We start from the raw sequence: 72,089 nt of genomic DNA on the forward strand, positions 1-72,089 counted from the left end.
GCATTGTCAGAATGTGTTGAAATGGAATTAATACAGGAAATGAATAAGCCTCAGGAGAAATGACCTTGTAGCTTTAGAAGTGAGGTATACCTATCTCTTGAGTAATGATTTTGAACCATTCCAGTACTATTGGCAGTGCATTCTGCCTCTTGAAAATGATTTTACAAACTTTTGAAATTGTCTGTTGAGGGCAATTACAGTACTACTATTAAACATGGCCATAGATCAGCAGTAGAGGATATTGTGAGTACCTCCAAAAGATCTTTTCAGATTGGGTTAATGCACATCAAAAAACAAACAAACAAAAAAACCCACCAAGTCTCAATGTAAGCAAATGTAATAAATGCATGGTGGGGCAAACAATGACAATAACAACTTCAAATATGCAGTCATGCAATCTAATGTGTCAGGAACCATGGAAGGAATATTGGGGCATTACGAGATAGCTTGATGGAAAATTCTGATATACTTTATGGCTGACATAATGTGAACATAATCTAAACATAATTTAGAGGAGGAACTGAAAATGAAGCGGTAGGTGATCAAGGAGCAAAGGAAGGAATGATGTGGGTGATCACAAAACAAAGGGAAGGCAATTAGATTTCAGAGAGAAAAACAAATAAGTGTCGACAACATATGTCCGAGCCAGCGGAGTTACAAGGCAATGCCCTGAGAACTCTTTTTTATTAAAATAGCACGATTACACAGAATGTTGAAAGAATTCAGATAGGACACTAGTTACCCAATCACCACTAGGGTTGGCTGGAGAAAGCCTTTGAATTTATGATCTAACTCTAAGGGAAAAGGCAGAATGAGACATCACCCCACCCATCAGGAGCCGCTGCTCTCTGCCAGGAGAGTTTGCTCTTCACTGTAACAGGTATGCAGCTAACGACCTTGAACAGGGTTTTCCCACAGAAGCCACCCACATCAAACTGTCCTTAGACACATTTTTGGTGTGATATCACAATCTTGCACAGAGATGGAGAGTTTTTGTTTTGAAGGGGAAGCAGGAAACCTTATGTCATAATTTTCTAGATGGACCCCTATTCCTGCCCAGACCTTGGGCTGCTTGTGGTGTACAGCATGGATCACTGCATCACACTGTTGAGCTGGAAAAGGTGCAATAAAGGACAACCAACATGATCAAAGGCTGGAAGAACTCCCTTATAAGGAAAGATTATAACAATATATAGAGCTATTTGGCTTATAAGGAAAAGGTAAGGAAAGTAAAACAGCAAAATAGAGAAATCATCTTTGCTTCTTTCCTGTTAATTTTTAATATTTTATTTGAGAATAAACAACAACAGCTGAAATGGGCCTACAAACACAATGTGTGCTGCTGCTTATACAATACCTGATATCACTTAAAGCACTCTCTGGGAAGTTTACAATTTAATAATGCAAGCTACATATGCCCCCCCAGCCAGTGAGCAGGGTACCAACCTCAGAAGGATGGAAGGCTGAGTCAATCTTGAGCCAGCTAGGGATCGAACACAGGCTGTGACCAGAGTCTTAGACTGCAGCACTGTAGTTTAATCACTGTGCAATGCAGCTCCTTTATAATTTATAAGGATAAAGTTTTCAAAAGAAAAAGGAAGGAAGGAGGGGTCTATATAGGTTTCTGTAAAAGACTTTCAAATATCTAACTATGTATCCATGCATAGTTGTCATCTATAAGCCATATGTTCACATTTCATTAATACAGCAAGGACTGCTATCCCCTGGGTTACAGGTTCTGACAATAAAACTGGGATCATTCACTGAAGCTGTTTTCAACTGAAATACAGGGCAGATAAATGTGCAGTATTAAACTGTGGAATTGACTATCATAAGATACACTGATGGCAGTCAATGTGGGCAACTTTAAAAAATGACTGGACAAATTCATAGAGGATTGGGATGTCTGTGATAGCAAGTCGTGACTGATATCTAGTGCCCTCCAATGTGAAAGACAGTGTGCCTTTCTACAACATTTGCTAGCAAACATCTAAGGGAAGGTGCGGTTGCACTTTCTAGTTAGTTTCCCACTAACAATTGGCTGGCTACAGTGTGAGAAGAAGGTTGAAGTGGACAGTATTTGGTCTGTACAGAAGGCTGCACATCCCTGTTATGTTTTAAATCAAGTACAGGCAGATAGCAAAGACTTATGCCTGTTACTCTGGACAACTGCTGCCAATGAGAGCATGCAGTACTGAACTGGAAAGACAAATGTTTCCACCTGGGTTAAGGCAGCTTACAATGTCTGTGTTACATCAATATGGACAGTTTCAATAAAGCAATTTCAGTGTTACAAATATCTCTGTTAGCAGCCTGAGCAAAGGAGGGGAAGGAACAAAGCAGTGTGACGTTCAAGGCAGTATTTATGAATAATATCAATGTTCACTCATCCATTTTTTGATCAACAGTTTTTCCATTTTGTTTCTTTTTAAAAGGAACATAATAATATTCCAGAACTCATACAAACAGGTAGCTATGCCTTAAAGTGAACAAAATTAAACACAAAACACTTGGCAATATAATCTTGTATGCTTGTACCCTGAAACAAAATGAAGTACATTCAATAGGAATTACTCTCATAGCTCAGATTGCTTTCCTAGGAGACAAAGCTAGGAGATTGAGTTACATTAATACATTTTGATTTTATCTTTCATGTATTTCACATGGTTTTTTTTCTTTCTATACTCCACTCTTATTGGATGAAATCCTGTTGCTTAGGAAAGTCAGATTAGAGTAGGGCCATTAATTCAGTGGGGATTTTTTGAATCAGCTACTTCGTAGACCTGGCAAAGTCCATCTTGCCATGAACATTTGGACTTTTAAGTTGTTCACCTTAATATGCCTAAGGAAGTAAGTGATCCTGATCCATGAAAGCTAGCAGACTGTATAACTTTTTAAAGTATTCCATTAATTCAAATGGGCCTGTTTTAACTCTAACTTCCTATACTAAAATAAGTTGCAGTCAGTTGGCGCTGACTCACCAAATCTCTATTGATTTAGTGGGCAAACTCCAGTGCAATTTACTACACTAAATAACAGAATTTTGGCCATTGTGGAACTGAGGAAGGAACAAGAGCAGAGAAAAAGATTTATCCATCTATTTCCTGGCCATATCCCTTTCTCAAATGTCCACATATATATCTATCCCACTATACACCCATATTATTCTACCAGAGGGTTTTTTAAAGGATGAACATTCACATATAAATATTTAATTACATATTTAGGCTCATGTTTTATTCTAAAGTACAGCTATCTCAATGTGTTTTTTCAGCATACATATTCTTATATACATAGTGGGCCAAAACTCAATTTGAGGCAAAAAGTGTATAATATACAAAGAACTGCAAAGTTTGGTAGATAATTGCATTGTAATATACATTGTGATGATCATTCAGGTCCAGGGTGACTCTCTATAGCTAACTTAGCCACAAGGTGTGTTTGCCCAGAACAGTAAGATGTGGTTAGTACTATGGTATCATCCTGGCACCTGTGCTTCCCAACACCAGTCTACCCAGACTGAGGAATGTTCCCAGGGAGTTAAAAAGTCCACAAGGCTAGGCACCTAGGACCAGTACACCCACTGTGCAAGGTACAACTGCCACTACACCCATGAAAATAACAAAACTCCCAATAACTAGTCATGGCAAGACCTGGATTTAGTACCACAAACCTTCTGAGCCAAAACTCAGAACAGCTGGTTAGAGATTTTTTAATATTTTATTAAAGAAAGCAGTACAGCAAAAAGCAAAAAGTTCAAAAGGTTTCAAAAAAAGCATTTGACATAAAAAAATACAGTTGAGACAAAACTAAGACATTCAAAAGGAAGAAAAAGGTGAAAGCTAAACTATTGTCCTTCACACACACAAGCATAAAAGTCTGCATAGTTCTGAAGTATACATGGAGTGCATCCTTCATGGCAAGGCATAGCAGGATAGTAACTGAGGACAGCATGTTCTGAGAAGGAATTTGAGCCAATTAAAGTAACGTCTGAATCTTGTTTTATACATTAAATATCTTGTTCCAGACCCTTCCAAATGATTCACCAGTCAGACATTGAGTTCCCTTAAATGTTCAAGAAGACCAGACCACTTTGTGGCCCCTCCCTTCAGCTGAAATCATCTCTCAATAAATGTGGTATAAGGGAACCAGCCAACTTAACCTTGAAGGCCTCTTTCTGAGAAATCAGATTAAAGGCTTTCTCCCATTCCGCCATCCATTGGATTTTCTCTGCTTGTCTTTCATGAGTTAGATCAGACAAAGGGGTGGCCATCCCGCTGAAGCTCAGCACAAAGCGACAACAGCAGCCAGCCAAAACCTAGAAAAGCTCTTATTTTTTCTTAGAGGTTGGTCTGGGCCAATTGTTACTAGCTTCTATTTTGGATTCCAGGGGTTTGCTTATACCTCCCCCTACTACATGTCCTAAGTATTTTTCTTCTGCGCTACCCAGTTGGCGTTTACTTAACACAACTGTTAACCCAGTCACATATAATTTCTGTATCACTATTTTCATGTTGATTATGTGCTCTTGTGCCAGAGTAAGGCTAATTATGGCTTCCTCAGGGTTATACTGGGGTACACCCCTTCCTTCCCAATACTGTAATTCAGGTGTTTTCCTGGGCGTTTTCCTGATGGCATATATGACAGACTTTTCTTTCCTATAATCTGGCTTAATCATGTTTATGTGTACAGCCCTTCTGCCTTCTTCTCTAGGATTAATTACTCTTTCCCTGGCCCTCTTGTCATACCATTGTTTTTGCTTTACTTGATTGCTCTTTAAATTCTTTGCAGTTAGCTCTAGAGAATGTTGTAAGGAGTTCATCAGTGCATCTATGTATTGGACAACTGATTCAGGATCCTCCCCTCTATGTTCCTCCCAGTTCTGATGGAGCAGATCTAGGGGTCCTCTAGCTTTCTGTCCAAATAACAGTTTGAAAAGGCTAAATCCTGTACTTTCCTGGGGTATAGATCTATAGGCATATAATAATGGTTGTAATTTATGGTCCTAATCATTTAGATTCTCTGCTGTATATGCATGAATCATTCTCATTAGGGTCCCGTTAAACCTCTCAGGGGCCTTTCCTTAGCTTACCTAAAGCATTCCCTTAAGGTAGGGTCTTCTTTTTGTTCTTTTCTGAAAGACTGATTATGAGGATTCCTCATAGTGACTAGTTCAGCTGTTTCATTCTCTTCTATTATTTCAGCAGGGTTTTCATATTTTTCCTCAGGGGCTCCACTTTACCCTCTCTGGGAGTGAGTTGTTACTACAACACTCTTCACATGCTCAGATAGATCCAGTCCTATTAAGCATGGGGCAGGAATTTGGTCAGATATGGCCACTTTCCAACTTCCCTTCCACCCCTTATGTTTTATTAGAATGTTAGCCATTTGCAAAGTCACTAATTTGGTTCCAGTCGCTTTGATAGAAATCTTTACATTCTCTAACATATTTTCTTTAGGAATTATGTCTGGGTGACACACTGTGATTTGAGAGCAAGAGTCTTTTAATGCTAGATGCTTCTTATCATTCACATAAATAACATTGCCGAAGCTGCGAAGAAGCTCTTGGTTACTTTCTATCAAATAACACTTAACTACCCCCACTCCATCCATTTTTCCAAGCATTGAACTAATTTTGCTCCTGATTGGGAATACGATTCATCAGTTTTTTTGGGCAGGGCACAAAATTTTCGCCACAGGTGCTCTGCATTAATGCCATATCACGAATAAATCATTTTTCTGTAAGCCTCAATGTCTCTGGCTTAATCTAGGGTTATTTGTGAATATATGTCAGCTAAATCCCCACTTATTTGCGATCTTAGCACAGTCATTCATTCCTCCTCTTTTACATTAAAATCCCAGCAAGCGTGCTCAAAGGAAATAGGAAAAGCTTCTGGGCAGTCACCTTTCTATACTGAGGAAATTTCTTGAGATCTATTTTTACATTCCCCTCATTAGCATTAGCATTATTGTTGTTATTATTTTGAGCTGTCAATTCTAATTTTTTCATTTCTATTTGAAATTCCATCTCCCTTTGTCTTTCCACAGCTCTAGCTTTTTCTCTCTCCATTTCAAATTCTAATTCCTTTTGTCTTTCCTCAGCTCTAGCTTTTTCTATCTCCATTTCAAATTCTAATTCTTTTTGTCTGGCCTCTTGCTCAGCTCTGGCTTTTTCTCTAATTTCTAATTCCTTGAACTCTAGCTCCTTAGCTTTTTTCTCAGCCCTAGCTTTCATCTCTAGTTCTTTAGTTCTTTCTTTGATCTTTAATTCTTTTTATTTAAATTACTGTAACCTTCATCTTTCAAATTCTTGGGAGCTTAGATCCCTTTCTTTCCCTGAGGCACCCTTATGAGTCTCCTCCTGTTCTACAGATATTTCCACAGGGACTCCATTTCCCACCACTTCATGAGGTAAATCTTGAGGATCAGTTACCTCCTCCATCACTATATTTTCACTTCTTTTAGGAGGCATATGTATGTGTATTTATTTGGATAAGCTGGTTTATTTTGCAGAGAGATAGTCAAGCCTCTGTTTAAAATACTTTTTTCTTTTCTGAGTTACTCTGTAGCTCCCCCTCTGCAGCTAAGGATTGCTACACTGTTTGTTCTGGCACCCAGCCATGCTGTTCTTTAGTATGAGACAATCTATTTTCTTACCTCCAGACACAAAACTGTTTCAGATTTTATATTTTCCAAGCCTCTTTCTGTCACCTCAGACCTGTTTCTGACCTTGGCTTCCACTTTTGTCCATCAGCGCTCCCTTAACTCTTGGAGCCTTGGATCCAAAGCTAGCCCACTGGTCTATTCAAATCTTGAGGTAAACCTCAAACAGAATTTTTCCCCCAGAGTCTTTCCCTATCTTTAGTCCCCCTAAATCTGTGTCCTGGAGCCCCGCTACTAAGCTTTTCCACAAAAGCTCTAGCAAGTCACCCACTCCTTCACAACAGACCTCTCTCTGACTTATAGGTATCTTTGAGTCAGAAAAAAATCCCTTTTTGCTTTGACTTTACTGGATTCTATTCAGATCCCGCCACTGGTCACCACTTGTTACGTTCACCTGTGCCCCTGTTTCTTTTTTTCCTAAACCAGGGCTCACGCTGGTGACGTTACCTCTTACTTTCACTGCCACCAGTGGATTTCTTTATCTACTCTGTTAAGGAATTTAATCTGACACTTGCTGCCAACAACAGAACTTGTTTATTAAAGGGTATTTTAGGGTAATTCAAAATCACATATGTTCTTTATTCATTTCATAGAATTGAAATCATTGAAATATCCTATATTCTGCCACACATTCGATCACCTCCTGCTTTATTTATTCACTTTAACCAGTTTATCTTTATTAGTTACAGTTCTCAGGCTTTCTCTGACTCTCTCTCTCTCTCTGCAAACCTCTCTCCTTCCCTTCTCCCTCACTCTCTCTAACTGCCTTAACTGACTCTCTGCCTCCACCACTCCTGTCCTCTCATAGGCTATGCAAATGAGCTTCCGCTATGAGTGACAGGCATGATGTGGGGCTTCCATCACAACATGCAAGACACCAATACTGAAGTTGAGACAACCATAGAAAACTGCCATAATTATATGGATAGAACAAAATGTGTTCGAGTTATCAATGATGTAACTTTGACTATGCTCACATAGTATAGTCCATTGACTAAAACATGACTGTTAATGCAATGACCTGTTGAGGTTCATTAATTCCATATTCTACAGTTGTAGAATCACCATAAATCATGTACAACAAAAGGCACAATGGGACAATATATCCTACCTCCCCTCACTGGGAGAAAGTTGGCCTAGAAATGATACTAAATAGATAAAAATAAATAAAACCTCCTCCCCCAAAAAGCAAGGTCCTTGTGAAGTGATGAACTTGACTTTTCTATCCCACACATTCTAGCTTCATGCTCGGCTACACAAACTGGGAAGGAAGCCTCTAGAGAACATCTCCAAGTTTGTCCAACTAATTGTCCTTGACTACTTTTTAGAACTTCTGCTACATTTTTAATTTACCTTAACTTTATCAATTTTAATTAACCAAATTATCTTGATTAAGAAGGCTTTATAATTGAATTTTGTATAAGGAGAGAAGTAATTGCTATACACAATCAGCCAAGGTACTGTGTAATTCTTTTCCTCTGTAAAACTTTGTTTTTAGCATCCTAAAGATGTATGCCAGTTGAATTTAATGAAGATGTAATGATATTAAAGTTGCTTACGGCTGAATTGGGTTTCTGATACACTTGTTAGAAGTGAGCAATGTCTGCTTGTTTGACTAAAATCAATGAAACCGTTACAAAGTAAGGTACTAATCTACATTTGTTAGCCTGCATCTCTTTGGGTGATGGAAGTGGTAATCACAGTAACTTGTTGATTTAGACACGGCAACTGTTGAAAGAAAAAAAGGAAGCTTCTTAATTTAAAAGCAAATGATGATCAACATTGCACCCCCAGAACAAAGTAAAACAGGCCATTGATCAACCCTTACTCAAAATATGGGCACATTGATGCACCCTTTTGGTACTGTAACTTCCCCCCTAAATAAACAGAATAGAATAAACACTACTATGGTACACTATCTGCCACTACTTCTCTCTTCCTTACATAGGACAGTGTATGGAAATGAAACATACATTTTGATAGTGTCCCCATTAATGATTTATAGAACAGTCTCTTATTCACACTTACACAGACTTTACTGATTGAACCCAAGATGCTTTGGTGGTAGCAGTGAGTCTTATGATGATGATGATGATGATGATGTTTAATGTGCTTGGCCCTTGGTAAAAAAATAAAAATAAAATCCAAGAATGGAACTCTTCTCTTGTGTCTGCTTCAAGTGAAAGATAAAGTACAAACAGGAGTAACAATGTCAATTTTCTTGAGTTGGGGGTAGATGTGTGTCCTGAATTTATTTGTTTTAGGATACATAAGCCATTCCATCCACTTTCCCTAACAATCCAAATGCTTTTCATGAAGATGTGAATAATGTTTTTGTGGTCAGCAGCCTTTCCTTAAGAGGACTGCTGATCAAAGAAATGTATATTCTCACAGTGAATATGTGGATGTCTGCATAATATCTGGTTAGGGTGGGGTGGGGTTTGAAATCACATCCCTCTTCCCCCACCACTTTTCGATTGAGTCCCTAAGCAGAAAGTAGCTCTGTTTTGAAGTAAGAGAAAGAAATGATAAAAACCCACTATAATAGCAAAGTTTAGTCAACAGCAGCATTCAGCCTCAGACTCTGTGGAAAACAGAGCATCTTTTCCAAGCCGGTTTTGTGTTTATCACAACCACTCAGAAAGAAGAGGAAGCTGTTATTTAAGGCAGCACACTATTTTTTTTTTTTTGGATTGCTGCTCAGAGTTTTTTCTTTGGGAAACACATTCTTGGATCAGATGTGTTCCACTAAAAGCTAGCCTTATCTAGAGTGGGTAGGAGTTGGAAAACTTTATTTCCACCCTGTAAATGCAACTGTAAAAGGCACAAGTAGAGACATGAAGCTATCAAAAGGTGGCAGGATTAAGGCATAGAAGTGTAGCATCAGTAAATAATCTTAGCAATAAAAAGGTAGACTGATTTCCATATTATGTTTTCCACTAAAAACTGTGCCTTTTTTCTTCACACACAAAGTTCATAAACACTATTTTCACATTTTCCCTAATGTTTACAGTTAAGTACACATTTTGCATAGTACATGTATAATTCCTTTATGCATTATATATAATTTGCACATCTTCCTGTGAACTAAGTATGCTTTGCCTATTCTTTCAACTGCACATTTTAGTCATTGTTGTTTTAAAATACTGTATGTCTATAATTTTGTATACACTTTGTTTTTCAGAAAAAATCCATACTTTGAAAAGACGAAAAAAATCTAAGTAAGGTTTTCCCCCCCTCATAGTCACAGGAAGTTTAAAAACAGTACTTCCACTGAATCATTTGTTGAATTCAGCAAAATACTTCTCTGACTCTATTCACAAAAATCAAATTACTATGTGCTTCTAAAGTTTTTTTCCTAGAGTAAACCTGCTAACTTGTGCAGAAAAGAAAATCAGTGCTGCAATAAACATCTCATGGAGGGCCTCTCTCCCTCCCATATGTTGTCTATTTTTCAATTCCTTAGATGTCTAGCATGAGTGTCAAGTACCATCAAGCCTACTTCCTCCTTTGCATCCATCTTTATCTCAACATTACCAGACAATGACTTGGTCTGATTCCTAACAGATTTATTTAACATAACTGATGTAGTCTCTTTTTTCTTCTTTGACAAAACTCATTTTCACTGTTTCTCCTCTCAGGCTCCAAGACTCTTTGATCCCACTTCCGGTATGTCTATGATCAGTTCTTATCAAACAATCAGCAGGTTACAATAGATTATCAATAAACAATGTAGAGGTTGCTCCTCCACTTACATAATGTTTCACTTGTGGAATATCCATCCCATCTTGGGTTCCCAGACTTTTTCTTTCATATCCTTGGGCAGGATTTGGGTCATCCCAGGATTGTTCCCAGGGGAAGTTTGACATTTCTTATTATCCCAATAGTCAGCTTCCCAGGCAGATCTATCTATCTGTCTATCTGTCTATCTGTCTATCTGTCTATCTATCTATCTATCTATCTATCTATCTATCTATCTATCTATCTATCTATCTATCTATCTATCTATCTATCTATCTATCTATCTATCTATCTATCTATCTATCTATCTATCTATCATCTATCTATCTAGCTTGCTTGCTTGCTTGCTTGCTTGCTTGCTTGCTTGCTTGCTTGCTTGCTTCCTTCCTTCCTTCCTTCCTTCCTTCCTTCCTTCCTTCCTTCCATTTCTCCCCAGAAAGGGGGTTTCCATACCCGTCTCTCTCCACTCTTGCTGAACAATTTCTTTGGGTACCTTTAAGGTTATCTACTCCCCTGTCCACAGATCTTTCTTTACTATTTCTATCCATAATCCTTCCTCCTTTTCTTCCTCAGGTATCCAACACCCCACTGCCACTGCCCCTCCTGCCTCACATCTCTCCTTTTTGTCACCTTCTTTTCCTTATTCTTCCTCTTAGACATTCACTTCCCAGACTTTCTGACTCATTCACATTTAAGTCAACACTTTCTGCCATTCTGTCCAATAAATTCTTCATTTCAGTTATTGTTGCATCAGTCAATCTCTCTGAAGGGCAGGGCACACTCTGACCACCTCTTTCTTCCTCACAATGAGTCATAAATGTCTGCCTACAACCAAACAGGTAGTGGCTTCTGCTTCCTTAGAGAACTGAATTTCTAGTTAAATTCTATGGGGAAATAATCTGTCATGACCTTGGAAAATATCTTGATAAAGTTATTTTTTCACATCCCTTTGCTTTTGATACCAAAGCATAGGGTTAGACACTATCAAGAAGTTTCCAGAACACAATCCTCTTATTTTCTCCACAAATGAACACAGATCCTTAAAAACCAGCAAGAATATTTACCCACAAGGTAGCGTATTCTAAACAAATATACATGACGGCAGAGTTCCTGCATTCATTTTAGTTACTGGTATCTAATGATATTCAGTGCATACCAAAGTATGTGTGAGAGAGTAACACATCTCATCATTTGGCAGGACAAGGCAGATGACTTGCTTAATAACTAAATAATAAAAAGTTGTCTCAAAGAAATAGGGTCTCCTAAGGATAGTTTCAGTGTTTATATAACTGAAGAGAGAACAAAATATGTTACTTAGGTTATGTCAGTCAATAGCACCTGTGGTTTTTGAAGTGTTCTTTGGCACTCAAGCCTTCAATAAGTTAGCCTGTACAGCATCAACAAGGTATCAATAAATCTCACATATCCTCAGCATGAGGTACATTCCTCTCTATAGATTTCACTGAGACCGTAGCTCAGGGCAAGCCTTAACATTAAGCAGAGTGAGGTAACTACATCATGTAGTAGATACTGGAGGGAGCAAGAACATTATCTCAGCTATTCCTCCAAAATTCCTTGGTCATATCCCTCCCCTGGAAAACAAAGTTGTGGATACCACATGATGTGTCCTTTCTCTCTTAACAGGTCAACTCTCCTAAGATACAATGCTTGGGCATTAGTCAGATGGGAGCAGCTGCACCAGAAGCATAATTTGGCTGCCAGCAAAGAGCAGGGAACAATTCAAATATATTAAAATTCAGTTTATGTCTTCCAGGAAGGAGGAGAGATGCTTGTTGTATCTTCTGCCTTGTGTGTTAAAATAACAGTCATTTGGAACCTTACCTTCCATGAATGTGAAACGCTATTTGGTATTTCACCTCAGGGAAGAAAAGATATTGGGTGACCTCTACTTTAGCTACCTAAAGGCCCTACCTTATCAACAGTCAGGCAGAAATTTGTTGAATGGTGTAGCAATATTTTGTTAACATGTTAAATATGTGCTACTGCTGTCTAATTTCCTGACAGTCTCCTACCGCCTGCAAAAGAAGCTTCTGTTATTTTGTCTTGCTCTCTGGCTGCTTAAATATGCATTATTATTCCAAACCACCAGGCACAGTCAAAATTATAAAAACATTGACTGGTATTATATAACAGATACAAGTTTTAACCAAAAACCTAAGTAACTGTTCAATATCAGTGCAGTATGTATGTTGTGAGGGACATGATGGCGCTGTGGGTTAAACTGCAGAAGCCTCTGTGCTGCAGGGTCAGAAGACCAGCAGTCATAAGATCAAATCCACATGATGAAGTGAGCTCCCGTCACTTTTCCCAGCTCCTGCCAACCTAGCCATTTGAAAGCATATACATGTAAGTAGATAAATAGGTACCACCTCGGTGGGTAGGCAACGGTGTTCCGTGTCTAGTCGTGCTGGCCACATGACCATGGAAACTGTCTTCGGACAAACGCTGGCTCTACAGCTTGGAGACGGGAATGAGCACCATGCCCTAGAGTCGGACATGACTAGACTAAAAAGGGGAACCTTTACCTTTACCTAAAGCATCACAAAGCACGTGTCTGTACTTGCAAAGTACTGGTTAAGTGTAAAGTGTTCTTTTAAGCTCAGACTTGTTCAAAGGGCTTATGCTACACACTGCTGAGGTCTTGGGACTCGCCCCAGAGCAAAGGTGGTTGGTAAACAGCATGTCAGACTCTCTGACTGAGTGCAACCTGCCCCTTAGGGGGGTCCAGTGCACCACAGGGTGGTAAGCATGAAAGATCATTATGGTGTAGAAGTAATTGTGGTTGTAGATGTATGCATTGGGTTATCAAGTAGACGATGGGGTAAGGGTGGGAAGACATGACAGGAGGAAAGGGTGAGCTAGGGTCAAAGACAGACTCTTGAAATCAGGAATTACTGCACCAGAGACCACTCTGTATTTTGCTCCAGGTGGTGTTTCCCTATGTTCTTCTAAGGCGGCCTTACAGAGAGCACATTGAAGCAACCCAATTTCAAAAACCCTTTGGTAGTAATTCTTCTAGCCCAGCCCATCTGAAGGGATTATTGCTAAAGCCCAATAGCCTCAGGTACAGTCCCTGAGCTTCGAGATGAGTTCTGGGAGAAGATAAAAGTGGGATCAATTATTGTTAAAAAACAACAACAACAATACCTTAAATATGCATCTTTACACCAATACAGTCACTCCCCTCCAGTATTCTTTCTTTCTTTCTTTGTTTCTTTCTTTCTTATGCAGTTTCACCCACAATTAAGTCCACACAAATTCAAGCAACTTGAATGGTTTGTAACATATACTTACTAGATTCTGCTCATCACAGTGCTTAATTGCACTTTAGCTCAATTGTATCATCTTAGAACTCAGCTCATCAAGCTTAGCTACTTGTGATGTACTGATTTTCGATCTCCTTTCACACAGAATAATTAAGCTCTGGATACTGTGAAATATAACAGATACTGATGAGAACCAACTGTGCTGTAATGTATTCTGGCATCCATCTGTGGTCTGTTTCAATTTATGTCCTGCTGACATCCAAGTGGTGTCCAGACACCTGATTTACTAATTCTACAGCATTGCCCAAGATACAAATTGAGATTAGGATCCATCCTTTCTTGACCTTTTGGCACCTGGACTTGTTACTTTGGGAAGGTAGCCACTTTTCATTTGTTACGTTGCATTGAAGTGTCTCCGTTAATTTTGCCTCCATTACAAGTGACAGCGGGAGTCTGGTAAAGGTCAGATTTTTTTTTTCAAAGTAAGATCACACTTGGTCCAAGATGAAATATAGGGCAGCGGTGTTTCAAAAAAGATGAAGCTTCTGCCCCTTGATGAGGTCTAAAGGAATTCACAAGGCATAGCAGGCAGTATTAATGAAATATTTTTGTAGAAGCTACAGATGAAGAAAGGTAATTGATCTGAACTGCTCATATTAAAAACATCTTCCAAACATTAATTTCATTCTCAGTGCTATAATTTTATACATGTTTACCTGAGAACAAGTGCCATTAAATCAAATAGGACTTGCTTGCAGATAGATGTGTATATAGATTCTTGATCATATTCTCCTGCTCTTCAGCACAGCTTGGAAAAAAGTTGTTTTTTACACTACAACTCCAGGAATCCCAAAGTTACTGGAGTAACTCTTTCTGTTCATAAGGAAGAAAATGCTGGGAATTGCTGCCATTTAGTTACAGCCAACCCTTGACTTATGAACCACTCTCATAGGAAAATATTGACTTGATTTACGAACTTAGATTAGAATTATGAACTAAAAAAAGGCGCGGGAGGCGGGGAAAGTGCAAAATTTGAACTTTCAGTTAACTTTTGGCCAGTGAAGAGGGTGCCTGTCTGCTTCCTCACTCTTCCCAGCATTTAGAGAGTGGATTGGGAAACAGTCTTCAGACTGCCTGGTACTGCCTGGACTGTATTTTTATTTTTGGCTATTTTTGGGTTATTGAACTTTTTGATTTTTGATTGTTGCTTTTTGACATTCTTTTTTTAAGCAGAGCGACTACCTGTTCTGGGTGAGTACACTGTATGTTTTTAATTTACTGTATGTACTGTACAGGGTTTTTTGCACCTTGGTGTGGGTAGGGCTAGGTACGGGGGTCTTGCAGTGTTTTAAGATGTCTGTGCCTGTGGTTAAAATATTCTTTGAGTGCATGTGCTGTTTGTTCAGGAAGGCAGGCATTTTTGTGCTGAAGGAATGGTTGCTGGATTGCTATGCCTTGCTGTGGGGGGGGTTATGTTTCTGTGCTCTTATGGGTCTTGCAATGTGGATGTAGATCCAGATTCCTTTAAAATCATAAAATATTCTTTGAATGCATTTTTGTGCTGGAGGAGTGGTTGCTGGATTGCTATGCCTTGCTGTGGGGGGTTATGCTTCCGTGCTCTTATGGGTCTTGCATTATTTTAAAATGTCTGTGCCTATGCTTAAAATGTGGATTCAGAATCTTTTTGTGCTGGAGGAATGGTTTCTGGGTTCTGTGCCATGCTGTGGGGGGGGGTTACTGCCCCTCGATCTAAGAACCAAAAACAACCACAATTGATTAATTGGTTTTCAATGCATTCCTATGGGAAATGCTGATTTGACTTCCAAACTTTTTGACTTACAAACTTCCTTCCGGAAGGGATTAAGTTTGTAAGTCAAGGGTTGACTGTACTTATTGAACAGTAACCACAGCATCTCATTTCTTTCTGACTCAGAAGCTAGAGGGTCTTCAAATCTATGAAACCACACTGTACAAGAGAAACAGAGAAGGGAAGAAATCTGGTTCAATCTACTTCTCAAAAACATTTATCAATATTTGCAAGTGTACTAATATTTGTTATGAAAATTATTTGGGATATTCAAATATTCCATTTTTGTCTGTGTGTGTGTGTGTGTGTGTGTGTGTGTGTGTGTGTGTGTGTGTTTTACAGGTTCTTAATCTTTCAGACCCCTATAGCGGGGATGTTCGATATGGCCCTTTTCATGCTAGGAATAACTGCACTTATTCAAGTGAGAGTCATGCTTGAAAAATTTGTTCTATCATTTTTTAAAAATCACTTAACAAAATTTATGAATTTTGTGAAATAAATCTGCTTTTTTTAAAGAAAATATGAATGCAGAAGAAAGTAGAACTGATAAGACTTTCTAACTTCTGGAGACAAATCACTTTTCATCAAACCTTCTAGCATGCCACAAAAAAGGCTTAATTAATGGCCAAAATTCAGTTGTTTAGCATAGTAAATTGCACTGGAGCAGGCCCACTGAATCAATGGAGCTTTGGTTAGTCAACACCTTTGTAAGATCCATTGTTTCAACTGAGCTTATTCTAATTGTGACTTTGTATACTAAAATAAGTTACAGTTACAGTAGGCCCATTTCAATCAATGAAATCTACAGACAAGTTGACATACCAAATCCCCACTGATTCAGCTGGCCTGCTCTGGTGCAATTTACTTCACTAAATAAATTTGGCCATAGCCTCTTTAAAATCTTTAGCCATGAATGGAAGACACATTGGTCAAGGAAAGAGTATTTCCGTTTTTAATGCACTAACCTTTTCAAAGTATCAATCCAAGCATATTTTATTCAAGAGTCTATAATATTCTATTCTTTTAGACTTTAATAAAATATTTTATTTGAAAAGATTGATTTCAGAGAAGTTTAATTTCAGGTGAAAATATACATTGATTAGTTGAATTGTAAAAGAACTCATTGAAAGTCAATATATGTCCCTTTGAAGTCTGATTTGTCCTGTCACTCTGTATAAATTGTAGATTCTGTCACTTTATGATCTGAAAAACACGTTGAAAAATAATGTTTTCTTAATGTTATAGCCGTTCTATTGCCTGTTCAGTGAAAAGGCACACATACCATATCTCATGTAGAGTAGGAAGTTAATATCAGACATTTGTATTTACTCTTCTTATCTGAGAGAAAAATCAAATTACTTCTAAGTCCTGTGTAATTAAGCTTCAGTACAGAGACTCATAAAGCAAAGAATCCCAAGATGAAGGAGGAAAAGCTGGCTTTAACTCACAAGTGATACATAAATAATATAAACTTAATAAGTGGTCTTACAAAATGATATAAACTTATATAGCATTCATTGTTAAAGCGATGCTTTCTTCCAAAACCCCATAGACATGTCATTTTTTTCTCATTTTGCCTATTTTCTTTGGCCTGTTTCTTCCATCAATTCCATATCTCCACCGCCCATATCCGTCCACAGATTCCTGCATCTCAAGCCCCTGATTCCTCAATCTCACTTCAGTTTCTTGATCGGCTCCCCAAACAATCCTCTTCCTCTGTGACAGAATTCAAATGTTATGAGGTGTATGCTTTGTTTTGTTTTGCATTGGACATTTTTTCCTTTAGAACTCTCTTTTCTACTCTCTTCCTTAGATTTCATTTTCTAATTACTCTTCTTTGGGTTCTAGTATATCTTCTTTTCTCTCTTGCTGTCTTACTGTCCCTGCCAATCAAAGTGGCGACTTTCCTTTACCCATAAATGATAGAATGCAAACTCATTAATTTTATGTATTTTACTAATATTTCATGTTGCTATAATAGTTCAGCTAATCACAAGAACATAAGAAACAAGCTTACACCCAATCAGACCTCCCAGTATTGTTGATGGGAGCAACTGTCCTAGGTTTTCAAAAAGGATTTTTTTCCAGCCCTATCTGAGATGCTGGGAATTGAGCCTGGGACTTGAATACAAAGCATGTGGTCCATCTTTGAATTATGCTCCTACATGTCCCTGTTAGATTAAAAGTAAAGGCTGGATGAGCTCTATGAACCAGAGTCAAAATTGGTCCGTAGGTCTAGCCCAGAAGAATCTCCAGTATAAGAGACAAAGTTGGAATTAGAGATGGGGACGAATATGAAAACGAATATCTTTTTTTGACAAAAATAGCCAATTTGTTAAATATTCGTTGATCCATATTCGGCAAATTTAAGTCCCGATGAATATGGATCAATGAATATTTTCCCATTTTTATTCAACCTTTGTAATTAAAAAATTCATTCTGCCTACTGGCCGCCAATCAGCTGATCGGCGCACCAAAAGGAAGCTCACAATTACTAGATTTCTCTGAACCTCCAGGGATTGAAAGGTCTACTACTGACTTTTGCATGAAAATAGCCTATTTTGTGCTAGCATCACTCAATTAGCAGAAAATAGGTTTTTTCTTCTTCTGGAAATTGACTATTTTATGCAAAAGAAAAAGCTGTTACTATGCATCACTTGAGTCCTGATTGACTTAAAGATTCTTGTTAGGACTGAGGAAAACTCTTCCCAGTACTCCCCATGAGGACCAAATTTTTGCTGTTCTTCATTGTCACAAATGAAGATGAAACAAGACACAGTTTACAGTCTTAGACAAAAAGCACAGAGCAAGCATGAAGCACAATCAGCACCTTAAAGACTTAAAGTGAGCTTTCATGGATACTTTCATGGAGCTTTTATAGACTCTGCTTCCTGCCTAAGTTCAACCCTTCTCTGAATACCATCACATCACTTTCCTCCCCCCAGAGCCAGACATTTTACCTCTTGTCTAGGCCCTCCTCTTCTCTGAATACCACGAAATCACTGTTGCACAGTTGACATTCATCCCTGTATCTTCTGAAAGGTAAGTTGCTGATGCAAAGCTGTTAGTGGGATGGGAATGGTGATAACATGCCATGGAGAAAAGTTAAAGCATGTGTTACTTCAGAAGTTTCTCTTTTGGCATTTTTGCTGTGCAGCAAACAGGAAAAGATAAGTGAAAAGGAGGAAGGGGAAAGATGGGTGTTCAGGCTGTGGAAGAGGTTCGCTAATATCCCCAGTCAAATACCTGGCTTGCCAAGTGTGCCCAAATCAGAATGCTCAATGGGTACTCATTCTGGAAGATACACAGATACTCATAGTATTTTTAATAGGTATATAAATGAAGGCCAGCAGTGCTACTTTGACCTATCTGCTCAACACCAACAGAAGAGTCTGCGGTCCATCTCGTATTCTCTCTCTCTCTCTTTCTCTCTCTCTCATCCACCCACCCACCCACAGGGGAGAGTTTCAAGTGTACAGAAAACTCAGTGTAGCTACCTAAAAGAAACAAAAACTTCTTGAACGCAGCTGCTGTAGTGAGCAACCTCCTGTTGCATAGATAGAATGCAAAATAGCTCCTCAGGTGGGTGGACAGCTTCGATTCTGAGTCCTCTTCCAAAGCTGATAACTCCAGGTGCGAGAGGGCATTGTCTATAGAGCTTTAACACTTGATCATCATACCCTCAATGAAATATAGGTTCTGAGGTTGGTAGCTTGAATTGAATTGAAAGCAGTTTTATCTGTGAACTAATGAATATGAGGGAACCACAAAGGGTAAGAACTATCTAAGGGACTCCAGGGTACTTCATATAATTTGGAGCATCATGTAACTGACACAGATAATGTTTCTTTGGGCAATTTCCAAAATAGTTTTATTCTTATTTCACCGATCACTTCCACTTTAACATTTTTTCTTCTTTCCCTGCTGGTGATTTTTTATATTTTAAAACAGCTAAAAATAGTTGCCCTTCAGAGTCATTCTTAAAGGAGAGTCATTAGAAAGGCTTCATGCTTATGGCTGCCAATTCATTACAAAGCCAGATGGATAGGTGTTGTATGTAAACTGGCAATTCATAACTCCTATATGCTGGAATAAAAGCCCCCAACCCCGATAAAAAGATGACATTTTCACATTGATGTCTGGAATGGCTACACAGAGGCAGCAGATAGAAGAGTTATTCATTTGTCACCACCACCCTGAAGTATGTGCACTTCCTACATTTTTTCCCCTGCTTGTATGTGGAGATAACAGAAAGAGTGGTAAGTAGCGTCCCTAAAAAAAAAGATAGCAAAGAACAGGAAAACAGTGCTCATACCTGAGGAAAAGGAGAAATAAATGCCTAGAGTCCAGTCTATTAATCTTAAGGGAGAAAATAAGGTAAAATTATAGATGTTTTCTCTATGTCTATGCACAGTGAGTTCAAGTCTTGTGAGAAACAGAACTAATAAAGCAACCTTCTGAACAATGACCAGATTGTGCCTAGAGGAATCAGGTGTCCATGAGAGAGAGAGAGAGAGAGAGAGAGATAGAGGAAGCAAGTGCTTATGCATGAAATTCTATGTGCACAAGCTGGGTTACAAATGTTAAAAGTTTGTAATTGGCCCTGAAAAATTATGCTATTGTAATGGGTAGCACAGAATGGTACTAAAGCCAGGAATGAGGCAACATGGCCTTCTGATCTGAGCAACCAAAGCTCACTGAAACCTTACTACAAGGCTCTGGGAAGAAAGATCAAGAGAGTGACTCTTATAAAGGATGGGGGTACCTTTGTTCGATTTGCAAATGAGTGAGGGGAGGAAGATAGTGCAAGTGTGTGACAGAAAGAAAATAGAGCTATCCCCACATGGTTGGCACACTTGTGCTTTTGTTAGGTCGTTCTCAGCTGCTATAGCCAAGAATGTCAGAGAGAGTTTGAGATAATTCTTCATTCCTACTCCCTACCTCTTTCAGGTAATAAGGGTTCACAAGACAGGTGCTTTGCTACAGTATCTCAGTCCACATCTTTGATGCAACATTGGATGAAAGCTTATTAAATAGCCTTAATACATTTTTATTGAATGCATTAGATATTTCACATATTACCAGTTTGAACCAGGAGCTCTCACAGTTCTCTTATGCTGATTGATACAGGTGCTTCAACAACTGATGTCATAAAGGGACATAAATATTTTATCTAAAAGATTATGTTGGCTCTGGGGCACTTTGTTGTTCTTTCCAAAAAGCAGCTGGACAGCAAGAGGGCAGCAAAGCATCAGAATTAAGATGAAGTCAACTGAAGTCAAGATGAAATCAATTTATACCTAATTGTAGCAGGTTAATCACCTGCCTGTTACATGATTTCCCAAGGAAATGTAAATAAATAAGCATTTTAATCAAATATTTATGTCACTACCCCAATTAATGGGTTTTATGTTCAAAAGTGTGATAGAGAAAAAAAAAGGCTCTATCACAGGTAACCTTTCAGAGTGTTCCATTTTGGTAATTTCCCTTAATTGCACTGAAAAGTCTTGATCAAGTTCCATATGCACACAGCGAGGACAAATTAAAAAAAAACTGTATTAAAGGATACAAAGCAATGAAGAACTTAAAATACAAACATCACAATACCCTCAAAATGTACATTTAAAAACAATGCATAGTTGTTTTTATTCTGTGCAGAGACTTGGTGGAGTGGAGCTGGGGCAGGGACTTGGAGACTAGTGTCTTGTCTATAAACCAGAGATCACTATGTAGTTTAAGGGAATAGATAGTGCCAATGAAAAAACAGCCCTTGGAACCAGCCACTGCCATAGCATCAATAAACATCGAGGCATGGCGTGGCTGCCTAACCTAACTGAAGAGTCAGTGTGATATCCTGAACTCTCATTGTCTCTGCATATTAAAACATAGGATACAGTCTGTAATAAGTCACAAAAATGTGTCTACCTTCATGTGCTTCAGCTGGCTCTATGGTCCACAGACAACTGTAAATGTACACATACACTTTGTCCTTAATAAACGTGCTTTGAAATAAGTCCCCCTGGAATTAGTGGGGGTTCTTTCCTTAACAAAGTGATAGGTGCCATTTTCTTGCTAGTAAGAGAGCTACCTGAATGACTGTAATGACACACTGTAGCTACCTATACAATTGAGAGTTCACCTCATATCACATTCAAGGAGTGTCAACACATGTGAAAATCAAAGAGAAGCAATGATCCATACTTGTACTGCTGCCAGAGACACAAAGTCTTACATCTCTATTCACAAAAAAACGAATGAACAAGGGCACTATCGATCTAACCCTTTGCAATGGCAATTCATGATAGAAGACCAAAGAGGAGAATGAACTGCCTGAAGGAATGGAGTGGAGCATCCAGACCTAGTCCAATGGTCAACCATGCCTTGTCAAAGATATTAAGGTATCTACAGAAAAGAAGATATTTGGTCAACTGAAAATAATGGATTAATCTGTCAACAACAACAGAATAATAACAAGTACAGAAATTAGGAGGATTATGTTGCAGGCACAGTAATGATAAAAAGCAACATAATTTCCAGGACTACATGGAAGTAACAAAAATGCTATGCCCTAACCTAAAACTGATCTTCTGTGGGCATAGGGATTACAATAAACACAGGAAAACCCTGTGTCTAGAAATGCTTTCTATTAGAGGGAATTGGAATTTCGTTGTTCCCCTTTTAATGCAGAAGAAAGTGTGGAAAAGTTTCACTTCTTCCCTTGGAAAAGGAACCATGATTAGCTTGGATAGTTTTGGTTAGAGAAAACAGACAAACATAAGCATGTGAGGGCATGTTCTAGAACATGGAGTAGCATTAGAGCTCTTCTATGTCAACGGTCTCAACAACATAATCTCTGTCTCCTTCTCTTGATATACTGCTCTGTCCCTCTCTGTTTTCTTCTTTCTGTTCCTTGAGTCAAATTATGAATGTCTTGATCCTGCTATGGGTAAGGGGGACTCAGCTTTTCTTGCTGTCGTCCCTTGAATTCATGAAGTAAATTGAGCTACTTGGACCTGGAGCTTTCGCAAGTAACTTCTTTGTACAATATTTTCCTTTATCAAAACTGCCTCTGAAAAAAGCGCTCCAGTTCTGCGTATGACTTGCTGGAGGATTTGGAATTTAATTATTCCCTTTTTGTGTGTGTGAAGAAAAGTATGAAGACACTGTCCAGTGTGATGTAAGAAATAGTTTGTGCAGAGCTATGTCCAGAGTTTGGGAGGTTTTCATTATAGTATCATCCTTTCCCCTCTATGATCGTCTCAGTGGGTGGTCCCTTAATGGTCACAGTGGTGACCATCATTCATATTTTCCAAAAATGCAACCAGATGGCCTGGTACATTCTGGATTTAAAAAGGCCAGTTCCCAAGACAATTAAGGCATCACCAGCATTATGCAAACTTTCATGAATAGCAACAAAGTTGGCCCTTTGTTGTTGTTGTTGTTGTTGTTGTTGTTGTTAGGCTTCGAAGGCTCTGTTGTGACCATATATTTAATTACTTACTTGGGAGGGATTTACATCATTTCTATAACCATTTACAACTTTATGACTTTTAGTTTACTTTCTAAGTGTTACGTCGCGCATGGATCAAAACTAACCTTCTGAATGTGGCAAATACCATAACAACCAGGTGTGTGGGGTTTGTACTTGAAAAAAAATCTTGTTTTTTCTGGATGAAAAGAATAGTTGTTGCCTTCAGAACTTGGGAGTGGTGTGAATGGACAATCAAAGATCCAGGTCTCTGAGTAGTTTTCTCCTAAGTCTTTTCAGATGTAGGAAAGTGGGCTTATTTTGGTTAGGACTGTATACTGGCATCCTGCTCTGGTCTGTGTCCAAACAATGGTAGACAGATTGGACTCCACCCCACCCATCCAATGCCCTTTTAGAGGTACTGCAACCTGGTCTGTTTCTATGCCAGTTATCTCAAGGAAAATATCTGATTCATTGTATAGGGAAATATAAACAGTTGGGGGCAGAGAGGCTAGAAAGCACCATCAGAAACATTTCTAACAGAATTATTTCTCCATCTCTAGCCCAGAGAACACAACAAGAAGAAAAGCAGGAGGCAGCTGTTATAAACTTTGGCAATGACATTTTTTTTTATATTTTTAGATCACATGCTTGGAACATACTTTTGTCAATAGTGCATTTCAAAATGGTGTGCAATTAAGGCATACACTTTGAAAAAGAAGTATGAAAGCATGCAAAAATCTCCATATAAAACTCCTAAACAAATTTTGCAATCCAATAAGGACGTAAGTCAGATAATAAGCTTCAGTATGGGGAACTGGAGAACCTCAGCGGGTTTCACAGAACTTCAGATCACTAATCATAATTTTGCCTTAACCAGGAGTCCTGATAAGGCTGTGTTCCTTAATGTGAGGACCTCTGCAAGCACAATCAACTGAACACACAGTTCTTTCTTCCCCCTAACCCCCAGACCTCTGAGCGAAATATGCAAAAATAAAAAAGCAACTACAGTTGTGGGGAATCGGGGTGTGGATTTTTTTAATGTAGATGATAACCCCTCTCTGGTTAGGATCAGTCATATAGCAGGTATATGGATACAACACTTCTACATTTTCTGAAAAGTGGATAAAAAAACTATTCACACATAGAAGTCATCATTTGTCGATTACTGAACGGAATCATATGTATGCAAATTAGAGATGGGGTGTTCATATACAAATATGAATATTCCCATGCAGCTGGACTTAATGAGGGTCCGGCCCATGGGGCGGGACCATCTACTCACATGTCAGGCAGCAGCAGCCCCACCCATCCTTCTAATCACACCCAGAGAGCCGCTCTCTTCCCACTTGGCTAGCCACTCTGGGCAGGAGGAGGGAGGACGAGTCTCCCTGCACAGCTGCCAAGTGGTCAGCCAAGGGGCAAGTGAGCGGTGCTCTGGGTCAAGTGGAAGGATGAGTGGGGCCACCACCACTGCCAGATGTGTGAGTGGAGGGTCTGGCCCCAGGGGCCAAACTTTTATTAAGTCCAACTGCACAGTGTTATTTGGATTTGTCTATGAATACAAATACCCCCATCTCTAATGCAAATCATCCCTAGTCACATGACCAGAGATGAACAAATAGCCCAAAGGAAGGGTCAGTAATAGATACCTACACAACTATTAATGTCAGTAGGGGGAATGCTCCTACCTACATTTCCCACTCTAGTTCATTCAACAGTAGCCACTGTGGCCATTATCTTTCCTATGATGATGAATAATAAAGGCTGCTATTTCACGCAAAACATGGAAGTTGCCAATTTTAGTCAATTTTTGTTGCTGTAATTAATTCACAATGTATCATCCTTAGGATATATATATAATTATCAATTAGTAGGGTGGGAGTTCTCCCTTAATAACTATAGTTGTGGCAATTACAATGTGTGTCTGTGTGAGAGAGAGAGAGAAAGAGAGAGAGAGAGTGAGTGAATGTGTATATATATATATATGTGTGTGTATACGTGTGTGTGTGTGTATATATATGTGTGTGTGTGTGTTTGTATACACACACACACACACACATTGTAATTGCCACAGCTATAGTTATTAAGGGAGAACTCCCACCCTACTAATTGATAATTATTTCTAATGATGTATATGACTGTATGAGTAGTGCTTAAGTATCAATTTCGAAGTTATAATATATTTTAAACTCCCTATTGAAATGAATATTTGATTTTCAATGCAAGGTTCCTACATATGTCAAACATATGATGTAGATAACTGGCCAAATCAATTCATTTTCAATCCCAAGCCTTTTTTCTCTGCAGCATTTTTATACCAAGCAAATATTGTTCTTAGTCCGTGTTAAGTCTTATTTCCTGGCAAAGATGGCAAAACAAAATGTAGCTACTTGGGAATAAAGTTCATTAGCACTGATGGAATGCTTCCCATTGGCTATAATGGGAATTAAAGTGAGCACCAAAGGAGGAAATTATGGAGAGATGCAGCAGGATTACAGTGCAGAGCTTTCACACAGAAGAAAGGAAGGTATTGAAGCTGAATGTTAAAAATCTACCAATGTTTTCATGTTAGTCATTAAGGAATCTCAAGAGCCCTCTGCTTGTGATGGGGAAGGGAGGAGCACTTGAGATAATATCATTATAAAGGGACATGGATGAAGGAATGCATTTCAGCCTCTATTCTGCATGTCTATCTACACTGATCTTATAAGGCCCCTTTACTGTTCTTGCATAATCTGTAAAATACTTCTGCTGAACTGCCTAGGTCTGACTATTTCGAGAGAAGTGCAACAACGATACAGCATCTCGAGATAAGAAAGTTGGTGAAGATATCCTGAATAGAGAAGGGATATTTATTTCCATCTCCGCAAGAAAATGAATATTGCCACCATAGGTGGCCTGCCCAATTGGACCCTCCACCCAGAACTGGGCCACTCACTTATTGCTTGTGGTGTGGCATGCATGACTGTCATTGTTCGTGTTGTGCCAATTGCAGAACTAGCCTGGCCAGGGCTTATCCACCTCCCTGTGCTGCTGACCATTCAGCAGCTAAGCAGGGAGACTTGTTATCTTTCATCGTCATTGGATTGGTTAGCAGCAGAGGAAAGTGGGGAAGCCTGGGCCAGGCTACTTCTGTGATTGGTGCTGCATGAATGACAACAGCTGTGTGAGCTGTGCTGTAAATGGTAAGTGGACAGCCTGGTTAGGTGGGGAGGGTCTAATCAGCCCAGCCACCTGTGGTGGCAGAAGACAAATACAAATATCCCATCTCTAATCCTGTCCTTGGTACTGATGGGGGAATGGAATTTGTTCATGAATACTGGTTGCACCTGGAATGTAGATAGCTAGCTTTGGTTGGTACAGATAAAACCAGTTAAAACTACCTGCTGATAGATGGACTCACACAACTGTGGACTGCAGGATGATGGTATTTAAAGAAGATAGGTAGCTTAGCTTCATCTTCCACCTTGGATCAGCATCATGACTATGCTTCTGTTACTCACTATGAAGAACTCTGTACATGCCTGTGAGTAGAGCTCTGAGAGTTAGTTTTTGTTTATTGCCACCCAACCCTGGAATAAAGACGCGAGACAAGTATTATGGATTAAAACACAGGCCACACTTTATTGATAATCATTCAGAGAATTTTTTTGCCAATCAATTGGCAAAGGGGGGGCCTGCTGTAGTGCGGAAACAGGTAAATCCGTAATCATATGGGCGAGTCCCCGGCCCCAGGTTCTCGTGGTCTTAAGGACAGCAGGAGCCCGGCTGGCCACTAATAAACACCCCCCAACCTCGAGCCATCTTTGCTTGATGACTGTTGGTCCGGAAGTGGCCCAGTGCATCTTTCCCGCCCAGGTGCTGATACACACGATTCGCAGCCCTAGGAAGTCCGATGCGCTGTTAGCTTACCTGATCTTAAAGTGGGACTCACTGAGAAATACCTGTTTTTTCCACACTACCCGCCAGTGTGACCGAATTTCCACCATAAAATGCCAACAACCCTTACCAATGTGGGATAGGCAAAAAAAAAACACCCCCATCCACGTGCCAATCAGGATGAAGGTCAAAATTCCTATCCGGCCCCTAAGAGGCGACCAGAAAAACTCACACTAGTATAGGGTGGGTGGGTGAGTGCCAAAAAAAGAAGAGGATGTTTAGTGAAGAGAACGCCCCTTATATAACCAGGGGCATTCTCCCGCTCTCTGAACAAGTCTCATGAGACCCTGAAGATCTTGTGTCCTCTGTGGAGATGCGGCAAAGCTTAGTCGCTCTGTCAAAGCCTTGCCGGCTTGTCAGCGACTTTGTCATTTTCTGTGGGAACAGCTTCATTGTGCCTTGAGATCTGTAAGATCTGCTTCTGCTAGCAAATGATGCTTTTGTACTCATTGCTGACATAATGAAACATTTATCTTATGCTTTGCAGTTTTTACTTTTTAATAAAATATAAAAGTTTAGTACAGCTGTGTTTTTTTCAGACAGCTGTGCAGAGGGACTGAAGGTACTTTTCCAGTGTCTGAGGATGCTCAGAGATTTTGAAGCATTTTGGGTTACCTTGACTTTTGTGTAGGCTTGCTTTGCAATGAGGAGCAACAACCTGTGTGTGTGTTTTGTTTCCTGAGCACCCAGGAGTAACAGACTCAGAGCTTGTTAGGGAAAGGCACAGGCCCCAGGAAGCATTTCCCACTCATTAGTGCACTGACTTCCTAGATATAACCCATCCAGGCAGAAAAGGTAGTGTAACTAAGTGGTGAGAGGAACCCTGCTATGTAACTCATGCGTAAATAAAGATATCCTTCGCAATTGACTTCATTTTTTGCACCAGTTGTCTGATGATGAAGCTTTAACTTTTTTCCCTCCTCTTTTAAATTAACCCCATGGTACCTGTTTGTTTGGAACTGGTGATACAAAGTTTCAGGACATCAAAAGATTCGGCAAAAGAAACTGGAGTGCTATGGTTTTGTTCATCACTGGTAAAAGCAGAGGGCTTCTGGGCGCAATAAAACTCTACAAAAGGCTGACCAATTCAACAAATATTATTATTGCTATATTAAAATGGGGACATTGAAAGGAAAAATAAACCCCTTCACTCATTAAGCATCCCTTTTTTGCCAGAAAGAAAATAAAAGAAGGAAGGAAAGAAAATAATTTCATTCTGTAGTCCTATGGTCAACCATTCTCTTACTATAATGTAATTATGTGATAAGCTGTCCATATATATATATATATTTGCCTTCTTGTGAAGCAGTAGCAAAATATGAACCACTCAGCTCTTTGCTCAGATTCATGGTATAGTGTGCAGATTATTTTTCTTAAATTTTGGCAGGAAACTAATTTACCAAATGAACATATGGAGTTGTCATTTTGTAAATTATTGTCTGTCCACCTGCATTAATTTTCTTGTCTGGAAAAATTCAAGCCATATCACTTCTCCCCTCAACAGTCTGGTTCTAAGTAGGAATTGGGATGTACACTGACTCTCCTAGCTGGTTCATACTAGAATAAGAGCACATAGATTTGGTGGGCAACTCACTCTGTACCCTTCAGGATAGTGGTCCCAAATTTTTTCAAGTCACAAACCTATGTTATAATAGCAAATAACCTGTGAGCCCAGCACCATATGTGCATAAATAATTCATTATCATCATTCCATGACATGGTACTACTGTTGCTGCTCCTGATGTTTGCCCTTCTACTGCTTCCTCCTACTGACTCTGTCACCAGTGCTTCAAAACTGAGGAAGGAGCTGGCTGGGAAAGGTTAAAGGTTGGGAGATGAGAAGGCAAAGGACTTCAAAGATGGGCCAGGGGCCGGAAGGACATTGTGGTACCTAGGGAGGGGGCAAAAACTTCACACAGAGAGGATCTCCCAAAGAAACTGGCATGAAAATTTCTTTGTACTCACAGCAGAAGAGAGGGGCTGTTTGGTTTTTATGTCCCCTCCTGGGGTTGTTATTGTTGTGGGGTTTTTTTTTCTCCCCTTCTTTAGGCTCTCTGGAGGTGATTTGTCATAGTTAAAATCCCTTTCTTGTGGGTGTGGCCGCAAAAATATCTTTACACTGACATTTTTTTTGTCAACACATATAAGGTGACCCGAGATCTTCCAGGAAACACATTGTGACACACACACACCCAGGGTGGGAAACACTGCTTTAGGAGACATATTGGGTTTTGAGAACTTCCAGCCCCAGAAATTGCCTACAATCCCTCTGGCAGAATTCTGGGACTGGGAGAGGAGAAAGCAGAAGGAAAACAGATGACTTTCCACATCCACTTTGTGCTTCCCTTCTTGTGTATTAATTGTGAAGTATAAGAGAACACCTCAGTCACACTGCTTGCTGGGAATCACCCCAGTCTTCCACAGCTAGGGTAGTTCAATAAGAAGCTCCCCCTACAAAGTCTAATGCAATGAGGAGGAACTTCATCTTTCAGCATGACAACAACCCCCCCCCCAAAAAAAACCCATCCAAATCAACAAAGGAATGGCTTCACCAGAAGAAGATTAACGTTTTGGAATCCAGAGCCCAGACCTGAATCCGATTGAATATCTGTGGGGTGATCTGAAGACAACTGTGCACAGGAGACGCCCTTGCAATCTGACAGATTTGTAGCGTTTTGGCAAAGAAGAGTGGGCAGATATTGCCAAATCAAGATGTGCCATACTGATAGACTCAAACCTAAAAAGGCTTAGTGCTGTAATAAAATCAAAAGGTGCTTTGACAAAGTATTAGTTTAAGGGTGTGCACACATATGAAACCATATTCTTTCAGTTTTTCTATTTTTAATTCCCTCCACCTAAAAGATTTCAGTTTGTTGTTCAACTGAGTTGTACAGTTCATAGGTCTCATTAAAGGTAGAAAAAGTTCTGAAATGATTTATCTTTGTCTCATGTTTTATCACAGACACTTGACATTTTAACAGGGGTGTGTAAACTTTTTATATCCACTGTATTTGTTTGACCTTTTAAAAGTATTTATATGCTCACTTGGGTTAGCCTTAATTTTGTCTTTTAATGTTGTAATCTGCCTTAGTTCTTTTCAAGGACAAAGACGTGGTAAAAATATTTTAAGTAAATAAATAAGTCCACATTAAGACTCATTAAGAACAGATGCAAGCAACCTGATGCCACTCCAGACATTTCAGACTACAGTCTCCATCATTCCCAAATACTAGCCATGCTGTATGGAGTACAATCTGGACCTATTAGTTTTACAAAAGACTTGCTCATATGCTGCAGCTCTGTTCTGGTAAAAGGCAGAAAGGGGACCAGCAGCAGAGGATTATCCAGCCCAGTTGAGCCAACACCCCCTCTTTTTTGTAACGGTTGCTGCTGGGGCCATTGAGCTGGCCTCCCTCTTCCCCCTGCCCAATCCCCTCCCATTCCCTCCAACAGAAGCCTCAATGGCTTTGAGGCTTCCTTACCTCTGAGACACCACCACCACCAGCAACGGATTTTCAAGCCCAGGCAAGCCCACTCCCCCTTTTTTTGTAATGGCTGCCACTGTGTCCCCTTGGCCCAGCTGATGTCGCCTCGCGGATCGGCACTGGGCCGCGGACCAGGGGTTGGAGACCCCTGGTCTAATGGATAGCAAATCTATCCTACCCACTGAACAATGCAATTGGCAGCAAGCAATGTGACTGATATTTTGGCCATCTCATGAGAAGAGAAATCTCCCTGGAAAAGACTCTGATGTTGGGAAAGTGTGAAGGCAGGAGGAGAAGGGGACAACAGAGGACGAGATGACTGGACAGTGTCATCGAAACTACCAACATGAATTTGATCAAACTCCGGGAGGCAGTGGAAGACAGGGGGACCTGGCGTACTCTTGTCCATGGGGTCACAAATAGTCAGACATGACCTAATGACTAAACAACAACAAAAACAATGTGACTGAATGGGCATTCCCTTCTAGTTTACAGCTGAAACACAACATGGAGGCAGAAATACATCTCTTTTCCTTCTGGTTTCTGCTCTTCCTGGCCCAGAATTCTGCCTGGGGATTGCAGGTGGATTCTTGGGCATGGAAGTCCATGAGGCCCAAAACTCTCATCCCTACTGAATAATAGTTTGCATCATATTGGAATTACCTGAAAGTTATCCAACTTGAAAGTTATTCAAGTTATGGGCCATTCATGCAGCACCTATCCAACCTGAAAGTTATCCAAGAGACCAAACTTTAGAAAGTCACTCGGGTTTTAGCTGGGCTAAATTCTGATTATGATAAATGTTGCATTCACAAATTGTAAAAAAAATAAGAGTCAGTGCTTGATGCTGCCAGAGGCTCTTGTTAATGCTACTACTTGGAAGCTACAGGTGACATTGAGGGAAGACTAAAAATGTGATTGATTGATTCATGCATGCATTTACAAACTCGTCCTGGTTGCCTTGAGTGCTAGAGATCCCCCAAATTGCTCATTGGATAGATATTTCTTGTTTGTTTGTTCTTTCAACTAAAATGGCTTTAAAATTCAGCACTGCAGCCAGACTGAACTTTATGGCATAATTTTGTCATGAAGAATTTCCCCTCCAATTACTCTTCTTTCAGCTCCTTTGTGCTTCCTAAAGGGCATTCTTATCATTCCTGCAGTCTATTATTGCCACTTAGTCAAAATGTGTTTTAACAACAAAATAAACTACTGGGCTAATGGCCCTACCAGATTATGATTAAAGGCATCTAACTAGACACGGCACAATTAGATAAGAGGAATCCTCCCTCTCCCTCTTTCTCTCTCACACACACATTTTTACTTTACCCCATATTATACTCCTAATTATTTTTCTCACTGTGCATGATGTATTTGAGTTGGTGCAGGTCATTTTTCATTGGGGATTATAAAGAACTCTGTACACCAAATAGCAAGTGCTAACAAGCACGCTACAGGGCTTTTGAACTACAAGTCTATGTAGTTTTCTGAAACATAGAAGCTCTCAGGGAGGAATCAGAAATTAAAAAATTAGAATGCAAAGGTATTGTTTCTTGACCCAGCAGTGCCCAAGTACAAGCGTCCAAGTGTAGCCCTTCAGAAGGGTAGAGATCTGTCTATGAAAAATGAAGAGAAGAGGAATGTAATGATTAGGATGATGGACTCTGATATGGAAAATCCTAAATCAAAGGCCCATATGAAGCCTTGAAATTAACAGGAAAACCTTGGGCCATTCACTGTGTAGGTCAGCCTCACCCCATTCACAGGGATGTTGTAAAGATAAAGTGAAGGGAGCAAGAAATGTTGAGTTCACTGGAGGAAATAGGGGACTAAAATAAACGTCAACACATGTGTACACAGCTGGGGACATTTAAACTATAAGCAACACACTTTAAATTAGGACGGTACACCAGCTTCAGCCAAAGCTGGTTTGGGAATGTGAGGATATGGCTTTGTAGTACTTGTTTTCTGGAGTTTCACAAGTATTTTCATCTCGGCCTGAGACCCAGCTCTTGTTGTGTTGATTCAGAGGAGAAGAGGCAAGGTCACATCTCAAGACTAATAAACATTGCATTCCACTCTAAGTGCTTGCCAGCCTGGGAACAAGAGACCAAACAGTGAAAAGTTACAAGGGGCCAGTGAACTTGTGAACAAAGGACTGTATGCTAATTGGATACCATCATGAAGCAGAGACTTTAAGTTATAGAAAGGGGGTTAGGTGTGTGTAATTTGTTGGAGGAGGAGGAGAAGGATATGACAGGTTTAAAGCCTTCTGTCAGGACTGGTGCCATGCCAGAGCTCTGCAACCTTAGTGCAAGCAGGATCGGCCCCATCTCTCTGGGGTTCTCTAAGGATTGCAGGACGGGGTCCTTCCCCTATGGCTGTTGCCCAGCTCCTCAGGAGAGCTACCTGTGGAAGCTGAGGACTGGGCTATATAAGAACAGGCCTTCCCTGCAGGCCTTTGCCTCAACAACTAAGGTATCTGGCTGTGCTGTTGTTCCGGCCCGGCCTTGCCTCTCCTTGCATCCCTGGATCCTGCTGTCTTGATATGGTTCCTCCTGGCTTTGACCCCTGGACTGTCTGACCATGATTTGTATCATCCTTCTACTCAGCTGCTGTTTGGACTCAAAACCCCAGCTAGTTGTTTTTTTCTTGGGCTGTGGAGTTGGTTCTACCTTATTCCTGTGGTCTTACTCTGGATTGAGTCCTAGTGCCTCTTCTACTGAACCCTGACAGTTTGCTGAGGCTACTTGCACCCTGACCTGGTCATCATGTCCACAGATGTAAGTCATGTTATCCAGGCTCTACAAGCAGAGGTCCTGGCCTGCATTCCCAGGTTGCTGCACTCCAGAATGTGCCAGCACCTTCATCGCCAGTCTGGGATGAATCTTTCATTGATTAGAAGATTTAGCAATGGCTATTTAGAATAGTATGGTAATTAAGTAGTAAAACCATTATTTAACTATTGTTTTATGGGAAAGACTTACAGGAACTTGGTTAATACTTAGCTGCTTGGCATTTAAGACTACAATTTGTAACTTTTTGTATTTCTTTTGTTTTATGACTTTTTACTTTTTTTGAATAAACCTTTTATGTTTTACCCAAGTGTGATTCTTGGGGGCAAGGGTGTGAGTGCCTAAACAAAGTGCCTTAGTCACAAGGGTTGTTTTTGTATTCGTGAAGGCTTTCACGGCTGGGATCTAATGGTTGTTGTGGGTTTTTCGGGCTCTTCGGCTGTGTTCTGAAAGTTGTTCTTCCTAACATTTCACTAGTCTCTGTGGCCGGCATCTTCAGAGGACAGCATCTTCAGAGGGAGCACAGAGTGCTGTCCTCTGAAGATGCCGGCCACAGAGACTGGCAAAACATTAGGAAGAACAACCTTCAGAACACAGCCAAAGAGCCCAAAAAACCCACAACAACCAAGGGCTATTTTTGTTCTTTGGATGTCCCACCTGGTAAGGCTGGCATGCAAGTTTAAATTACACAGTTAAAGAGTTTTTATGCCCAAATAAGGGAATAATTGGAAATCTAGGGTTAGAAGCTTGCCCACACTTGCCCACTCAGGCACTTTCTAGGTCTCACCCAATTTAGAGTTTAAAAGTTGTGAGAGCTGGGAACTGGAGTTATGGCACCTTCCCCTAGTGGAATGACTCCTCTAAGGAGGTGCACTAAGGTGCATTCCTGACAGGGATCACGTTACCTGTTGGAGCAGTATTCCTCAAGAATATTGACTGAAACTGCCAGATCCTCACAGGCCATGCTCCTACAGATTGCCACACCGAGTGCTGTGGCATCATCTTCCTGGAATGGGCTTTCAGTGGAGCTGTGCTTGTCCCCCTTTCTCTCAGCCTTCAAGAGACTTCTGAGAGCTTTTCATGGCATCGTCTCATGATGACTGCCAAATTTTGTTGTCCATCCACTTTAAACCATTTAAACTAGTGTATAGAACCCCCCTCCAAGCTGTTCTGTATTAAAATAAAATAGCAAAATGGTTGGTTGGAGCTCCCTCTTCAAGTACATACACAACTGACATGGGGAGAAGGGGATTGTGGGGACTCAGGTGGGCACTATTGCAGAAACATGTGACTCTAAAATCATCCCTTCCCCTCCAGCTGCATTTTCCCCATCAATTGTCCAAACTAGTAGAGATGACAAGTTAGTAAAGCATGCAGTGAAAACCTGGGGGTCCCAAGAAGCCAGTAATCTGGAAGCATATTCAACAGTGTGAAACACATGGCAGCTGACTCTGTATCCTTAGAACAATGGTTTCCAACCTTGTGTCCCCAGATGTTCTTGCACTACAACTCCCAGAAATTCTGGTCAGCACAGCTAGTGATGATGGCTTCTGGGAGTTGTAGTCCAAGAACATCTGAGAACCCAAAGTTGGGAACCACTGCTTTAGAAGACACTCCAATCTGCTCTGACCGCAGTTCGTTGACATTTTATGTGTAGTCTCTCTCCCTCTCTGTGTGTGTTTTAATCCCAAACATGGGGTGGGAAATACAAACAGAAATGACCTCATTTGTGTGTGTGTATGCAGTATCCTGTGTGACCTATCCAGTCAAAGTCCATACAATAATTATTGCACAGATACATCATCCTAGTAGTATAACATTTCAGTACAGGAAACCAAGTTTCAAGAGAGGAAAAAGAATATTTCAGAATGCAAAAAAGAAAAAGAAAAAGAAATAGAAAGAATGTGGAGGCTAAATGTTGATTCAAATCTTTCTCTTTACCTTACAGCCCCACAAAATGTCTGGCAGAGCAGCTGCACAAGTATACACTGGATACATGGCTGTATCATCAATCTGAGCCCTCCCTAATACTTTAGTGTTCTGAATATTCAGGGCAATCGTGGGCTTTATGTGGGTGGGGGCTCAATGCACCTTTGATGCCAGCAGCTCAGTTAAATATTACTATTTTATTTTCAATATTCTCTTACCTCAGTTCAAATTGCGAAGCATCTTTTTAACTCGATGGATTTTCAAATGGGATGCAAAAGCTTTCTCAGTTTTGTTTGCTTCTCGTGGTGAAGTGCAGCTTCCTGCTCTTTCAAGGCTTCTAGCTCTGACTAGGTTGTATGGAAAGCCAAGGGGAATGCTTACCTGTGACCAAAATGCCAAGCCAAGCCAAACCCTGAAACCCCCAGCTGCCTCCCCCTCCTCTCAAGATGAGCAAGGTCCCTAATTCATCAACCCATGGGAGGAATTCTGTTGTTTGAATTCTGTATATCTGGGAATTATGATATACAAAAGAGAGGAATAAATTCCAGTCTCTCTTAGTTCACTGATATGTGAACCAAGCAGAAAATATTATCAGGCCAGATTACTTCATGAATCCGTTTTCACAAGCTGAAATGAAATGTTTGCACTCTGACTACCAACTTATTTTGTCTCTTTTAATAAGAGTTATAAGTGTGTATTGTCAAATCAATTTCAACATGCAATGCCCCTTCTCATTGTTTTCGAAATATAACGTAATCAGAAGGGAGGGGGAAGAGAAGGAACGAAACTTCATTATATTTTAAAAGAAAAGTGTAACATATTCAACAAGTTAATAAATAGTGGAAAAATCACAGAGCCAGGTCTCTGGAAACAACTTAAACACTGCAACAATGGTAAAAGAACAAAGAAATACATATATACATTTCACAGCCAAGTGACATAAAAATTCCTGATGTGGCTACTCTTGAAAATGAAACATCAGTTCAGCTTCGTGTTGCCTCTTTTGTGACTGCATTCAGTTCAGGTGACCAGACAAAGTCCCTGGGGTGTTTTGCTACCAGTGTCCACACTGGCCCCTCAATCCAATGTGATTCAATCCACTCCCACAGCCTCCTTCCTTTGATACCACCCTCCTGCTGATTCCCTGCTCCTCTTTTATGATCTAGGGGCTGTGTAAAGGTTTGTGCGGTGGTAGGCAACAAGGGGTCAGTTTTCCAACATTCTCCATACATGTACAGATATATTCACATACCATGGAAACATTGTAGTCTGCTGGAATTCCTCTGCATTGTTTCAGCTATAACCATTCTTATATTTTGTCTTTTTCTTTCCTTTCCTTTTTTTTTGTCTGTAATCTAGCATTAAACTGATCTACTGTATACAGTTAGGTTAATAAACTACATATGCATCATATGTATGGCATATTGATAAGAACAAGAGCTATTGGTTTAAATAAAAAAGAAAGCAGGCATCATGTCTTGACAGACCAAGAAGGAATGCAGAGTGCAGAAAAACTATAGCAAATTTTGAGGAAAGTCAGAACTGTTGTCAAATAAAGCTTATGGGCATCAAGTCTTCTTTCCCTTTAAGAAGCAAAAATAGAGGTGCTGAGTAGTTGTTTAAAAAGAGACAAACAATGCATCCAGTGCTTCTGATTCATACAAGAAGATGGCAGCAACTACAGTTTGAAGTAACTTGTACCTGTTACGTCATCTGTGTAACAACGGTTGAAACAATATTACCATTGTTCTATGTTGTCAAGACACTTCCAACCTATGGTTATCCTAATAGGGTTGTTGGGATACATGAGATGTTCAGTGAATACTTTATTATTTGCACACACACCCAATGAATTTTTATGGCTGGGGGGGATTTGAACCCAAGTCTCCCAAGTCCTAGTCCAACACTCTATCCACTACACTGTGCTGACTCTCAAATTGCTCAGTTGCACTACAAAATTCCTTGTCTTCTGGCCAGATGATGGTGAGGAAAGGGGGAGGAAATGAACTTTCCCATCCACTCTTAAAAGGAAAGAAAGGCAAGGATTAAATGTACTGTTAAAATTTACTGGAATCATTCTTACTGTGCAAAGGCCCTAAAAAGGTAAAGGTAAAAGTTCCCCTTGACAAATTGTCCAGTGGTGTCCGACTCTAGGGGGCGGTGCTCATTCCCGTCTCCAAGCCGTAGAGCCAGCGTTTGTCCATAGACAGTTTCCGTGGTCACGTGGCCAGCATGACTGGACACAGAATGCCATTACCTTCCCACTGTGGTGGTACCTATTTATCTACTCACATTTTTATATGCTTTCAAACTGCTAGATTGGCAGGAGCTGAGACAAGCAACGGGAGTTCACTCTGTCGTGTGGATTCGAACTGCTGATCTTTCAACCTTGCAGCCGGAGGCTTTGTGGTTTAACCTGCAGTGCCACCACATTCCATAGAAGACACTAAAAGAGACTTGCATTTTTTAGAAAAGGCTGTCTAAGCCACTAGCAAAAAGCATAACGGAGCCCTTTTAAATCATGCTTCTGTTTTCATAACTTTGGAACACCAATAGGTTATTGAAAATCTACACTTTGGGAAAATGTAAACATTTATGTATGTAGGTCCAAGTATTATAGTGATTTCTAAAACAGCAACCATCTCTTGTACTGAAAAGTTATTAAAAAGTCAATATTCTGCGGTATCCTGAAGTACAGGCATAAGGGAGAATTTGCCAGCTCTTAGCAAGCATCCCAAGGAGCTCTGTGTAGAATACATTTTAGAGCAACGTTCTAGGCATTAAAGTAATGAAGTCATGAATGAGGGTTGACAGCTCCAAATCTGAAGGAATTGTTTTCAGCCTTCCCATCAGCTAGAGCCTATCCTATCTATAGAAGCACCAAGGCTGTAAAACTGAATTACTCAAATAATTAATTATGTTTACCTCTATTCCCTCACAGCTCACACAGCCTGCTAACCATCAGTTCACTCTTGTCTAAATCCAGCCTGGAGAATTTCTCTGTCCTCCATTTGCTGAACTTGGCCAGAGGCCGAGTAAACATTGAAACTGATTTTTCTCAGGAGACAAGGAGAAGCAGAACTGGTCTCGTCCTGAGTTGCCAAATGGCCTTGTCCTGCAACCTTCTTTACAGGTTAAACAAGTGGCAGAATAAGCTGGATCTCTGCAAAAAAGAGTATCAAGGGAGAAATTAAATGAACAAGAAGGAGCTACCATTCCTCACCAGCTTTTGGTACCCAGCTGCCAAGAACGGATAATAACTAGTTGCAGAAGTAAATTATTGTCTTAAAGGAAACAAAACAGGCAGGCTCTTCATGGAACCTGAGAAAAGCTTTCAGATGTTCAGATGTGTCCATTCCTCTCCATTCCTCCATCCTGTCTACAGATATATCAATCTCATCTGATCCACACTTAACCCATAGGGCATTGAAACCCACAGGGCACCAAAACTGTTAGTTATGGCTCTGGTTCATGTGATGTTTTTTGAAGTTGTGCTGATCATGTAGCTGTTGTGTGTGACTGAGGTGGAGATTGTGCACATTGAAAAGCTTATTTCTCTTGTTGGAAATCAAAGGGAATATACTGGGAAAATAAAGTGAATGGAATGATCCAGCATATGAATAGGTTTTTATTACACACACATAATCTTGTGTTCTCAACCAGTTTCCAATCTATTAATAAATGCTAGCTTTGATGCTTTTTGTGATGCCTTCTCCCACTCCTCTTTTCTCTGCTTGGAGTCAAATATTGGACTCAAACCAGGAAGGTGTTAGGTCAGGGCTGAGAAAGATTAAGAATAGAAGGAATGCTTCCACATGCAAAAACGTTTTCAATTATCCAATTACTCCTTTTTTGGTCCCAGTATTAGGGATGGGGAACTTAGGGTTAACACCAATGGAGAGGCTCTTCCTGTTGCTTTTGAAGTATTTTCTGGTTTTAGAATAGAGAGCATTCAAAATACAAAGGGTCTGAGATTTCAATGGACAGGATAATGTACAAATTTCTTACGTATTTCATATTTCACATTACCTCCATTTGACCCTTGCATGCAAAAATCACCTTATTTGATATGCCAGGTCATAGTAGCATTATGAGTACGTATCATGAGGAGGGTGCTCAGCTGCCAATAAGAATTCAGAGAAGGAGTGAATGCCAAGCCTGAGTCTTTAAAAGGGGTTGGAAAATGAATGAATCCCATGCTTTGTTTTTGGTCCTTTGTTTTACTGGTTTTCCTGATTTTGATTATGTTCATGATGATGATTTGTTTTCATAGTTGCTGTTTCCTGATGATGAATGGATTAGGATGGTGATGCAGTAATAAATGTGAAATGTAAAATACAGTAGGACACCCATATCTGTGGGGGATCATTTCCAAGCCCCCGGCAGATGCTGAAAAATATAAATTACAGTCGTGCCCTGCTTTACGATTGCCCTGCATTATGACGAAACCGCACTATGATGTTTTTGCGATCGCTTTTGTGACCGCAAAATGATGGTCTGAATAGGCTTTTTTTGCTTTGCGATGATCGGTTCCCTGCTTCGGGAACCGATTCTTCGCAAAACGATGATTTTCCTACAGCTGATTGGTGGTTTTAAAATGGTCACCGGGTAATTAAAATGGCTCCCCGTTGTTTTCTGTGACAGATTCCTCACAAGACAGCCACCGAAAATGGCCACCCTATGGAGGATCTTCGCTGGACGGTGAGTTTTTAGCTCATTGGAACGCATTAAATGGGTTTTAATGCATTTCAATGGGTTTTTTATTTTCGCATTACGACATTTTTGTTCTACAGCGATTTTGCTGGAACGAATTAATATACACCACTGTATAGAGAACACTATTATAAGAGCAAACACTAAACATAGCATGGTATCTGGCTCCCTCTAGTGGTCAGTTTTGGTAACAACATTGTTAGAAATATATATATATTTGGGATTTTTCTTTTAATGTTTTTAATATTTTCCAACTGTGGATAAGTGAATCAGCAGATTCTCATCCTACTGATAAGGGGGTGCACTGTACTTGTTAGCACCTGCATAGGTCTGTGTATTACTGGTTTTTCTTTCTTATGTACTGTTTTTATTGCACATTTTCATGGTAGATGATTGTCAGTTGCTTTGTCTCTGCTTTTCTTGGATTAGTTTTGAGGGTAGGGCTTAACTCTCCAGAAACCAGAATGGGAAAACTGAAACAAAAGCAATTGAAAGACTTGTCTCTTTTTACCAAAAGAACTTCATCTGAAAAACCCAAAATTGAAACAGAAGCCCCCTCTGAAAGAACTCAAAACAAATTTTCCCTGGCAAACCTCCTACCCAGTATGTAGACTTATTATACGGGATGGATTCAGTCTTTACATCACTAATAATAGCCTTTGTCTCCCTGACCGCCAAGTGAGGCTTCTGTAATCCCCATGATTTTGACCTGGAGGCTGGTAACTGGATGGTAGAACAGCATCTTCCTGCAGTTCTAGAATTCCTTTCAAAGATGGCTTTGGAATTCTCCCATGAAGACAGAAACTACATGCAGTCATGTTTGGCTATTAGAAAAGAACAAAAAAATGAAGTAAGACTGACTGACTTTTTCATTGATTCTTTCTTCCTCTGTCAATTGATTTCAGCCTCTAATTAATCCCTTGAACAGGTAAACATATGAGAAGCAGAAATAATTTAAGCACTTGCCACATCAGGTATTTAATTTATAAGTACCTATTTTCTGTTGGTACACATATTTAAACCAATGTGCTATAATGAATTCTTAGTCTATATTGATTTTAATTAGAAACACTATAATATTAATGATATAAAGGGTTTTTTTATTCAGTTTCAGCCTTGGACTCTTATTCATGTAGACTCCAATTCTGTACATGCTTACTTGGGAGTAAGATCCAGTGAATAGAATATATTGTACTTAGAAAAAGTCAATGTGCATAGAATTGTGCTGTTAGAAGCAAAAAGAAGATACTATTTCCTTGAACTGTTAAGCATGTCAAGATAGTTACTTCAAGATGACTCCAGTGAGGCTATATATTGTTTTCAAATTGCAATTTCTGCTATCATTTAGTTCTCTGCAAGGAGCAGAAGGACTGGGAATTGATTCAGCTCCTCTGCAGCATCAGAGTAATAAACATTTGGAAAGCATTTCCATTTGTTTTAAAGGCACATTTCTGCTGTAACTTTCTTTGAAGTAATGGAAAGATAAACAAAGAAATCTTTGCTCCATTCTGGTGGGTGTAGTTTCCCCCCTCCAGTTGCTGTTTTTTGAATCCTTATTTACAACATTTCTCTTAAACTTTCCCAATTTAAAGTATGTGCTTTGACTTACCAAGCAGAAAAAAGAGAGAGCTCAGATCTTCTGAATAGTACCTGCAGCAAAATATTTGACAATATAATTCTTATAGTGGACTGTAATATTCTGCCCCTCCCCATGTGAAGGACTCAATTTTGGCTTATTTTGAGAAAAGTTTACTTGCAAGCATTTCTTCACATGATGTTTGCTTGTATTAATTCATTTTATGGCAAAATATTTACTCATCCTGATCCAACAAGAGTTATGTATGAAGTGAAAAAGAAATGAACTCCATCAATGTGTGTTTTCATACACCTGGTGCTATACATCTCTTTAGGGGGCTACAATATTTATATGATTGTGGGGAAAATTTATGCTGTTATGCTGTTACAATGTATATGTCTGTGGCAGTAGCAAATGTATATCTATGACAATGGCAGGCCTCATGCTAAAACTGCAAGTCACTAGTTTCCAGTAAGGATGATCATTAACCTGCTGTCTATTGTCTCTGGGTAATGTAGTTAAAGGGTCTACCTGAGGAATGTTTACATTGGCTGTGTATTTGAAGTTAGCTGTGTCTGTTTACTGTTGACTGTCTGGTTACCAGCCTGTCTGTTTACCAACCACTGTGTTTACTGATGCCTTTGTATTCAAGGAAATTAGCTGTCTCTGTTTACTAGCACACTGGTTATTCTGGCTGTGTATTCAGGAAATTAGTTACCTCTGTATTGATTAACTAGAGCAAATGTAGTAGGGGGATACAATAAAAGAAGAGAGGGCGGGGGAACGAGGGATTCTTTCTCTGAACAGCTGCCATACACTCGAGTGTCCCGTCTTTTCTTTTCCCCCTTGCTGGTCAAGGAGAAAGATCCCTGCCCCTGAGGCTTCATCTGCAAGACCCCTATTTTCCTTCATCTTGCAGATCCCGACAAAATGGTGCCCTCTCTGAGGTAATTCACCTCTCTGAGGTCCATTCTTGAAGACCACCTACTCATCACGCCCGGTGTGGAAGGGCTACAGCGCGCGCATGCATCCTCTGGATCCCGATGAGTAGGACTGAGGTCAACTTTCGACAATTCGCACTCATCTCGCCTGGCATAGGCCCCAAGACGCGTCAATCATCCGCAAGGATCCCTCGGGTGAGTGGAATTTGTCAAGTAAGACACCTACACGTTTAGCAACATGGGAACTTCGTTATCAAGTCTTCAGGAACAATTTGTAGTGTGTACTTGCCTCCAAGACACACGTAACATCTTTTTCGATCCAGAATTCGAGGCTAATCTGATTAAACAACTCCCTCAAATTCTGCCTCCGCTCCCTTCAGCCTCTTTGGCTTGCCTGGAGCAGCATGAGAACATCTCCTGGACAATCCAGGATGAATTGAAAGCATTGCCATCTCAGGCAACTGAGAGTGATAACCATCCTTCAATGGATCCTTCAACAGAAACTTGTCCAGAAACTAGCTGTGCAATTTCTGCTGTCATGCAAGAATCTGCCATAGCAGTTCCTGTTGGATCTGAACTGCCCCCATCTCAAGGCATTCGCAAAATGCAACTCAGTCTTAAAGACACAGAGACAGAGGCTCTCCCAGACTTCTCATCCGTCCAATGGCTTGTCTCTAACGACTGCAAGGCCTTGATAAGAGATTTTTTTCCACCAGCAGAAGGACTCATTTGCCCTAAGCAAGTGGAAATTAATGCTGATGCATCCCCTGATGGTCCTCTGATGTTTATGGGAGGAGCTGCATTTGCTACTACTGTTCAGCAAGGCTTCACGACAACAGCTCTAACTCAAGCAGCAGAAGTATCTATAAACGCATTCCAATCAGCAAATCAAACTGCATGCCTGACTCCCTTGCTTGCTGGTCTGAAAGAAGCAGCAGCTACCTCAGTGACTCCGCCGGTTCAGCCAAAGTTGCATTATGTCCCAGCGAATTGGGACCCAGGCCCAGATTTCTTTGATATCATAGACGGAGGGTACAAAAGCAGCTTTACAAGCATTGGATGCATCATATAAGGAAGGGGAGGAAGAAGAGAATCTAAGGGGGGTAACTGTTACACACCAACATGAAGCTTGCTTTGAACTGCTTTTCCATGTGCTAATCCTGTTTGAATGAAAAATCTTACTCGGCTGGACATGGCAATTATATAGATCACCAAAGAATGCCTCCCACCTGGCCAGTAGAGAGACTAATGCTGCATATTGGGGTGGGAGGAGGCGAACCAGAAAGTTTTCCACCATCACCTTCCAATTTGGAGAAAGACTTGTTACAACTGATTTCTCCCTGAATGTTCATCTGCAAGCTGTGGTTTGCTACCTGTTTGTTTTTCTTTCTGCAGGATAAAAGGGCATGACATGTGTTTCCTCTGTTAGCCAGATCTTAAAGTATTGAATTTTAGAGAAGCAATTCTTAGTTTTATGCTCAGAATTAAATGCAGTTTTAGCCTTTGAGTTTTTCCTAATATGAATTTAATTTTGTTGTAGACACTGTATGTTTATTCTTTTACATGTCACAGGTTTCCTTGAAAATTATTTTCTAATGTAATATGAAAATTGTATCTGTTTATCCCTGAGACAGAGAAGCATATTATTCCCTACAAGTAGGCCCCATAGTAGGCAATTTTGTACACTGTGATGCTGATACATCTGACATGCTTGCCTGTAGAAACATATTTTCAGTCCAAGGGAAATTTAAGGGCACTAGCAGGCAACTTTTTTAATTCAGTCAGTTGTACAGTTTAAGAACTTTGCCCCAGAGCAAGGCAGATGCATACCAGGATCATTCTTTACTACTCATCCCTCAAAATAAGTTGCTGTTCTTTTGCCAAGCTCTATATGTATCTCTCCAGTCAAATGTCATACAAGAAATTCATGGTGTGTGTGTCTTCAGTGGGGAAGTTGTCTGTGTCACATATTTCTATGCAAAAAATCTGTATACCTTAAAATGTTTTGCTTTTGTCTCTTAGCAATATGCTGTGCTTATATATATGAATAATATGTTTTCAATATGTTTTATTTTCCTGAAAATTGTTCTGTATTCTTGTTATGCATATCTTATTGTAATTGTAATTTTATCTATCCAATATTGTGTTTTCTTTAATCTACATTGTAATGTTGATGTCACCAGAATATGCCATTTAATTCTCTTGCAAGATTCCAGGTTTCATTCCATCTGAACAATGTTTTAAAGTTGTAAAGAATGAGTTTTGCCTCTCAGTGCAACAAGGAAGCAGGGTTGGCTATTGGAATGCTTCCCTAATTCCCAGTGGCCTGGAACATGCTATGCCACCCTCTGCTGAAGATGAACCAGACTTTCTGCTATCATACCTGCACCGGAACCCCCTGGATTCAGAAGATTCAAGAGTCGACAACAACCATTGTCTTCAACAAAATAAATAAAAAACGGTTGGGATGTGGGGAAAATTTATGCTGTTATGCTGTTACAATGTATATGTCTGTGGCAGTAGCAAATGTATATCTATGACAATGGCAGGCCTCATGCTAAAACTGCAAGTCACTAGTTTCCAGTAAGGATGATCATTAACCTGCTGTCTATTGTCTCTGGGTAATGTAGTTAAAGGGTCTACCTGAGGAATGTTTACATTGGCTGTGTATTTGAAGTTAGCTGTGTCTGTTTACTGTTGACTGTCTGGTTACCAGCCTGTCTGTTTACCAACCACTGTGTTTACTGATGCCTTTGTATTCAAGGAAATTAGCTGTCTCTGTTTACTAGCACACTGGTTATTCTGGCTGTGTATTCAGGAAATTAGTTACCTCTGTATTGATTAACTAGAGCAAATGTAGTAGGGGGATACAATAAAAGAAGAGAGGGCGGGGGAACGAGGGATTCTTTCTCTGAACAGCTGCCATACACTCGAGTGTCCCGTCTTTTCTTTTCCCCCTTGCTGGTCAAGGAGAAAGATCCCTGCCCCTGAGGCTTCATCTGCAAGACCCCTATTTTCCTTCATCTTGCAGATCCCGACATATGATATTTAGAATAGGATTACAGTGGCCTGTTAAAATTCTCCGTCTTTTATATCACCACAGAAATGGAAGAAGCCTCTTTTGCCAAACTTCTGTTGGAGGTAGAGAAATGCCCCAACAGTTTATTGGGTGTGGGACTCATATTTAGCAGTTGCACTAACACAATCTATCTTCCCTACCATCCCACCTGCATTCCACAATGGGCAGATGATGGTGCAGACATTATCACAGTCATTAGTGGGTAGAGAAAGAGGTGACAAGCAGAGCTGGGGCAGAAGTGTATATTCACATGTAAAGGCATACATGGGCATTCACAAAGAAAGAAATACATTCCTGCTTGTGCCCTACACACACATACACAGATGAAGGCAAGCAAGCTTGCATATGCAGGCTTCCATATGTAAATTGGAGGAAAGGAATCAGGTGTCTGGGTTTGTTCTGAGCCTATGGCTGCAACTACACTGGCAATTTGATTCGCAGCCTGTGTTATAGCTGAATTTGAAGTCAGTGATTACATGGGGCTGTGAATTGATTTGATAGTTCAGTGTTCACACTTGATGAATGTGAATTGCATTTCAGTCCACAGCCCCTCCCTTTTTCTTTCCTTCCTCTGGTCCCACCTCTGCTGATCATTTTATGATTCACTGTCAAGCTGTTTGGTTTTGGTTGCGTTGTACAGTGTGCCAGAAAAGGTGTCAGCATTTCAAAGTTCACATAACACAGGAACGTCCTTTGTTTTGTTTGAGCGGTTTCTGTTCTCTTCATAATTTTTTAAAAATGAAAATTATTTTTCAAAGGTGATCAAAGTTTAAACTAGTATACCAGTCCTAGTGAGAAAAAGATAAGGTGATCTAGCATTAACCTCGTATGTGTAAAAAATGGAAATAAATCAGAAGACAATCAAGGGGGGAAAACATGGGGGTGATTTTTCTCATGGTCTTGAACATCACACCCTATTGCCTATATCACAGATCTTCTGCCTGCCACAATCTCACTGGGTGAGAGACAGTAAGAACTGTGGCTGGGCTGTTGCCAACTGCCATCCGGAGTTTGGCTCTATCTCCCTCCGTTTTCCAGGACTAGGCCCTGCTACTCCTGATTGCCTCACCCCCCCTAACATCAGCCACCTGGCTTAGGGTGAGTGAAGGCTTTTAAGCCGAAGGTGTTCTCAGGGCCTCACCGGACCAACATGAAAGATGGCGCTGGCGCTGGGCGACTAGCGTTTTCTCTCGCCGCTCCAGTTCACCGCTTGGGACTTCTTCTCTCTTCTTCTCTCTTCTTTTCCACTTTCTTTTTTTTTTCCTTCTCCTTTCTTGTCCCCCCTCTTTTTCCCCTGTTTGCCTGGAGCCGGTGTCTCCCGACGGTGCTAAAACTTACCGGGAGAGTTGCGGAGAGTCGCGGAGCGTGGGACTGAGGCTGGCTGGACCCTGGAGGTGAGGCGGCTGTGGCTCGAGACGCGCTGTGGAGGTGTGGAGTCGCGGGGGTCCGCAGCCGGCTTGTTGCTGGGGGGTCCGGGAGCCAGGAGGTCCTGCTGTTCTCCCCGACGGGGCTGGTCTTGGGGAGTGACTGGAGCGAACGGAGTCAAGTGGAGTCCGAGCCCTGAATACAGCGGTCCGTGGCTGGAGGTTCTTTGCGCAGCCCTGCTTGGCCCTGGAGGATTTGGTGCAGTTTCCTTGCGGGGGACTGATTGACTGGTGACCGGAGGCCGGCGGGATCCCCGACGAGTGGATGGAGAGGGGGGATCGGAGCCGACCAGAGCCAGGAGAGCGTAACGTTGTCCTGGGAGCCTGGGGGAACTGCGGGATCGCCAGGACGCCGGAGCTCCTGCGAGCCGGCGCCATGTTGGTGGCCCTTTCCTCTGTTTTCGGCTACCCCGCTTGTTGCTGTTTCTTATCTAACAAAGGTGTTCCCCAAATTGACTTTCCAAAGTTGGGAACGGCAGGGACTAAGCCTTTACCATCTTGGCTTTTGACGCTTTTGCCCAGGCTCGGAACTAATATCAACGTGGGCTCAGAACTAACAACCAAGATCTGTGAGCCTCTCCCCATGAGTAAGAACTATAAATTAGCCCCACCATTGAGTCCAACGACAAGGCTACAGGGTAGAAGAGTGCAATCTTCGAGCACATGTGGGGGATAACTGTGTTATTCTGTCATTAGTATTTTTTTCCCATTTTATTGTATTATTTTTGATTATTTTATTTCATTTTATTTTAATTATTACTAAGTTTGATTTGTTGTTATATGTGTGTTTTTAAATGGTGTATTTAGTTAGTCTTTGTATTGTAAAAATTTTGATTTGTTAAATTGTATTAAGTTATTAGTTTTTCTCTTTCCTTTTCTTCTATTTTTCTTTTCGTCATGGAATGGAAGGCCTGCCTTCCCAGCGAGGGGCCACAAAACATCTCTGTGATTACGGGTAGAGGGCGATATGGCTTTGGCTCCGTCCCTACTCGTGTTAGAAGAACTATGAACAGATGTTTAAAGGCTGTTCCTTGTTCTGAGACGGAGACCAACCCCCAGTACCGAGGTAGCCAGACCAGCCAGCCCTCTACTCTACGCCTGGTGTTGTTGAATGCCAGGTCTGTATCTAATAAAACCCAGCTAATTTACGATCTTATTCTGGAGGAAGATGCAGACCTGGCTTGCATAACCGAAACATGGATTGGCGGAGAGGGGGGTCCCCCCCTAGCTCTCATTTGCCCACCCGGTTATGCTGTCCAACACCAGGGTAGACTAGAGGGACGGGGAGGGGGAGTAGCTATCGTTTACAAGTCTACCCTAGAGGTAGTTAGGCGCTCCTCGGTGGTAAAGCCGGGTCTTGAGGCCCTCCACGTGTGGATTGGGGCTAGGGACGGAATTGGGATCTTGCTGGGTTACCGTGCTCCCCGCGACCCAGCCATTTCCCTTCCGGAGCTGGTGGACTTTGTCTCCGTGGCATTGCTGGGTTCCCCGAGACTATTGGTCCTGGGGGACTTCAACATGCATGCGGGGGCAGAGGCTTCCGGACCAGCTCTTGAGTTCCTGGAGACCATGGCCTTCTTGAACATGTCCCAGCATGTCAACGGCCCTACACACGTGGGCGGTTTTTTCCACCAACGGGAGTGAGAGTGGTCCGATGGTGACTGACCTCGAGTTGGTCCCCTTGTCATGGTCGGATCACCACCTAATAAAATGTGTCACCAAGATGGCTCTCCTCCTTCGCAGGGAGCAGGGACCTATTGTCATGGTCCGCCCTCGAAGGCTACTGGATCCGATTGGATTCCAGGATGCCATGAGAGGAGTTACGGCTGACCTGGCTGGCGCTCCTGTCGAGGCACTGGTTGACGGCTGGTTCACTGCCGCGGCTACTGCCGTAGACATGATCGCGCCTAAACGCCCTCTCCGCCGCAGAGATCGCCCGGCGCCCTGGTTTAACCAGGATCTCCGGGCGTCGAAGCGGGTCAGGAGACGGCTAGAGCGCAAATGGAGAAAGGACCCGACGGGTTTCAATCGTATAGCTGTTAAGGTCGCTACTAACCTTTACCAGGCTAAGGTAAAGGCTGCCAGTCGAACTTACCTCGCTAACCGGATAAGCGAGGCGTCTAACCAGCAGGCGGAATTATTCCGTATAGTACGCGACCTATCCGGAATTGGCCCGGGTGATAGGCCTCCCCCTAGTTTTACACCGGACCAATTTGCAGCATTTTTAAAATCTAAAGTGGAGGCCATCCGCCGGGACCTCGCTCCTTTTTTGAATACAGTGAGTCGAGTTGAGATGTCCAGCGCTCCGTCTTGTCCGGTGATTTTTGATACCTTTCAGCCTGTTTCGTCCGATACTGTCGCCAGGACGCTTGACCGCTGTCGTGCCACCACCTCCTCCTTGGATCCTTGCCCAGCCTGGCTAATCAAAGCAGCCAGGCCTTCAACAACGGAATGGGCTACTGTAATAATTAATCGGTCTTTCCTTGAGGGCAGATTTCCCTCTGCCCTCAAGGAAACACTCATTAGGCCCATTAGAAAGAAACCTAGTTTGGCGGCGGATGAAATTGGCAATTATAGGCCCGTCGCCAATGTTTCTTTCTTAAGCAAGGTAGTCGAGAGGGTGGTGGCCGATCAGCTTCAGGCGTTCCTGGATGAAACAGATGCCCTGGATCCATTCCAGTCGGGCTTCAGGCCACGCCACGGAACAGAAACGGCATTGGTCGCCCTGTGTGATGACCTATTGAGGGAGGCCGACAGGGGCAAAATGTCTCTGCTGGTCCTCCTCGATATCTCAGCAGCCTTTGATACCATTGACCACGGTATCCTCCTGGGGAGGCTCACCGAGTTGGGAATAGGTGGCCAGGCTTTCGCCTGGCTCCGTTCCTTCTTGGAGGACCGCCCCCAGAGAGTACAGCTTGGGGAGAATGTCTCGGCCCCGTGGAGCCTCAATTGTGGGGTCCCACAGGGGTCGATCATCTCCCCAATGCTGTTTAACATCTATATGAGGCCGCTGGGGCGGGTCATCAGGGGGTGTGGAGCGATGTGCCATCAATATGCGGATGACACGCAGCTCTACATCTCCTTTTTTCCAACTGCAGGAGATGCCGTTCTGTCCCTTCAGCGTTGCCTGGGGACCGTATTGGAATGGATGCAGGAGAACGGGCTGAGGCTGAACCCGGACAAGACGGAGGTACTAAGGGTGGGCGCTCCCACAGTTGGGGACTTGGGAAACTCCCTCACTTTTGGGGGTGTGACTCTGCCCGCCAGGGATGGGGTCCGCAGCTTGGGGATCCATCTGGACCCGGCGCTCACTATGGAATCTCAGGTGGCGTCTGTGGTCCGTACCGCTTTTTTCCATCTTAGGCGGATAGCCCAGCTGCGACCCTACCTTGATGTGGGGGCGCTTACTACCTTGGTGCATGCGCTCGTAATCTCAAGATTAGACCACTGTAATGCGCTCTACGTGGGGCTACCTTTGAGGTTGCTGTGGAAACTACAGGTGGTGCAGAATGCTGCGGCCAGATTACTTAGTGGAGTGAGAAGATTCCAACATATCTCGCCCACTCTGGCCGCACTGCATTGGCTGCCCATCCGATTCCGCATCGACTTCAAAGTGTTGATGCTTACCTATAAAGCCCTAAACGGTTTAGGACCTCGATACTTGGTGGAACGCCTTCTCCCACCAAGATCTACCCGTGTCACTCGTGCGAGCCAGGAGGTGAGGCTGAGGAGCCTAACGCCGAGAGAGGCCCGGAAGGAGAAGACCAGAAATCGGGCCTTCTCGGCGGTGGCTCCTCGTCTCTGGAACAACTTACCTCCTGAGATTCGCGCGGCTCCCTCGCTGGACATTTTTAAGAAACAACTAAAAACATTGATGTATAGGCAGGCTTTCCCAACAGAAAACTCCTGACGATTTTTCCTTTCTTATATCTTTCTTTGATTTCTATCTTAGTCTAGGTGTAATGTTTTAAAATTATATTGTTTCTTTTATTGTAAGCCGCCTAGAGTGGGCTAATATGTCCAGATAGGCGGGATAGAAATAAAATAAATAAATAAATAAATAAATAAATAAATAAATAAATCACTGAAACACAACCTAGGAACATACACCTCCACCCATCTTTCCATGAATAAATAAATCATCTTGATCACAAGGGGAAAAGTCTATTCAAATCATTCCAGCTTGAAAAATGTGGAAGCGCCAATGGCACTTTGAATTCAAATACTTTGAATTGACCTATATATAACCATAACAAGCCCCATGGTATTTTATCATGTAATCACAACCCATGTTTGGGCAACATTAATGAACCAGTTTCTACTGTCCTTGTCCCATCCTTTGTGGAGGTTTCACTTTTTTAAAAAAGAAAGAAAGACCTGTGCACATTTCAATGTCTATTTTTATACTTGTTTTCATCAGCCAAAGCATCTCTGTGCATAGAATCAAAATACATGCATTTTTAGACATTTGAAATGTTTAGCTACTTCCTTTTTGAAATGCACCCAGAAGCCTCACAAATGTGCACTTGTCTGAGAAACGCTGTGTTTTGTTTCACAATGTGCCTCAGGTGCTGCAAAATAGATACTTCCCTTGAGAGTCTTAACTTTATTGAATTCTTTCCCCATCTCTAACCACAAAATAAGAAAAGCCACACATCTGTGCCCTTTGCGACATTGATGCTGTCTAGTTTATGGTGACAAAATGCCATTCATCACATCAGAAGCTGATATCCACTCCAACAATGAGTCCATCTAACCCAATGCAGTGAACCTGGACAGGCAGCTTTGACTGCTCAAGGTTTTAGGCAGGATGATTTCCTAGTCCTACCTGGAAATCCCTGGCATTCGTGGTAGTGGCCATGAACAAACACTAATCAGACCCAGTTCTGGTTAGCTTCCAAAACTAGACAAGTTCAGTGGGTGTGATATACAATTCAAGGACTCTAAGAATCCAGTCCAGATCGATATCTGATATGATATCAAGTGTGAAATGGATGGGTATACTCTCCACATTCAAGAGGAATCTAATTTAGCTAGAGTTTGCCACCAACCCTAATTTCCATTTGTATAAATTACTTACTCGGGCAGCAGAGACAGTTGTGTCTAAAGGCTATAATAACTATCTAGCACTGGAACATGAGGAGAATTGTCCTACAAACACCTCTACATAAGCTGTGTTTGTCATGCTGCAAGCAGACAGGTTTATTGCTAAATAAAATCATCTTGAAATCATTCTTTCCTTGAAAGAAGTCCTCAGCCCACACTTATTTTTAATATGTAAAAGCAGATGTAGCCTTGGCTGTTGGACCTTTGGATCAATCCATATAACAAAAATGCACAGAGCCAATTTAAAAATTGTAAAAATAGGAGAAATCAATATTGCTTGGCATGAGAGATGGAGTCACAAAAATGGAATAATTATCCAAATTCAATTTCTACACAAAGGTAAAAATGTCTTGAGGACAAGTTTCTTCCCCATTTTATTTTATTAGAAGAGCCAGATATATTAAGCACTGAAGTAGTCAGGCTTTTCTCCTTTGTTAACTAGAAAATAGAATATTTTCTTTGAAATACAAGATGTCTTTAACAAAGAGAAATAAAAACTTGTCATTTTTAAAAACTTCTCAAGCCTCTTTAAAACGACAACAACAAGGTATTATAGTCTAAAATGATTTATTCCAGGGTAGGGTTGTTGTTGTTTTTGACATAAACTGTTATCACTAAATGTAACATAAGTGAACATAAAGTGAAGTTGGGAGTAGGCACAATATGTTTCTTCTTTGAAAGAGTGGTCAAAATAATATTGATAATACCAGCAAAATGCCTACAGTTATTCCCTGGTTTTTCCTGCTGAGAAGTATGAGGTAAAATTTGGAACTTCTTTCTTGAGCAAAAATCCATGACCTTTTTGAGGAATGTTGTATAAGTGATAGGAGTAGTGCACTCTGTGAAAGTTTTTTGTTTCATCTTCCCATCTGACGTCACTGAAAGGTGAGGATGAAACTAGACATCCCCCACCTGTCCTGTCCACTTTTCCCAATCTAAAAGGGTGACCCCCAAGTTGAAATTCCCAGCAGTAATTTACAACTGTGGCCCCCAGCTTAATTGATGGTGACCTTCCCAGGCCTGTTTCCAACCCATCCCCCAAGACCTTCAATTGGATGTGATCAGAATTGGTCCCAAAGTGTAACTTACAGTACTCCCAGGCACCATAATTTTCATGATCCTAGGTGCCCTGTTGCGGTTCCTCAGTCACCAGCTGGCACCATCTGGAGCTCATTGTTGCCAACCATCTCTTCCACAGTATATGCCATGGGTGGTGATTACTTATTTGTTAATGACAACACCACTAGGTTCACTCACATGTCTCATAGATAATCAGAATTGGATAGGCAAAAAATAAAGATAAAAATCCTGAGCTGCAGTTGTTTAACATCAATCAGTGAACACAGAACAAGAATTCCTATCTTGTCCCTAGCCATCAGCCAGCTCATTCTGAAACAACAGGATGGGTGGATAGATGGGCTGAGCAGAGGAAAAAGAGGTCAGCATCAGTGTGGGGAGAGCCGATAAGCTCCCCAGTCCTCACATCCAGTGCTAGCAGCATCGTGACACAAATGATGTCTTTGCATCTGGCTTTGCCTATTCCTGGGAAGTGTCAAAGTGTACCCTTCTATTCACCTTCATTTAGGCAGAATTTCTATGGAGCTCTCATTAGAGGTGTTACTTCTTAAATGTCAAAATATTACAATTAGTTATAGCACATACTCTGTATCTTGCATTACAAAAAGCTTTGTTTTAAGATTGGTCATCAGAAGGTAAACATGAGCTTAATTTGCAAGTGTAATTGACCAAGCTTGTATCTCTGAGAAAGTCACATTACAGTTGTGCCTCACTTGACAATGTTAATTCGTTCCAGTGAAATCGCTGTAGAACGAAAACGTTGTAAAGCGAAATAACAATCCCATTGAAATACATTGAAAACCTTTCAATGCGTTCCAATGGGCTGAATAACTCACTGCCCAGTGAAGATCCTCCATAGGGGTAACCATTTTCAGTGCCTGTAGAGCGAGGAATCCATCCAAAAACACAGCGGGGAGCCATTTTGAGCAGCCGGTGGCCGTTTTGAAAACCCAACAATCAGCTGTTTTGATCGTTGTAATGTGAAGAATCGGTTCCCGAAGCAGGGAACCAATCATCGTCAAATGAAAAAAACCCATTAAAACATCATTTTGCAATTGCAATCGCAAAAACATCACCGTGAAGTGGATTCGTCGTTATATGGGGTAATTGTTAAGTGGGGAACGACTGTATAAGAGAGAGAAAATGAACTAATTGCATATAATATAGAGAAAGATCATTCTGGAACCTGGTATTTCACTTTGTGCATGAGGTCAATATTCTAGTCATGATTATGACAACAACAAAATAAATTAGGAGCCTGGCAAGCACAAAGTAAGATACTTACAGGGTACACACACCACAAAGATAGAACCATGTTAATATATTCTTCTAAACAGAAGTGATCAGTCAAGAATGGAGCTAAATACTTTTCCAGGCACTATCCCCCAAACCATGAAGGATTAGGATTTTTTAAAATGTGAAGATTAGTTTATTTCCCTAGATTGTCGTGGGTAATGATATAAAATAGAACATGTGTAAAATAGAACATGTTTCTATGCTAGACATTTCCTTTTAAGGGAGGAGGAATCACTAATTATATAGAAGATTCTAACTTGATCCCTGAACCTCCTTTCACTACTCCAGCTGTTGGAGAACTCAGATTTGCCCTAAGGTTAGAACAACGCTTTCTCACTGACAATGGTTCATTAGCAGAGATGAGTTCAAAGCCTTCAGATTTTACAGCTGTAGATAGCAATTGAGGGTGATTCATTATATATGTGACAATTTCTGAAGAACTCTTTTAATAATAGTAGATGTTGGGAATTTCACATCTTTTTTGCCATAAAAAGGGTAATGGTTCCATTAGGCAATAGATGGCGCCATTTTTGCACCACTTAAGACAGTTGCTTCCAGCCAATCATTTTCAAGTCAGCTTTTATCAAATTATTTTGATCTTCTGTGGGAAACCTCTGCTTAAACGTTGTAGCTTCATTCTGTTCCAGTGACATGCATACACTCCTGGCAGGAATCAGCAGCTGCCAGCAGGTGGGGTAACCCCTTATTCTGTCCTTTTGCTTAGAGCAGGGGTCAGGGAACTTTTTTTACTTTTTGCCCCCCAAAAAATTTATATATGCCAACATTACCCCCTTTATTTGAAAGGAAGGAAATCATATATTATTTGAATTAAAAGTATTATTGAATCTACATAGGCTGTGTATTGAACTAGCAGGATGCACCAAATTTGATAAAGATGTGCACTATTTTTGCTGGAACACATTGCACTCCAGCCATGGTGTGGTCTAGGGAGTAGTAAGGTGTCCAACATGTCTAGCAAGTTGCATTAAATTTTTGCTAGCTCACAGAGGATTTAATCGTCACCAGTGGCTGCCAGAATGGTGCTAGCAATGACATGCTTGCTAGAGACAGCCAATGCAGAATGTGGGGGCTTTCCCTACCACTTTAATCATTCTATGTGTGATGTGCAAAAAGGAACAAACCAGGCTAAAGGTCATGTCACCTACCCTGGTGCCACAGCACTATATCAAAGGACCAATGTGCTTTTTTATCATCATCAATGGAAAACTCAGCAGTGGCCAGAGGACTGGAAAAGATCAGTCTACATCCCACTCCCAAAGAAGGGAAGTGCCAAAGAATGCTCCAACTACCATAGAATTGCACTCATTTCACACACTATCAAGGTTATGCTCAAAATCCTACAAGGTAGGCTTCAGCAGTATATGGACCAAGAACTCCCAGAAGTACAAGCTGAATTTTGAAGGGGCAGAAGAACCACAGTCCAAATTGCTAACATGCACTGGATTATGGAGAAAGCCAGAGAGTTCTAGAAAAACATCTACTTCTGCTTCATTGACTACACAAAAGCATGGCAGAAAGTGAGGACTTAAAGAACCTCTTAATGCGGGTGAAAGACAAGGGCGCAAAAATGGTCTGAAGCTCAACATCCAAAAAACTAAGATCATGGCCACTGGTCCCATCACCTCCTGACAAATAGAACGGGAAGATATGGAGGCAATGACAGATTTTACTTTCTTGGGCTCCATGATCACTGCAGAGGGTGACAGCAGCCACAAAATTCAAAGACACCTGCTTCTTGGGAGGAAAGCAATGATAAACCTAGACAGCACCTTTAAAAGCCACCCTTCCCCCCACCTTAATTCAAGCTTTCTCTTTTGCTTGCCTGTTCTTTTTATAGTTTTGACTCAGTCTCTCTCTCTCTCACTCTCTCTCTCTCTCTCTCTCTCTCACACACACACACACACACACACACATACACATCCATCCACCCACCCTCCCTCCCTCCATTTTCTACATACATTTTCTACATACATTTAAATAAGGTTGATGGAGCCCTCAGTCTCTCGCAACTTCCTTCCCTCCTTTGCTCGTTAACTTGATCCTTTCCCTCCTCCTGCTTGGTTGCAGTCATTTCCAGAGGAAGCAGTCATTCAAAAGCCCTGGATTGATTGATTGCCCTGGGACTAATCCACAGCTGTAACCAATCAAGCAGGCTTATCTCCGATCTCTGAAAGAACAGAAGATTTACAACTGTATTCGCAAAGGCTTTCACAGCTGGGATCTACTGGTTGTTGTGGGTTTTTTAGGCTCTTTGGCCATGTTCTGAAGGTTGTTCTTCCTAACGTTTCGCCAGTCTCTGTGGCCGGCATCTTCAGAGGACAGCACTCTGTGCTCTGGTGAGTGCTGTCCTCTGAAGATGCCAGCCACAGAGACTGGTGAAACATGAGGAAGAACAACCTTCAGAACACAGCCAAAGAGCCCAAAAACCCCACAACAACCAGATTTACAAGTGCCCTGCTGCAACCAAGGAAGTAACAGGGCGAGGTGGCTTACAATTTGAGGTTTGGCTGCAGAGGGTGGGGGTGGGAGGGAGGGGTAGCACTCTGCTCATTACCCCCATGAGTTTCACTTTTACCCCATTTGGAGTAAAAAGACCCTAAAGGGGTACCTTTGGCTTAGAGGTAGAGCATAAGATCAAAGAGTTATTTCAGCCAATCCTAGTTACGATTAGGTAACTAGTATTCTATCAGAATTCTAACAACATACTATGTAATCATGCTAAGTAAATAAAAGAGCTCTCAGGGTGTTGCCTGTAGGCTCCACTGGCTCATGCATCCGCTGTCAATTCCTTTGTTCTCTCTCTAAGGCAATTAGCCTTCCTTTGTTCTGTGATCACCCACATTTGGTGCACAAACAGGGACATCGCCTGAGGCAATCACAGCAGCTCATCTCATCCCGCAAGGGCTCCAGATGTGTCCTTGCATCCTCTTTGGATCCCAGTGAGTATTACTAGCTCAAGATGGGAAACACTCTTACAGCGCTTCAAAGTCAACATAAAAAAGACTTGATTCATTTGCTCCATAAAAAAGATCACTGTGATGTATCTGCTTCACTAAAGGATTTAATGAAAGAAATAGGTATTGTCCTTGGTATCCAGAAGGGGACAGCTTTAAGCTTTAATTGGGATAAAATTGGGAATAAAATGCACAAAGACCCTGTTGCTTCAGTTAAAGTCTTCCATACATGGCATCTTTGTCAGGACACAATTTCAAAGATCGCAAACCCTTTGTTAGCCCAGTCTTTAGTTAACTTTCCAAGAGCCCCTCAGATTTTGCCACCTCCTAAGCCACCAGATCTCCATGAAAATAGAAACAATCCTCCTTCCTATGCAGCTCCTGCTCCTCTCCCAATGGCCTCTTCTCCCCTTTCTCCTCCCCCTCTTCCTTCAGCAATGCAGCAGATGTTATCTGATATTATGGCCCAAGGAAGCCCGGAGGATGTTGCTGCCACCCTCCCCCTTATGTCTGTTTGTCCTGTGGTTCATAACAATCAGGGACACTGTGTTCACGAAAGTCTTTCCCTTGCCATGTTTAAAGAGTTGAAAAAAAGTGTAGTTGAAAACAGTCTCCATAGCAATTTTACTCTTGGGTTGGTTGATGGCTTACAAGGAACTGGAAATCTTATTCCAGCTGACTGGAAAGTCTTGGTTAAAGCAATGCTCACTCCTGCGCAATATGTACTATTTATGCAGAAATGGAGTGTTGCCGCTGCTATTCTGGCCATGAATAATTTACAGAACAATATTGCTGTGTCTGCAGATATGCTAAATGGAGTTGGACTTTTGTCACTATGGCACAGCAGATTACCATCCCTAACAGGGGATTGGCACAAGTGGGTGACATGGTTAGAACAGCCTGGTTAAAAATCCCAGACAAAGGTACCCCCTTAGGGTCTTTTGCCAATTTGTGTCAGGGTCCTACAGAGGACTATATGACTTTCATTAACAAATTGCAAAGAGCAATTGAACGGCAGGTAGAGAATACTGAGGCTGCTGATATTTTGATGAAACAGCTGGCATTTGGAAATGCTAACATGGAGTGTAAAACGGCCCTTTAGGCTATTTACAATAAACCAGAGACTTACATTGCTGCCATACTAAAATTATGTCAGACTATTGGGACAGAAACTCACAAGACCCAGCTTTTGGCCACAGCCATGGCTACCTCCTTGAACCCCACCCAAGATTGTAAATGTTTTTCCTGTGGCAAGTAAGGGCACTACAGATGGGAATGTAGATCAACCCCCCCAAAATAATAGACATTCTTCTGAAAAATGCCCCCGGTGTCAGAAAGGTTATCAGTGGGCAAATCAATGCTGTTCTGTTATATTTTCTTATTAGAACTCTGATGTTCTATCATGTATTTTTAAAAAGGTTTTGAAGTTATACTGCTTTTTACTTTTAAAGGAAATATTATAGAGATATATTCTCTGCCTTGTAGGCTATGAGCTCCTGTCTTTAAATTTTTTCCTCTTTTGATTCAAACATGATCAATGTTCATGTCTTGACTTTGCATAGTTATAAAGCTAAAAATGAGAGCAAAGTCTAATAATGGGAAACCCAGATGATTTTAGAAAAGCTTGTCATTGATTATCTGGTTTCCTTCTGGAATTAACCCTTTACTGGGATAATGCCAACTATGATGAACCATAGAATCTGTTCTTTGCCTGGGAGGTCTATAAATCTCTGTAGGACTCCTGGGGGAGTCAGGTATCCTTATCAGTTTCTGACACCACACATTCCCTATCCCTGATCAAAGAAGACTAATGAATAAACTCAAGTTGGAGGTGAGAAGATCAATGAAGAAAGCTGCTTGAAAGGCATAATTTTCCATGACTGTTTACTATAGCTAGATAATTGTTTCCCAAAATATTCTTACCTTATGTTTATGGTATACTGTGAACTGACCTCCTGTTCATATTAGTTGTCTTCTATGCATTCAGGGTGACAAAACCAGAGTCAGAAGAGAACAGGGTAGAGGGCTCCCTTGTACATGTTCTGAATAATGTCCTAATTTTAATATTTGAACTGGGATATCATCTGTCAGTAATCCATTAGAAATGGTTTACTACATGCCAAAAGGACATGGGGTTAATAGCACAGACAAAACATAAACATTTCTATAAATGCCAGGGTATAAATTTGAATTCTTATATGTACTTTGGCAAATCTTTATACAGAGGGACCACAATCTGGTATCTTTTCATTCTCATGCAGAAGAGGGCAGTCAGTGAACAAAAAAGTCATCTTGTGAGAGTTGATAGCCTACCAAACAAGACACATTTCTCTAATCTTTTTAACCAGACAGTTGGCATCCTAAAGACTCAATCACACATGAAAAAGGAACCTCAATTATACTGATTCTTTTCATACCTCTGTTGTACCAATACTTTTTTCCAGTGGTCATGTAGTGTATATATGTATATTGGCAGGAGTGTTCACATTGTTTTTAACTGCATTGATTCATTTTCTGTCTATTTGAACCATTATAGCAGGTTACGCTGCTCTTAATTTTGTATTGATTCATTTTCTCTACTGTTGTGGGGGCAATCAGTCCTCCTCTTGTCCTTTTTTTAAAAAATAGCAAAAGTGATATCTCAACAGAACAATAGAGAGGTCCAAGTATCAAGAGGAGGAAGTAGGTATTGAAAGACTTTCAAAGTATTGTGAAGAGCAGGGTTAAGAAAAGAGAGAGAAGTGTTAATGCAACACTCCTTTCTTTACAAGTCAAGTACCTTTCTAGCCCTCTTTCATTTGCGAAGGAAAGGAGGAGGCTGTCTCCTTCAATCCCGTCCTGAGATTGGCACAAATTGAAATGTGAATTGCAAAATTCATTTAAAAATTCTAATTTGTTAATTTTTATTCATATAAATAAATGGCCTGTTTAATACAAATCAATTATTTTTTAGGTTTTTTTATTCATTGATTTTTTGGCTTATAAAATGGTCCCCCAGGCACCTAGGGACACCAAAACTGCAAAAAGGCTACCTCTGATTCTCCTCTACAATCACACTAAGTTGGGTGAAGAGTGGGTTTCCACAAGCCAGCTGCGAAAGGGCATGTTCTTTGAGGAAAACACTTGGGGGTATTGTAGAGGAGAGTCAGAGGAAGTATCTCTGTGATTTTGGTGTCTCTAGGTGCCTGGGCGGGTGGGGTGATATGTTTTTAAAGACAAAAACAAATTGATGAATTATTCATTGATTCATCTGAAAAAATCATAATTTTTAATTCATGATTTAACAACCTTGACAAATCACAAATCAAAATGAAACACCATTTTTTCTGATTTGTGTCCATCTCTAGAGCTGTTTCCTTCCGAGCAATGTATTCCTGTTCTCTTCTCCCCCCCCCCCGAAACATATTGAAGAAGCTAAGATAAGAAGAACAGGGCTTAAGTTCTTCTGTATGTGGTCATTTAAGGGGGTGGCACCTGAGTGATAAGTTTTTATCCTGACATGCTTACATTTATATATATATTTTTTATTCCTGCTTGGCAGCCTCTGAGATCCTTACGCATTTGAGCTGAATATGTTTTAGCAAGTATTGGCTTATTGTCCTACAGGCAATTAATTAGCAATCGGATTGAAACCTCATAGCCTGGTAAGTATATAGTTAGTTTATTGATTCTTATACCACATTAGATATTATAGCTCACCTTAAAAAACTCCAGTGAGGCAATATAGCACTGCAGCGTTAATCACTGACAAGTTACACAACTAACTTCTCCATAAGGAAAAATTTCTCCAGCATTTGAACATTGAGTTTTGGATGAACATCCTCTCATTGTCTTAATCAGGGGGGAGGAAAGTGGGATGAACACAGACTACCTCTGAAAGCAGTTCATATATCGTTCCTAAAATAAAGCTCCATTACAGATGGATTTCAGAGCTGCTCTTTACACCTCACTGTGTTATCACCATTTATTGAATGCAAGGGAAATAGAGTAAGAGCACACTGTGGTCCACTGGAGTTTTCAGTTAACATGGTGAAAAGGACTGTAAGGAGTGATGCTGCTGCAAAATTTTGCTTCTAAATTACTTCAGCATGCTACAGAACCAAGGAGTGAAATAGTGATTACGATAAGTTCCCTATGTTATCAGGTGTATGAAAGAAGAGACCAGGAAAATACTTAAGGATGCTTGAGAAATGTTATTTTAAATTTCTCAAAAATGGATTTGAATAAAATCTGATCGACATCTCCAAAATCAATTTGCACACAGGAACTCAGTTAATGACTACTTTTGTGATTGCCAAATATCCTGGGACATTTCTTGCATTAAAAACAATGAACCAATCAAATAAATGTGTCTTTCTAAAGACAATGTCCAGAATTCTATCATCAGTGTTTTGCATTACTTTCTGGGGTTAATTGCAACTAATTGTTGATGTGCCAGGGCACAGTCACATACATGGCCAAGGATATGACCAAGATCAGAACCCTGTCAATTATCTGCAATTTTCTGTGGAAAGTTATGCTAACTGCACATGAACCACAATATGATTCTGGCCAATATTTTTTAAAATATGCATTGAAATACCTACTTTAATGGCCAAAATCTTGTTGCATAAGTTTACCAGCAATGGGATAGGGCATAACCTGAAACATCAAATTGTCACTAATTAACAGGTCCTTCCTTGGATTCCTCATTGCACACCAGTAGACATGCAACCAGGAATTCAACTGGGGACTTGTTAATTGTCAACAAATTGCCACTGTGAATTACTCTGCTCTGCAGACATGACTATGCAACAGGATTCGGGCCAACAACTATTTTGTTCACTGACTACCCTCTTAGATTAATAGGAAAACAGGATGGAATTGGGTAAAATGCCTCTTGTGAACCAAGGAAAAAGCTGCAGTGTTTTCTTATATTCATTGCTCCTCCTGAAGAAACAGGTGGGAGCAGTGGCAGGTCAGTATCTTATCTCATTTGGCAGTGATTCAAGAGGAAAGATAAGATGGCAATGAGAAAATTTTATTGGTGCTCATGTAAGACCACTGGGTAGTGTGGGTGGCATATAAATTGAATTAATAATAATAATAATAATAATAATAATAATAATAATAATAATAATAATAATAATAATAATAATAATAATAATAATAATAATAATAATAATAATAATAATAATAATAAGGTTTGCATAATTGGCCATGACTAATTGATCTGATGCTGGGTCATGTCTCAATCATATCCTTGACTGCACAGGCTAGATGCACTGAGAATCTCATCAATTAGCTGTAGAAGTTACACAAACTGAGAAAGTTATTTTGGAAGGCTCTTTATCTTTTCTCCACCTCTTTTCTCTTAAAAACTTGTTGTTTTTAGATTGCTATGTTTGTTGTGATTCACTCAAGAAATAAAACCAGTGCCTTGAGTCTGCAAGAGCTGAGCAGGGCTATTAATGACAGGACATTCTGGAGGTCACTAATTCATATAGCCACTATAAGTCAGAGGCATCTTGACATCACATAGCAGCATATTTGTTATATGCTTAAATATATTTTATTGCTTTAATGATGTTTGTCAAGAGGTTGGAAATGGGTAGATGATGGTTTCAGTTGTCCTTTGAAATGTAGGCCTGTTTTAGCTCATGCGTGGAATGAGCAGGCCAGAAGTGGGGGAGAAATTGCCTATAGTTAGTAGGTTTTGCCATCTGTGTATTATCTGTGTGACGTTTTCTCAATGCCAAAGATTTTGAGTTTGGTATGAGCTAATTAGTAGAATTGGTTTCAGCTGAAGAGATGGGAAGGAGAAGTAGTGAAGTTACTTTGAGGAAGTTACTTTGTTTGAGAAGGTTCAGAGTGACTCAACACCTAATTGGTGAATGCTCTCAAAAGGTCTAGATGGATAATGGGCATAAAAAAGGGAAGGAGAGTTTGCTTAGTTTACCTTAGTATTTCTTAAGAGAATTTTATGCTTTGCTGGTTTGTTACTTAATATGTGCACATATTCTGGAACCATGCTGAAGTTCTGCTTGATTGTGAGTATTAGCTTAGGATTGTTAATTCTTTCATTTTCTGTGGGAACTGTTCTGAAATTGCCTTTACCTCAAACTTTTTTGAATATTTATTAGCTCCACAAACTTTTGAATGCTTTTAGATTTTTGCAACCATTTTGGAAACCACTTGGAATTATATTCTTTTTTCTTTTTCCTACAACTTCAATAACATAATAAAATTTTACAGCAGTTTGGTTATTTTGGCAAAATATGGTTTATTGCTACTAAAGAACACCCTTGCTTTGATAATCTATTGAATTCCTTATATTTTGTGGTTATTTTTGTATTCATGCAAACTAGATGCTCAAATGTGGGGAATGGTGGCAACTCCCTAGAGCACTAAGTAGTCAGAGTGATGCAGAGTATTGGGGAATGTACTAAGCAGGAAGATTTTCCATTTCTGGCCCTCCTAGAATCTACCCCACCAGGAAAGTCTGGGCAGTGTGGCTGAATGGTTAGTGTGGGCATCTCTGCCCAAGGCATAACTTGACAATGTTGCATGGTTTTCTGAGTGTCCTCAGCCAGAAGAGTTGTATATAACATTAATTAATTAATTAATTGGTTTGTCCAAAAGTGGCATGGCCTAGAAATAAGCAAAGTAAGATGGAACATACCTATGAATAAGCACAGGTGAAAGGAACATGGGTCTGTCTATTCCATTATTTAGGTGAAATGGCTGTGAAATTTTGTGAGAAGCTGGACCTCCTTCGATAACATTCTATGAAACTTAAAGCCTCCTCTGAGGGATCTATTGGAACAGGTGTCTTGACCATGTGGGGGGACTGGAGGAGAATGGATTGGTCAATATGCTCCCACATCCATTGGCAGAAGTAACAGAATCTAGCAGAATTACTCTTTTGACTCCTGTCTCATGGTGTTCTATAAGAACACAACATTCCATTGGGGGGGATCCCTAACAGTGTGAAGTACATGCCAGTGATGGTTCAGTGTTCATGGAATATTGACTAATTAAGGGTGAAAGAAAACGGTAAACCAGGCAGGAGGAGGAATGTAATGGGAAGGACAGAGAAGGAGGATGAAGGAAGAGACACATAAGTATAAAAGGGCTAAAATAGATGCTTCTGTGTCTATATATGTCATTTCCTGGTTCATACAGAATGAAAAAGAATGTTTAAAAGTTCCCAGGAACAGAAATTAAAACTGTTCATAGAGATTATACACATACACACAGAGAGAGAATGTTGATATGACTGGGATTTCACAGAAGTGAGTTCATCCTTAAACAAACATTGCTACATTTGTTAACACTTGCTCCTTAATGTCCTCATGAAAGAAGTCTTTTTATTGCCATAAGACAATTTCACATGTCATTTAACATAAATCGTCTTCAAAAACAAAACAAAACAAAAAATGAATCCAAATGACTGCAGAGGCCAATCAAGAACTGTGCTAAACTGTCAAAGAAACAGGTGACACAATGTAAAATGTTAGATAATCATTTTGCATTGCCATCTGCATGCATTTAATCAGCATTCCTAAGAGGTTTTTAGAATGCAAATCTATTGCAAATGCATCACAGCAGTGATCACTTTATAGAGCATAGCAGCTCCTGAGGATTGTAACTGCCACCAGTATAGCCAGTTGCTCTTTGAGGAATAGGAAGGAAGGAAGGAAGGAAGGAAGGAAGGAAAAAGAGTTTATTGTAAATGCCTAGCAGGGATCTGTACATCGGTATTTACAGATTCTGGAACAAAAGGTTTATTACATAACCTGTTAACTCAGCTCCTCTGTTTCCTGAATACAGCTTAAAGCAAAGAGATCTATCATTGATTTATGGCCTTGTTTGTCTTTTGTTTGCTTATACTTGAGAATAACTGAACACAGGAAGCAGCAAAGATAATTCCTGTGTAGGTGATATTTCTTTGTGTCCAGGCTTACTAGGAAATACTTGTTGTAATATCACCATCCATTTCTTCTTCATGCCAAGAGGACTAAAAATGGAATACATTTGATCATGGGCAGGACTGAGTTACATCATGAAAAGAAACATCTTTCACAAAGGCTGAAATATGTGAAATAAATATTAAAATTAGCAGAAACATTGTGCAGAAGACAAAACTGTGTGGATAATAAACCTGTGGGGATTCAGGAAGAGCAGGCCAGTTGTATTCCTTCCTTTCTACTATTGATTGGATCTTTGGCACAAAATCTTTTGAGCAAGTGTTCTTTAACGTCAGTTCAATTTCATTACAATTGAATGGCAAATTCATTTGTGGAACAAACTTGCAAGAAGAAAACAATTGAAAAGAAATTCAGAACAAACTTGACATGATGTTAAACACATGGAAATAATTAATGTGCACTTTTCATTGTAGCCTTATACAGAATTATCTACCCATCTGGTTTTAACACATTTAGAAAGGAGTAACTATCATCTGTCCCCTCTCTTTTGTTGCTTTCTCTGCTTGGAAAGTGACATCTCTGCAGAGGAGACACTGCTGCTCACCTGCAGGCTCTACGCAAAAGCAATGGTTCTACGAATATCAGAGTTCTTCCTCATGCGTAGAGCCTACCTATGAGCAGGTGTTTCTCCTTTTAAGACTTATACTGCCCATGTATAGAAAGTGACCCAGGACTGAGGAAAAGTTACTAATTCCCCTCTTAAGTGTGTTGGTAACAACCAGGTAGTTCACAACTGAGTAGGGCCTGTATTTTATGAATCATAGTCAAGGGAATGTCTAGTTGTGATTCTCAGAAGTGTTAAATGCAACTTCTTGGAACAATGCAATTTTTCTATTCCTCCTCACTGCAGCTTTTTGATATCTTCAATTGTTTCTCTTTAGGATTTAGGGTTCTTTTAGAAGGGCACATGTTGCAGGAGAGTGTATTGTGAGAGGGAGAAATGGCAAAATGAGAGAGATGCCCACTGTGAACTGCCCTCATAAGGCATTTTTGGGTCCTGCAGAACTAAGCTGCCATACAGAAAACAAACAAAGGGCATTCACCAAAGAAAAGTATCCTAGGAGGCCTAATACTGAATAGCTACATAATAATTGCAGTGTTCCACAAAGAGAAATACAGCTAGAGATGGAATGATGCCGATATTGAAAGAGTTTCCCCCCTATCGTGGAGATCTGCCACAAAAGAAGATGGGGTTGCTGTTATTAATTAATACTAGGAAGAAGATATAATACTTTTGTAGAGGAAGTAATGCATAAGGCAGCTGTTGGGAGGGAAGAAAGTGAGTTCAGCTTCATAACACATTGAGGAGATACAAAGACCAGCATTAGGTTTGGGTGAGCCAAGCGAACACCCAGTACATAGAACTTGTTGGAGTGCCAAGCACAGCTGAGGGGGCATTAAGCTGAGCTGAGGTGGGACATTAAAAACTGAGCTGCCCATGGTAGGATGCTGGAAGCTATCTTTGGCCAAGGCACTATTTATTTTAGAGCTGCTCCTGGAGAGGTCAAACCATCTTAGCATCCACATTATCCTGTCAAATGAGCAATGCAAAGTACAGCACACTTACAGGAAGATGGGCAATTTATTTACAAAATTCACCTCCCTAGGTTTTTTCCCCAACCCTTTTGTACTCTTGGGCCTCTTGTTCTCTTGGTAAGCATGGACACACCTATTGCTAAGCCTTATGTTATTTGTCTTTTTGGTTTCACTATGCAACCATACTGCCCCTACTTGCATATATGGTGCTCAACATAAATACAACCTCATGTAAAACCTCAGATTGCGATCCTCCCAACTGACATTTATGTCACCCCAAAATTGTTGCTTTTCTCAACATACCACTATACTTTTTGCTACTATTATATTATATAATCAACAATTGTAATAGAAATGAAAGGCCTTTTTAGACAAGGACAAAGTTGCAAAAAGACTGTTTCACATGCAGACAGGCTATATTCAGTGTGCCATGCTTGAATTGCAGTAAAAAGTCTGAAATACAAGGGATCAAAAGGGATTACTTCCATGGCAATCCTACACAATTTATGACCTACTAAAGATGCTGAATGCAGTCCTCCAGTCATCTGTGATGATCTGCCATGTGCTTGACAGCAGTGAAGGGTGTTTTCCCATGTCTCAGAATGCATCACAAGCTGCATCAAGGTGTGAACATGGCAAGACGCACTTCATTCTATTGCCAGTCTCAGGAGGTATGAAACAGATATTTCTGTAATTAAATCCAATGTATTTCTCTTGCACCCCTTTCTGAGACTATGGAACATTCTGTTTATCTGCAAAAACAATACTGAGCTAGCTAGGCCAATGGTTTGACTCAGCAGACAAAAGGTTTATGTTCATATATGGGTCTATTGAGTGCTAGGAGATAGGAGAATACAAAGCTGATGATCAGTTCACTATTTGGTAGATCAGTGTGACCTGCACACCTGATCCATATTCTTGTCCTTTTTTGTTATAATTGTGCAGCACACAAGGCATATCACATTTCAGCTATAGTTTTTAACTTCAGTTTGTAACCAAATAATAGGAAAGTCTTTTCTGAAAAGGACTGTTGTTAAAGGACTCTGTGCTCTAGAAAAGTCTGCCATCAAATTGGATGCTTAGTTTTCTCTTTTTAGAAGAGCTGACTAATTTATAGTATAAACCTTTTCTCATAAAATAGACCAAACTTTACACAGAACTTCACAACTAGCACAGTTCATAAGGTTCCATCTGTAATTGTGCAGGAGCACGAATGTAACTTTAATAGAATTCATGAAACAAGGATTGGCAAAATGGCTTTAAAAAGAACCCTTCTTCTATATTAAATAATGCTTGCTGGTAGGACATAGAATTGAAACCATAAACATTTACACACTGAAATAATTACAATTGTAAGAATATATCTTGTCCAGATAAAGCTTTAATACTAATAACTAGCAGAGGGTGGAATATAAACACACATATGTTTAAACAGCAAACTGGCTCGTGTTAACATTACTTTCTCTGAAACTTTATTTCAAGTTATACAGAGCTACCCGCTAAATTTAAGTCTCACTTTGTAACTTATTGTATGGTTTTAATCTTCATTAATTCATGTAAGCTTTGAGTGTTTGGAGTTATTCAATTACACAGAGAAAATCCTCCGTTAATAAAACTTTAATACAATTTAAGCTTCCCAAAACCATTAAATCACAAATGCATAATGCTATCAAATGTACATGTCACTGGAAAAGATTCAGTATTTAATCTTTTGGCATTCTGCAATTATAATGAATGCAAATCTCTGCAGGAATAAAAAGATAATTCACAATCAGGTACAGCACATTATCAGTCACAATGACCAAAGTTTATCTATGCATGCCTCCTTCAGTGAGGCTGAAAAGAATTTCAAATTTTTAAAAGTACAACAGCATCGCTCGCAAACGTTGGCAGTCAGTTTTAATATCCTAGAGGTAGGTATGCCAATCATGACCTAGTCTATCCTTTCTTGCTGAATAAGAAAATGCAAACAGATTTCTCTTTGGTGCGAAATGGCATCGCAGGTGGTGGCTTCAGTCTCTGTGAGAATTTGTGCATTGGCCTATTTCTGTAAATGTGCAAAAAACTGATATGGTCTTGTGTGAAGTACTAAACAGAGAAACACCTGATTAATCATTTTTGCCTTCCTGAAGAATGAGCCTGTTCTTCTGAATTTGGTGTGTATGCATGAATGAATGAATGTGTATGCACTTCATGAAAGTGTGCATGAATAAATTTAGACTACAAAAGGAAAAGTCTCTAGAGATGGTTGGTGTGCATTGCACATCCTGCATCCGCCATCCCCCACAAAAGCACCTTTTCTCTATTGCTCTTGTACTGAAGACATGATCTTTCATGGCCAGTTGATCATCCTTGATATATTGTCTAGTCATGTTGAGACAGCCTGCCTCAGCCATTATCAATATACTGGCAACCAGCCTGACTGGGCATTCTGGGGTTTGTGGCCCCAAAAGCAATTTTTTTTGTATCTCTGCCCTCTGGATATTCAATGGGCCTCAATCCCAGTGTAGTACTTTCAAGTAGATATACAGAGAGAAGTGTCTCAGGCTGCTTCTCTGTTCAGAAGGCTGAGTGTTTTCAGACTATGTCCAATTCTATCTGTGCCCCCTTTCCTCATGTACCACACCATTTCCAGAGTCCCTAAACTGCAGGATCAGAGTACTGGATACAGGAAAAGCTGTAGCAGATACAGGAAAAGCTGATTCTAGGAGTATGAACTCTGTTCCATGTCACAATCCAAGTGATAGAAATTAGAGGACAAGCAAAATCAACCTGAATGAAATCAGTACACAAATGAGTGTCAGACTTTTTTTTTTTAAACTTTAGTATTTTAAGAATTAGGCTCACTGGGTTGCCAGAACGAAAGACAGTTTCTCTCTGAAGTACAATAGTGTCACGCACCCATTCCCCTGTTTGTTTCTCCACACAACCCACGTTCATTTTTGGGTGTGACATTTACTTTTCAACCCTTTCCACTGCCACCAGAGGGGATCTTCCTCACTATATCAAGTAGGACTCTTCAATCAGTGTTATTCAATTAAACAATGTTTATTAAAGTGTTCACAAGTAACTCATGTAAAGTAAATCACAGATGATCTTATTTTATTCATTTAATCAAATGTGCTTTGATAACATTTATATTTGTTTAGTTATAATCATTTCAATCAAGGCATTTATTCATTTCTTATCATGTTCTCTCTCTCTTTCTATTCTTCTCTAACACCAGGCTGGTCCTAACTGCCTACATTGCTTCTCTCTAACTGACATCTCTAACAGAGACTCTAACTAACTCCAAACTCTAACTGAAACCCACTCTAACTCCAAACTCAGACTCTAACTCTCAACTCAGACTCTAACTGCTCTTTAACTGTCATCCATTCTCTTATATATCTCTAGTCCCGCCTTTTCAGTACAGCCATTGGCTCCTGAACCAGGGTTCCATCGTGATGGACAGGAGGGGTTCCTGACCTGTCCGTCACAAATAGTAATCTAACTTTGTTTTTTGTAGGTGCTGAAAAGCCAGAACTCAGCGTGTGGATTACAATCTGCCCCTTTAGCAAAAAGAATAGAGATGGTTGGTCACAGATCATTTTGTAATGGGTTCTATTTAAAACTGCACAAATCCAGTTGAATCTTACTACTCTCAAACACCAGGATTTTGAAAATCAAATAAAACAAAACCATACAACCATTGCATGTGAGTTGTGGAGTATATTCCAGTGTCAATTAGAATCCTTAATTACTGAATAGTATGAAAAATGCTCCATGCCCAATGTATATGATCAGATATCATTAAAAACACAAACACACACAAATTTACAGTATAGAGAAATAATTTACAAATCTTTTGGACCAAGTGTAAGTTATTAAAATGTTTGTTGACATCCATTTCCCCCCAACAGTCATTTTTCAAATATATGTCTGCTGGCATCCCAATTGGCATTCAATGTATTTTCTTTTTTTTTTTCTTTTTTGTCCATTGTAGGAAAAAAAGAGAAATAAACACTGTTGTTGTTTAGTTGTTAAGTCATGTCTGACTCTACGTGACCCCATGGACCAGAGCATGCCAGGCCCTCCTATCTTCCACTGCCTCCCGTAGTTGTGTCAAAATCATGTTGGTAGCTTCGATGACACTGTCCAACCATCTCATCCTCTGTCATCCCTTTCTCCTCTTGCCTTCACACTTTCCCAACACCAGGGTCTTTTCCAGGGAATCTTCTCTTCTCGTGAGATGGCCAAAGTATTGGAGCCTCAGCTTCAGGATCTGTCCTTCCAGTGAGCACTCAGAGTTGATATCCTTTAGAATGTATAGGTTTGTTCTCCCTGCAGTCCAGGGGACTCTCAAGAGCCTCCTCCAGCACCACAGTTCAAAAGCATCAATTCTTCAATGGTCAGCTGTCTTTATGGTCCAGCTCTCACTTCTGTACATCACTACAGGAAAAACCATAGCTTTGACTTTTCAGACTTTTGTTGGCAAGGTGATGTCTCTGCTTTAAAAGATGCTGTCGAGGTTTGTCATCGCTTTCCTCCCAAGAAGCAGGCATCTTTTAATTTCGTGGCTGCTGTCCCCATCTGCAGTGATCATGGAGCCCAAGAAAGTAAAATCTGTCACTGCCTCCATATCTTCCCCTTCTATTTGCCAGGAGGTGATGCGACCAGTGGCCATGATCTTAGTTTTTTGGATGTTGAGTTTCAGACCGTTTTTTGCACTCTCTTCTTTCACCCTCATTAAGAGGATCTTTAATTCCTCCTCACTTTCTGCCATCAGAGTGGTATCATCTGCATATCTGAGGTTGTTGATATTTCTTCTGGCAATCTTAATTCCAGTTTCGGATTCCTCCAGTCCAGCCTTTCGCATGATGTATTCTGCATATAAGTTGAATAAGCAGGGGGGACAATATACAGCCTTGTTGTACTCCTTTCCCAGTTTTGAACCAATCAGTTATTCCATATCCAGTTCTAACTGTTGCTTCCTGTCCCACATATAGAAATAAAAGCTATAGGAACATACAAACAGACAGACAGAAAATCATGCTCTGAAAATGTGATACTGTTTCCTGTGGCAGGCCAGCTGCAGAGCACTTCAAATAGTATCAGAGGCTATTTGTGATTTGTAGATTACAGTTCAGAAAACACAGGATAACAGTAGACATGAAATGCCTGCTTTCTTCATTAATATGGGAATGAAAATTATGTTGAGAATTTTGATTATAATGTGTATTCTCATACCATCAGCAGAGTAAGGAGATATTGGTTAGCAGAGATAGTTATGACACTAT

This window comes from Pogona vitticeps, chromosome 3 (assembly GCF_051106095.1).
Source record: "Pogona vitticeps strain Pit_001003342236 chromosome 3, PviZW2.1, whole genome shotgun sequence".
Taxonomy (NCBI): domain Eukaryota; kingdom Metazoa; phylum Chordata; class Lepidosauria; order Squamata; family Agamidae; genus Pogona; species Pogona vitticeps.